The sequence below is a fragment of the Giraffa tippelskirchi genome, chromosome 5 (assembly GCF_054371585.1).
Source record: "Giraffa tippelskirchi isolate mGirTip1 chromosome 5, T2T-mGirTip1v1.2.pri, whole genome shotgun sequence".
Lineage (NCBI taxonomy): Eukaryota > Metazoa > Chordata > Mammalia > Artiodactyla > Giraffidae > Giraffa > Giraffa tippelskirchi.
Genome location: NC_137279.1, coordinates 4,082,455 through 4,137,417, shown reverse-complemented (window position 1 = coordinate 4,137,417; position 54,963 = coordinate 4,082,455). Strand labels below are relative to the sequence as shown.

Genomic DNA, 54,963 nt, shown 5'->3' with positions numbered 1-54,963 from the left:
CAGAGTCCACCCAAACCCATGTTCATCGAGTCGGTGATGCCAGCCAGCCATCTCAGCCTCTGTCGTCCCCTTCTCCTCCTGCCCCCAGTCCTTCCCAGCACCAGGGTCTTTTCCAATGAGTCAACTTCTTCACATGAGGTGGCCAAAGTATTGGAGTTTCAGCTTCAGCATCAGTCCTTCCAATGAACACCCAGGACTGATCTCCTTTAGGATGGACTGGTTGGATCTCCTTGCAGTCCAAGGGTCTCTCAAGAGTCTTCTCCAACACCACAGTTCAAAAGCATCAATTCTTCTGCGCTCAGCTTTCTTCTCAGTCCAACTCTCACATCCATACATGACTACTGGAAAAACCATAGCCTTGACTAGATGGACCTTTGTTGGCAAAGTAATGTCTCTGCTTTTAAATGTGCTATCTAGTTTGGTCATAATTTTCCTTCCAAGGAGTAAGCGTCTTTTAATTTCATGGCTGCAAGCACCATCTGCAGTGATTTTGGAGCCCCAAAAAATAAAGTCTGACACTGTTTCCACTGTTTCCCCATCTATTTCCCATGAAGTGATGGGACCAGATGCCATGATCTTAATTTTCTGAACGTTGAGCTTTAAGCCAACTTTTTCACTCTCCTCTCTCACTTTCATCAAGAGGCTCTTTAGTTCTTCTTCACTTTCTGCCATAAGGGTGGTGTCATCTGCATATCTGAGGTTATTGATATTTCTCCTGGCAATCTTGATTCCAGCTTGTGTTTCTTCCAGCCCAGCATTTCTCATGATGTACTCTGCATATAAGTTAAACAAGCAGGGTGACAATATACAGCCTTGACGTACTCCTTTTCCTATTTGGAACCAGTCTGTTGTTCCATGTCCAGTTCTAACTTGCTTCCTGACCTGCATACAGGTTTCTCAAGAGACAGGTCAGATGGTCTGATATTCCCATCTCTTTTAGGATTTTCCACAACTGAGCACATATGCCTGCAAACATCTTAAAGATAAAAAAACAGTACTAGTGAAGGTCTTTATAACTAAGAACAGCTCTTACTTTTTCCCTTTACCCTAGGAGAACAATGTTGATGTTGTATTGGGTTGACCAAGCAGTTTGTTTGGGTTTTTCCATAACATCTTACAAAAAAATCCGAATGAACTATTTCGCCAACCCAATATAAGGCAGTATTAAGCACAGTATCTTAAGGAATTGAACTTGAAATATCAGTTTAAGTCAGGGAGCTAAGTATGTACTTACCAAATATTCTGAAGAAACACTCAAAATGTATCTTATTGAAGACTTCAAATTAAAAAAATAAAACTAATGAGATTACTTTAAAGAGTTTGTCTCTATCACGGTAAATTTAAAAGCAGAGATAATAAATGATAAGATCCTTATACAGGTACAAATGATATTTAACATATGTATTAATGTGGCGATCTGAAGGCACATAATAAGGCAGTGCTTTTCAAATTATTTCTCCAAAGTATCCCTAACTTGAAAAGAATATAAATTCAAATATGCAAAGAGGGGTTGGCTGGGGAGAAAGTTTCATTGACTGTATGTCATGGTCAAGTGCTATGAGACAGCAGTGCATACACGTCAGTCAAAACAACGGAACACCCAGCAATAAGGTTCTCATCTAATTTGTCTGTTCTTATGATCACAAAGGCAGTATCAGAAAACACAGATAATGAGAAGAACAACATAGTGAATTTACACAATCTCATTCACCTTGAAAGATGTCAGTGAATACCTTCAGGCATTTTTCTGTGCATATATATTCATGTGTGTATGTATGTGTGTATGTGTGTCTGTGTTATTTTATTTTAAAATGGGATCAGACTGGGACTTCCCTGCCAGTCCAATGGTTAAGACTCCATGCTTCCAATGCACAAGGCATGAGTTCTATCCTTGGCCAGGGTATAAAAATCCCACATGCAGCAGGACTTGACCTAAAAGATGGGGTCAGACTATCTATACTCTTTAAAAACCTGCCATACTTTCAGTAATCTACTAATTGTCAGACAATTAGGGCATTCCATTTTATTCTCTGTTGTTACATGCTTAGATTCTCCTCTACTTTTCATAATAAAATCAATGAGCAAGAATAACTGGTCCAAACAAACCAGAAAAAATTTAAAGCATAAAAACCTTTTAAATTAAAAAAAATAACCTGGCTTTAAAAATGTTTAAGACAGTTGTAACATCATGCTGTGTTGCATCTTGCCAGTTCTTTGAACACCAGTCATGGTGGGACACCAATGATGGAGGAACACTGGTTTTCAACTAATCCAATAGCGCTGGAGGTTTCGTAAGAAGAGGAGGAGACCCCAGGATCGCAGGGGCACGGAGGGAAGACCATGTGCAAACGCAGCAGGGAGAGAGTCGTCTGCAAGCTGAGCAGAGAGGTCTCAGGAGGAACCAAACCTGACAAGACCTTGATCTGGGTTTCCAGCCTTCAGACTTCGAGAAAACACATTTCTGTCAGTTAAGCTATCTAGACTGTGCCATTGTGTTATGGCTGCCCTGGCGGATTAATGTTAGTAGGAAGTAAAACTTTAACCTCTACCTTCTGTGTGTGCACACCTCTCTTTACAGATTTAATGGGGCATCCAGTTGGAGACAGTCAGGAAGCCCACCTTCTCTCACTCCTGGCAGGCAGATTTGTTTTATACTCCAGCTGTTTACCAAGGGCAGGGCTCTGATGAAGGTTGAATGCAGCTCTAACTAAGGGAATAGCTCTTTGAGGGCCTCACCTCTAGGGTCTTGGCTCAGATGACTCATCGGGCACAGGCCCATGATTCCACCAGCCACTAAAATTCAAGTACCGAGACTGACAAACTCCACAGCACAACAGCAGTGCTGGAGACAAATTACAACCGTGATGGTTAGCTCAGTTTTCAGCTTTTGATACCTAGATTTTCCCTAATTTTTCAGGTTTAACTGTGTATTTTAAAATATGGTTGTTTTATTTTTCCATTTAGGCTTTTTGTAAGGGATATTTTTAAGGCTATCTACCATGCCATATACCTGAAAACTGAGGTCCTCCACATCATGTTATAAGAGTAAAAAAACCTTTCCTAGGGGACTTCCTGCAGAATTTCCCTGTGTCTCATTGGTAGAAGCCTTCGTATTAATCAACCGATCAATTCAGGAAGAATGGGATTTCCAAGACTGACTGAGACTGGTCAGAGTTTATCTCAGGGCTGCATGGGGGAGTGATGGACAATGAAACAGATCTGGGGGACAGGGAGGGAACAACTATTGTGGAGACAACCCAGTATGCCTGAAATACGGATGATGTAGTGGACACTGGGTAAATCAGTGTGACCAGCACAGAACGTTTGACCCAGAGAGTAACAGGACATAAGAGCAAAAAGGTATTTCAGGGGTCCAAGTGTGGGAGTACCAAAAATGCCTAGCTAATGAGTTCACAATTGAACTTATGTGTGAAATGGTGACACTGAGGATTTTTGAACCAGAAGATAAAAATTAAAACGGTGGATTAGTACTGCTATTTTGACAACAGTGTTAAGGATGAAATAGAGGAGGAACAGAGTATAGGCAGTAATTATAATTTAGGAGTCTTTTGCAGTAACTGAAGCATGAAATGACAATGACCCAAATCAGGTAAGATTTCAATAGGAAGTCAAAGGAAGGGAAAGACATTCTGAGAGAAGAATGAACAAAATGTGACTGAATTGGATATAGGATAAGTTGTGAGGTGAGAGGCAAAGCTTTAGTCTCCTTAAATACATTTGACAGTGTGAAAAAGACTTAAGCGTCAGATTACAGAGTTTCAGTTCCAGCTTTGCCATTTCCCAGCCAGTAACTTTGGACAAATCCCCTTAGAAATCTTTGGTCCTCGGGTCTACCATCTGTAAAAATTTGATATGATTATATAGTTTGTATCTTAAAATGTTGTGAGATTTAAATGAAGAGTTTCTAAATGTACACAAAAAATTATGGAAGATTACAGATGTTTATTGGGGCAGCTCTACCACATACAAGGATTTAGATCAGGTATTACAACAGAAGCTAGTAGATACGACAGTACTCTTTAAGGCTATGGCTCTGTGTTGGGAGAAGGACCCATAATTATTCATGTTTTAAGGAGCTGTGAAGAGGGAAGGGGCTGAGGATAAGTCAGAGATGGCAAGGACGGGTCTGGATACATTTCTATCTGGGTAAGGAGACGTGGCCGGTGGATGCAGTCACTTCCAGGCCAAGGTGGTTAAAGTACCTTTTGGTGAATTCAGAGGTTATCAGTTGAAAATAGTGGTGCAGGGACTTCCCCGGTGATCCAGTGGCTAAGACTCTGCTCCCAATGCCGGGGGCCTGGTTTCGATCCCTGGTCAGGGAACCGGATCCCACATACTCCAACTAAAAGTTGCCACATGCCACAACTAAGACCCGGTGCGGCCGAATAAAAAAAATTTAAATAAATAAAAATAGTGGGTGCCAAAGGAGACTGAATTCCTGGCTCTCTACCTGAAGGCGGGCTGACCAGGAGGCCTGACTGACCAAAACATATCCAGTGGGTTTTGCATGAGTAAGAAATAAACTTCATGGTAGAAACTCATTCGGATCTCGGTGGTGCTCATTACAGCAGTTACCTTGCTGTGACTGAAACACGGGGGTTAAGAAAGTGTTTCAGTGACCACTGATGATGCAAGTTACCCCAGTGCACCCACCGACTTAAGCCAACAACCATTTTACCCGTCATGACTCCATGAGCCGCAAACTGGGCCGGCTCCGTTGAGCAGCTCTTTTTCTCTTCTCCCGAGTCCGTGTGCATCTGAGACTGACTGTGGATGGGCTCAGGTGGCCTTATTCACACGTTGGGCGGTGGGTGCAGCTGTCAGCAAGAGTACCTCAGTTTTCCCCTAGGCCTCTGCCGAAGTCTGGTGTGGGCTTGCTGATTACAGCATGGTCTGGTGATTCCAACTATGTCTGAAGTCAGTTTTACAAATCAGAGTCAGGCAGAACAAGAGATCACATTTTATGTGTACATGAACAGGTTGAAGGAGGAAATGCCATTTCAGGTGGAGACTGAATGATGCAAAAATGTTTTATCGGGCTGAAAATGACAATGATTTACTGACAGTTTGGGGGACTGGAAGCCAAAGTCCAGCAGGGCTGCTGCCATGTCTCAGGGGGCCTTGGGGGGATCCCTTTCTTGCCTTGTGCAACTCCCTGGGCTCTGGGCTGCTTCCCACCAGGCGCGGCCCCCACAGTCACATCCCCACGTCCTCTGTATGTCAGTTTTAGGGACACTTGCCACTTGATTCAGCACCCCCACATCGGACAACCAGCATGATCCACTCATCTCAAAATCCTTAGCTTAATTACATCTGAAAGGGTCCTTTTCCCCCAAAGGTAACATTAACAGGTTCCTGAGACAAGAACACAGACATACATTTTAGGGGGACCACTGTTACCCCTCTACAGGTCTAAAAAGCAATTAAAACAAAGAGATTGTGAAACTGGATTTTAAAAAAGACCCAACTAGGGGCTTCCCTGGTGGTCCAGTGGTTAAGGATTTGCCTTCCAAAACAGGGGTTGCGGGTTCAATCCCTGGTCGGGGAGTAAGATCCCGTGTGCTGCGGGGCAACTGAGCCTGTGCCACAGCTAGAGAGAAGGCCGGGTGTCACAACTGAGACCCAAGGAGGCATAAATAAATATTTTTTAAAAAATAAAATAAAAAAGACCCAATTACATGATCCTAAAAGAAACACACTTTTAATATAAAGACAAATAAAAGGATAGGAAGAGCTTACACCATGACAACACATCCTAAGAAAGCCAGAGTGGTTGTATCAATATCAGACAAAGCGGATTTCAGAACAAAGAAAAAGATCAGAAGAGGGACATTATATAAAGGTAAGGGGGTCGCACAAGGGCACGTAACAATCCCGTATATTTATGTCCCTAACAACAGAACTTCAAAGTCCACAAAGGAAAAGCTGAAAAAGTCACAAGCATAGACAAATCCAAAGCTATTTTCAACAACGCTATCGAAACATGTCAAGAGATGCTGTCAGACAGAGCAGTGGGTGGTGATGACGTCCTTACACAATCACACAAATACGACCATTCGTAGCAAGTGTACAGTTTAGTTGCACGCAGAAGATCTGTGTTCCACGGGGTCCCATAGAGGCATCGATTTCACACTTGCAGAAAATGTGCATGGCGCGTGTGCTGTGCTGATCACTGAGGCTTGTCCCTCCCGCCCACCACGGGGAGGATACTAACACGGATCACACTCGGCAGACACGTCAGACACGTCAATGTCACGGGTATTTGACCTGAAACGCAGTGTGCCTTCCAGTGCGGTCATGGAACAGCGGACATGCTTTCTCCCTCAGGCAGCGGCGAGTGCAGAGAACACGGCTCTGATTTGTACATGGTGCTGACGACCTTAACCGACATCTCTGTGCTGGTGTGTGGAAAATCCTACAGATCAAGGGCTGGCCGTGTCATCTTAAAAGCGCAATTCTAAGCCATTTATTGTAATAAGGTACAAATGGAATCACGTTCTTGCTAGATCTTCAGCAGTGTTCTTTCTGGGAAATACACTGCTAGTACTGAATTTCCTGAAGAGTAGGTTTCATTTTGAATCCCTGAATGACAAAAGGGCTTGAGGTAATTAGTCTGGATATTTTATGTGACAGTGATTGTGTGCATGTAGTTTATAATTGGAATGATTGTTCAGGGTTAACAAGGCTGCACTTCACTGTCAACATACACTGACTTCATTTGAAACGCAGCCCATACCCTGAACTTACCATTAATTCAATGACTGTTTGAGGGGAACCTACTAACTGGTTTGCCAAATAAGATCATGGTTACCTCGTTGTTATGGTAGGATATTGTCTCGCAGAACAACAGGCTGAGATCAACTGACGTGTTGATAAAACCAATACTGATTCTTAACCATAAGATATTAGGGGAAAGTGCGTTTGTATCATTTCTTTACTGTGTGACTCGCGTGTAGGATTTTGCTGCTATTTGTTCATCCATTCACTTCAACAAGCATTTTTTTTTTTAGAATTTTCTATATAATTGTGCTGGTAGAGATAAAAAAAAGATGATTGAGACCATCTTTTTCCCTTGAAGACCTCCCAAGTTGTCAGTAAAAAAGCCCTCATAAACACGAAGCCAAAATTAAGAAAGTGCAAATGTAGAGACACGTTTTGGATACTGTGGAGGGCTGAGGTGGTCTGCCCAGTTCAGACTGCAAAGAAGGCAGTGAGCAAGGTGGGCGGTCAGAGAGGGCTTCACAGAGGAGGGGTCGCAGGGGCAGAGGCTTCAAGCACAGGTATAACATCACCACTCCCAGGAGATGAGGGGTATTTTTGTCAGAATAAATATCATGGGCAATGTATAAACAATCCATCTCCAGCCATTTAGCAGAGGGCCCTGATACAGAGTAAGTCCTTGTTACTTGTTCTGTTCCAGCTGTCGCCCTGGGGAAAGAAATGGTAACAAACTGAACTAGAATGATGCCAGAGGCAAAGGAAGACGACTTTGAGCCACAAAGAAGTAAAACGGGTAGGACCTGATGATCATCTGGATGCAGGAATGTGGGAAGAAAATCTGGAAAAAAAAAAAAATCTCTGAATTAGCTGTGCCTTTAAAAGAGGTGACAGGACTTCCCTGGTGGTCCAGTGGTTAAGAATCCACCTTGCAATGCAGAGTTCAACCCCTGGACAAGGAACTAAGATCCCACATGCCTCGGGGCAACTAAGCCTGCGCGCCACAAGGAAAAACCTCCAGTGAAACAACTAGCACTCTTTGCAGTTAGATGAATATGTATATATTTAAAAGCGGAAATAAATGGTGAAGTAGTATTTGGAAGGGAATGATCAGGAAGTCCATTCTGAGCTCGGGGTATTTATATCTGTACCACAGGTGGGGGGAGAGTAGGTGTGTGGAACTCACAAGCGTGGATCAGAGATCTGGGAGTCGTGAGCGTGCAGGAAACATTAAAAACATAAACACAGATAAAATCGTGTTTATGAGAGAGAGGCTGAGGGCTGGTAAGAAGCAGGTGATCAGTGCTTTCAAAGCCGTCAGCCAAGCACTGGACGTGTGGCCCACATTTAACCCTCAGGTCGTGCCTGCTCCTCACCCTGGCTGTGGGCAAAGCTACTGGCCTACTGCTGGGTAGAGGACGATGCAGAGGGTGGAAAAGGACCCGAAATGGCTAGATCGCTTCCTGTCAGGCAGCGCATCCACAGCTCCTCCGGGAGATAGAAACGAGGGGCAGAGGCGGGGAGCCGAGCACACGTGTGCTCCGGGCCCGCGGCACCGGTGGGTGAGTGCCTGGGAAGACAGCTGAGGTGTGCTGGGCTCGCAAACAGAAACGGCTCTAATTCCCCCAAGAATTTTCTAAGACCAGCTCTGTGAGACAAAGGGTACTGACGGATGTCCCATGGAAGGAAACAAAGATTCCCTGTGGGCGACCTCAGGGGCGTGTAACGTTTGCTCTCAATCATGAGGATTGAGAGTGAAATGCGCTGTACGTGGAGCCATGGTGTGACACACCATGGCACACCATCCAGCGATCCGAAAAGCATCAGATACACAAATCACGTCCAAAATGACTGTGCCTAAGAGGCAGTGTCTGCACAGGACGTCTGTGGGTGGCTCTCAGACCCCAGCACCCACTTGCCCACTCACAGGGCAATACGTTCATAATTCTTGAAAAGGTAACACAGGTGACACTTAAAAGTCAACCACAGGCAGCTTTTCTGGGGCTTAGCTCAGTTTGGTAATGTGTGCATCTGAGCTGTCAGTAAAATGGCCCAATGTTATTCAATACATACAATTTAACATGACCTCAGAGTTAGCATCTTTATCATCCAGTTTTTATGATATTAATTTTCAATTATTAATTTTTCAAACTTGCATTATGTAATAACTGTTAATTTTAGAATTTCATATGAAATGCCCATCTACTAGTTAAGGATTATAGATTTCAGAAGGAGAAACTATGGATTCATGTACCAATTGGAGAAGCCTATTCACTAAGCATCATAATGCGAGTGTGCTCCGTTGCATCTGACTGTGCAACCCCATGGACTGTGGGCTCCTCTGTCCATGGGATTCTCCAGGCAAGAATACTGAGTTGGCGGCCTTCTCCAGGGCACCTTCCTGACCCTGGATCGAACCTGTGTCTCTTGGGGCTCCTGAATTGGCAGGCAGATTCTTTACCACCGAGCCACCAGGGAAGCCCAAGTGTCATAGTACAACAAACCAAAGTGTGAGATGGGCTGTGGAGATACAAAGAAGAGAAGAGCATATTCCCTACCATCCTCCCTACTGTCCTGTTTATGATCTGTTGGGAAAACAATGCCCCCAAATTATTACATATAAAAAGCTAAAATGGAGCAAATAATTGTGGGCCATCAAAGGAAAGATGCCCAGAGGGGAACCAGAGAACAATGAAAAATGTTTTAAGTGATGAACAATTAATACTGGGGAGTTCCCTGTAGGTCCAGTGGTTAGGGCTCCATGAATCCACTGCAGGGGGCAGGAGTTCAATCCCTGGTCCAGTAATTAAGATCCTGCCCAGTGCAGCCAAAAACACAACATACTAAATGCTAAAGGGATGGGTGGGCTGGAGGAGTTTGTTTTGCCTTTGCAAGTTACACGGCAGTGCCCCTACCATCAGTACAGAACTGTTCGCAGGCCTAGGCCTGGGGGGGCTCACACAGGCAGTCCCCTGGGCAGGCCCCAGTTGTCTTCAGCACAACCCATACTCATGAAGATTGGTTCACGAATGGACACACAATAAAGAGATGGCTGTTAGGACCTCTGCAGGCAAAAAGGCTTCTTCTCCACCAGGAGCTCCACAAGACTCTTTCAGCAGGACAAGGAAGAGAAACCTAGGAGCCGTTTACACCATCTTTCACCCACAGGAAACAGCCATCAGCAGTAAGGAGGAAACAGTCTGAGCCATGGCCAAGGCCCCGCGCCTGCGCCTGGACCAAGTCCTGCCTCGGGGTGACCCTTCTACTGTAACCACATAAAGCCACCTGACCCACATCCTGCCACCTAGAAGCCTAATGTAGCTACTGAAAAAAATTGATACAAATGAAACAGGGAAACACCTGTCTCTGAACCACCTTCTTCCTCCTCCAAATAACAAGCATGTTCAACGTCAACACAAACACCGAAGACAACAGGAAGGAGTACAGAACGTATGTCGCGTCATGGAACACGCAGAGAGGCGGCACAAAACTCTCCCGAAAGCAAACTGGGGTGTAAGCGCATTCTAAACAAAGCAGGACTAAAGGTGCCATTCTAGGGTAGAATGCTGTGCCCCCCACTTTCACACAGTTCTGTCTGCTCTGAGCACAGAGAATCTAAGAAGAAATGAACACATACTAGAATAAGATAGGCAACAAGATCCAAGGAGGCTCTTTCAAACAAGAGATGCAGTGAATCAAAGTTACCTGATGTGCCTTGACACTGACTCCCAAGTGTGAGGATGAGACAAAAACTGAAGGGGCAGATAATCTATTCAATGTCTAAATGACACTCGAATCAAATTATCAAATCTAGAAACTATTTATACTAAAATACTTCAACTCTTAATTATATGGGTTTCCACCTCTGGTAAGATTTCAGTTCACTTCAGTCGCTGTCGTGTCCGACTCATTGCAACCCCATGGACTGCAGCACACCAGGCTTCCCTGTGCATCACCAACCCCCAGACCTTGCTCAAACCCATGTCCATCTAATCGGTGATGCCATCCAACCATCTCTTCCTCCTGCCTTCAATCTTTCCCAGCATCAAAGTCTTTTCAAATGAGTCAGTTCTTCGCATCAGGTGGCCAAAGGATTGGAGTTTCAGCTTCAGCATCAGTCCTTCCAATGAATATTCAGGACTGATTTCCTTTAGGATGGACTGGTTGGATCTCCTTGCAGTCCAAGGGACTCTCAAGAGTCTTCTCCAACACCACAGTTCAAAAGCATCAATTCTTCGGCACTCAGCTTTCTTCATAGTCCAACTCTCAAATCCATACATGACTACTGGAAAAAACCATAGCTTTGACTAGATGGACCTTTGTTGGCAAAGTGATGTCTCTGCTTTTTAATATGCTGTCTAGTCACAGCTTTTCTTCCAAGGAGCAAGTGTCTTTTAATTTCATGGTTGCAGTCACCATCTGCAGTGATTTTGGAGCTCCAAAAACCAAAGTCTGTCACTGTTTCCATTGTTTCCCCATCTATTTGCCAAGAAGTGATGGGACTGGATGCCATGATCTTAGTTTTTTGAGATTTAAAGATATGTGTAAGATTTAAAGATATGTATCTAAAAGAATGCACACACTGAGAACACCTGAGGAATACAAAACAGCTTTGGGGCCTAAAAGATGCTTTTTAAACCTGGTAATGGAGGATATAATGTAAGGTTCTGGTTAACTCCGTGATTTCCTTTACCCAGTAATCTGAACATTTTTATATCCCTTTTTCCATTTACTGTTTTTAAATTTTAAAATAATTATGGGTTTACAAGAAGTTGCAAAAATAGTACAACAGGTTCCCTTCACCCAGTTTCCCCAACTGGTTACACCTTCTGCACTTATAACACAGTATCAAAGCTAGGAATGTGACTTTGGAACAGAGTACTCTAGTTCTACCTCTAAGCACACCTGTAGACTTCTGACATCATCAGAACACAGATCTACTACTACTACTACCACAAACATCTCCTCTCCCTCCTGGCCCTTTATATTCACACCTGCCCCCTCATCCAGTAAAGCAAATGTTTCACAAACCAACATTCACTCTTTGTAGGTGACTATTTTCTATCATGAAAGTGGTCTAGTCTATTTCATTTCTGTAAAATTAGGTCTCTATCCTTTGAATTAATGTTACAAACTATTAACAGGTCCTCGTCCTCAATTTTAAAAACAATGTAATCAATCAGAACTTCCAGACTCACTTCCTTTGAGAACTTGGTTTGGCAAAAAACACAAACACACAGCTGATTCACAGTCAATTCCCTTTTATAACCACAGCTGCCCTTTCCACAGTTTTACTGAGGGTCCCTCCTCAGCCTTCCAGGTTTTAAACCTTTCTCAGATCACTAAGCATTCTCCAGAGCCTGATTAACTAATTTATTATCCCAGCACAAAAGAAGTAGATTTACAAAAGAGGATCCGAATTTATTAATTACTATGAGATTTACAACGGACCAATAGGGTCATTTCAATCAGCGCCGACTAAGAATACAAATATGACAGGGTTGCAAGGTAAATGCAGATGCCGAAAAGAGGTGGTGGTGATCTGCCTTCATCCTTCTCCTGTACCACTCTACAACCTGCTCTTGTCCTCAGGGCTCAACTGCTGCCCTCAGTTCCTCAAAAAGTAAAGAACACTTAAAAAACAGCTTACTCTTCAAGCCTGAAACAGGCTGAGGGGAGGAGGCAGGAGTAGTGTTAATTCTAACGCCTGAAATTACCTCCTGGGGTGTGTGCTAATTTTCTCAAAGTCAGTTTTTTTGGGGAGTAGCGGGGAACTTTCATCTTTCAGACAGGAAATATAATCTTAGTTTGGATTTTGCAAACTGCTTAGCAACCTGAAATCTACGCCTCTTCCTGCTTTTGGTCCTCAGGTTAGTCTGGGTCAAAGAGCCAGGAGCGTGAGGGCTCCCCTCCCAGCACACAGCACCTGCAAATACTCAAGCCTTTCCTGGATGAGCCCAAGCTGGCTATAGACGAACCTGGGCGACTCAGATCACTTTCTGGCATTTTATCAGTTGTGGCGATTATGCTGAAAAGATCCCGAGGCTCGTTTGACACGAGAAAAAGAATGTGCACGTGTCCTGTCAGAAGACCAATGGGAAATTTGGAGCGGAGGTCCGGAGGGTGGAGAAGGCACGATCTCCGGTCCCCGCGTCCCGCGGGAGCCTCCTCAGCCGCCCGAGTCCAGCTCATCTCCGGGCAGGGCCGCAGGGGCGGCGGACAGCCCGGGGTCCCGTCCCCGGGGCGGGGGCGGGGTCCGCAGGGGCCAAGCTCGGGGTTCGGAGGGTGAGGGTCCCGCTCCAGAGGGAGGGCGCCGGGGTCGGAGGGCGGGGTCCGAGTCCGGAGGCCCGGGGCTGGCGGCGTCCAGGGCCCGGGCTGGGTCCGAGAGCCCGAGCCCCGCCAGGCCCCGCCCCGCGGCCCCGCGCCCCGCCTCCTCAGGCGGCGGCCATGGCGGCCTGGCGGGTCCCAGCGTCCGCGCTCGCGAGGCCGCGACTCGCCGCCCCGCCGCCAGAGCCGCCGCCCCGTGACGGAGCAGCGTTCCGACGGCGCCGCGGCGTCCCCCTCTGCTCCGCTGCGCGGGAAGACGGCGGCGGCCCCGGGCCAGACTCGCAGGGCGGGCCGGAGGAAGCGCCCAGGCGGCCGGCGAGCCAAGAGTTAACCGCGGCGGAGCGGAGGATCGCGGAGCTACACGCGGCCGCCTGCGCGGTGAGGCCCCGCCCCGCCCAAGGGCCGTGCGCTTGCGCGGTGAGGCCCCGCCTCCCGAGACGCCCAAGCCCAGCCCCGCCCGGGCCCCCGCCCAGGGGCCGTGCGCCCGCGCGGCGAGGCCCCGCCCCTCGGGCGTCCCTCCCCGCCCCGCAGCCCGGGGCGTCTGTGCGCAGGCGCGTCCGCCACCTGGAGCCAGGTGGCTAGAGGCCGGTGCAGGCGTATCTGGCCTCTGGTCGCGTGGGTGGGTTCCGTTCTGAACTTTTCTCCTGAAAACTGGCCACAGTTCCCTATTCTCAGCGAAGAATTAACGTGTATCTATCTTGAGTGTGAGTGCAGCTCCTTTCTTATATGTGTCCGTACTAAACTCCGTGGGGTCCATCATCACGCTGTTTGTGTGTCTGTGTGTTGGAGGGGTGTAAGGCATTGATGTAGGAGGTAGAGGAGCTGAGAAGTCACAGGAAAATATGTGTTTTTATCCGCAGTATCAGTTAAACACCAATGATTTCAATAATGAGAACGTAAAAGATGAACTTTTTTTTTAATTTAATTTTTGCTACCATCCTTTCGTCCTTTGCACCTCTCAGAGTACAGTTACAAAGGAAACCATAATCAGGAGTCTACATTCTTTGCAGACAATCTTGAGATGTTTTCTTCTGGTTCGGGGGTTTGTCAGTTGCTTGTTAGCACTAAAATCAGAAGTTGTCACCTCCCATCCACTTTCTAATATCTTAGACTACATAAGTTTAAAGGTAGCATATTTATATTTGCATCATCTTTAAAGAGCAAGTGAATTCTATGATAAAGATACAAAAAGAGATATGAAAGTAACCTGTGATACACTGCAGGTGATCAGTCCTTCACAAGACTGATGTTAACCAGGTCTGAGCTGGAGCCAAGGGAGCAGAGAAGGAAAACCTGCAGGTTGCCTGGAGTTGCCTTTTTTTCGCTGGCAGTTAGTAGGCCCTGAGATCCACTCCCTGATTCATTCTAGTGTTGAAACTTCTGCACACTCTTTAGGAAGTGACTGGCACCTTTTATTGTTCTTGTTTATGTTTATACTCTTTCTTAAAATAACGTGTGTAATTTGTTCCCATACTTCACTATATGGGCTTCCCTGGTGGCTCAAGATGGTAAAGAATCCGCCTGCCATGTGGGAGACCTGGTTTTGATCCCTGGGTCAGGAAGATCCCCTGAAGGAGGGCATGGCAACCCACTCCAGTATCCTTGCCTGGAGAATCCCCATGGACAGAGGAGCCTGGTGGGCTGTAGTCCATGGGGCCACAAAAAGTCAGAGACGCTGGAGCAACTAAGCACATTTCACCATATAAGTGTGGTAAATAGAAGCAAAAAGTGTCATTCTCTATAGAGCAAACACCAGTGGCCTGGAAAGATGGGCTCCATCAGCCTGGGGAAAGCAACATTTTCTCACTCAGGAAATCCATCAGTGTCAGCAGTGCAGGTTAAATGACCGTCCCAGAGCCCATAAGTAAAGCTGATGACAAGCTTGTTTTTATTGTTCAACAAATCAGAGTCCCCTGCCACTGGTCCTTCTCCCACACCTGCAGGCAGGCAGCTCTCTTACCTGTGCTGATCTGCCTCCTTGGACATCTCGTTCTCGGTCAGCATTCCTGCCCCACCTTTGTCTGTTTTGCCGAAGGCTCATTCACTAAGGATAAATTAAGTTTGTGCGGGCAGCCAGCGAGCTCAGAGTTTCCCCATCAGCAGGGAAAGCAAGAGAGCTTCCCAAGCCCAGGAGCAGTCTGTAGGGCTCCCAGGCTCCAGGTAATTTGCTCTCAGAAGACCCCTAGCTATGAAAAGCAGACAGATGTCTGCTGACAGAGTTACCAGCATTCTTTGGCTTTTCTTCCAAGTCTTCCAACACGGACTGTGTATTAATAAAGAAGTGAGGTCTTGACAGTCGGTCATTCTAACATAGTGTTTAGTGCCTCTGGTCTCACGTAATCTGCTTCTGTGACCCCAAAGGCTTTTGGAGGCCCCTTAGACTGGCCTTGGGACTTGACTGTGGGATTTCTGCTGCCCTTGTTGCCTTGTGGGAGGCCTAGATTTGAACTCTAATTGTCCTTTTGCTCCACACTTTACTCATGAGGTATAGTTGATTAAAAGCCGAACTAGAACAAAATATTAAGCCATTAAGGAAGACACTCCGAAGAAGTAGTTTGTGGCACACGCGAAAATATGTCAGAAGGCATTTAAGTGTCACATGTAATTAATGGAAAGGCTCTATACAGAAGTGGTGCAGAGTTACTGCATGGTAAAAGGGTTATAGAGAAAGCCCGGGAGAAAGTTTTTCCCCTTCAAAATCTCAAGGCTAGTTAAAAAGAATGAAATAGTGCCATTTGCAGCAATGTGGATGGACCAAGAGATTGTCATACTGACTGAAGTAAGTCAGAGAAGGAGAAATATAGTATGAAAGTGAAAGTGGGGCTTCCCTGGTGGCTTAGCTGGTAAAGAATCCGCCTATAATGCAGGAGACCCAGGATCAATCCCTGGGTTGGGACGATCCCCTGGAGAAGGGAACGGGTACCCGCTCCAGTATTCTGGCCTGGAGAATTCCATGGACTATATAGTCCATGGGGTGGCAAAAAGTTGGACATGACACCCCTTTTATGCAGAATCTAAAAAGAAATGATACAAATGAGCTGATTTACAAGGCAGAAACAGACCCACAGACTTAGAGAATGAATTTATGGTTGCCAAAGGGAATGGATAATTGGGGAGTCTGGGATCAACATGCCCACACTGCTGTCTTTAAAACAGATAACCATCCAGGACCTACTGTCCAGCACAGGGAACTCTGCTCAATGTTACGTGGCAGCCTGGATGGGAGGAGAGTTTGGAGAAGAACATACGTGTATGGGCTTCCCAGGTGGTGCTAGTGGCAAAGGACCCACCTGGCAGTGCAGGAGACATAAGAAACGCAGGTTCAGTTCCTGGGTTGGGAAGATCCCCTGGAGGAGGGCGTGGTAACCCACTCCAGTATTCTTGCCTGGAGAGTCCCATGGACAGAGGATCCTACTCTGTTGCAAAGAGTAGGACATGACTGAGAATGCATGCATAGATACATGTATATATATGGCTGAGTCCCTTTGCTGTCCATCTGAAACTATCACAACGTTGTTTTTTGTTTTTAAGTATTTATTTATTTGGCTGTGCTGGGTCTTAGTTGCATGCAGGACCTTTCGTTGTCGAATTCAAACTCTCACTTGCATTAAGTGGGATCTAGCTTCCTGACCAGGAATCAAACCCAGGCCCCCTGCAATGGAAGCTTGGAGTCCCAGCCACTGGACCATCAAGGAAGTCCCCCCATGACAACATTGTTAATCAGGTATGAAAGTGAAAGTGAAAGTTGCTCAGTCGCTCTTTTATACTCCAATACAAAATTAAAAGTTTAAAAAAGAATCTCAAGGATAAATAATGTCACCTACATGGTCCACATCCATAAAAGAGGTTGCATCGTTTACTATGTCTTCACACAATGTACCTGGGACAACTTTTTAAAACCATGTTTGAATGTATTAGTAAGTAGAGCATGCATCCTTGACATCTGAAGGGCTGTAGTAAAAGCTGCTTTTGATCAAACTCATGAAGCAGTGAGTGTTAATATGCTAAAACAATACTTTTATTTTGCTTAAAAAATGGTAATAAAAACACTCCAAAAAAGAAAACAGTGCAAAGTGTGCAGGGGAGTAGCACATCACGAAGGTCAGGAAAAGTGTTCAATAATAGGGAAGGTCGTACTTTTTCTAGAAGGACCGTTGGTTTTGATTAGCACCTTTTCTGTAAGTTTAAATCATTATCCGCATATTTTAAGTACTGAAATTGCAACTGCAACTTCTGAGTGAAAGTTCATTTTCAGCCTCTTAAGCTCTTAAAGTCATTAAATCACCTGTTATTAAACTTGTTACCTAGAAACTGAAAGAAAAATACCTGCGCGGTGGCTGCATCGTTATTGGGTATAGAGGCGTTCTTGTTTTTCCATCAACTTCTCATTTTTCTCAAACTATATTTTCTCCTCATGTCACATAAAGTTGGACTGTGTATAAAGTCGGAATGCATTCAGGCCTTAATTGCAAGTGCCACGAAAATTGCTGGGAAGAAGTTTAATATTGTTTGAAGAAAAATGTTGCAGTATTTTATGGGTAGGAATTATGGTGAGGAGATATGATGAATTTTGAGATGAATGAATTGTTTGATTTCATTACTCTTCAGGCTGGCCAGCTAAACTACATGGACCCAGCTACTGGCTACGTGGTGTTCACCCAGCTGGCCCACTTGCAGAGAGGCCAGTGCTGCGGCTCAGCCTGCAGACATGTGAGTACCAGCCCCGCTCGCAGTACAGCAGCAGTTTTCGGTGCTTCTGTGACTCCGTAAATACCTATTATTTGAAAAACAAGTCAAATAAAAATGCTAAATAGACCTTCGGTGCACTTTCACAAGCTTCCCTGGCCTAGGACAGTGGAAGTCCTAAGGATCAACAGAGGACCTTTAAAGTTAATGGGATTTTGTAACATTTCACCAGTGAGCATCAGTTCCTTGAAATGCCTTGATGGGAAATTCGTGGGAGCTCTTTTATTGTGAGGAAACTTTTCACGAGGTTTCAAATAAGCTGTGTTCACTAGGCAAGTTCAAAGACAGCAGGAAAAACAATCCAGAATATTGCAGACTAGATCCCAGGAAGCATTTATTTTTCATTTTTAGCTGAATCAATAGATACTTGCCCAACATTGGCAGGTAGGTTTTTTTTAAAGATAATGATTTTCCTTCTCCTTTGCTTTCTTCCTTTCTTCCTTCCCTCCTCCTCCTGTCTCCTCCTTCTCTTCTTCCTTCTATATTATTATTATTACCCCCCCTTCCTCCTCCTCTCCCGCCTCCTGTTCTTTCTGTAGCTATTTTCTACTCTGTCTTTAAAATAATCATGAGACTTGCTACCCCACACTTAGTGCTGTACATTTCCTAAAATGTGTATTTCAGCGACCCTAAATCCCTATGCTCACTGATTAAGATATGCTAAATATGTAATCCTTCCCTATTTGGAGCAAAAAATAAATAAATGGGAGTGGGTTCTTCGCTGTAACCTTTTTAGAGCATACCAGTAAGGGAAACTGTTAGGCAGTTAAGATTATAAACAGATAACCTCTGTTTATAGACCACTTTGTATGTTTGGGGGCAAGAAGTTGTTATTTGGTTTAACTGATCCACTTTATATCAAGGAACCAACACTAAAATCCTTGTATTAGCCAGTATTGATAAATTAAGCCTTCACTTTTATGGATGTTCCTACCTGTGCCATTAGCTGTTTCTAATCAAGAGCTTTGCCTGAACTGAGGACTTGGAGGATTTTTTTAAGGGTGAGATTTTTGATGGTAAAATTCTTCAAGATGGAAGGATGCATTTAGGCGGTGATTCTTGGACTCTAATTAGGGCCATTTGCCAGACGTTGCCACCACCCTCCTCTGAGTCTGTAGGCAGTAGGTCAAATAATCTATAGAACATTATCAGCAGTCTCTCTTTTTCACCATGAGACATGCACTTTTTCAAGATGACTGCTAAATAATTCAGCAATAACTTGTTTTCTTTCTTTTGCAGTGTCCATATGGTCAAATCAATGTTAAAGATCCATCCAAAAAGAAGCAGTTCAATTCATATTTTTACGTGTGACAACAATTTTATCTCTGTTCTCCATCTAATTGAGCCTTATTAAAAATAAATAAATAAAATTTTAATCAAGAATTGCTTTCTGGGCTGTTAGTACTTAAGCACGGGATTCATCTTAAGTACATATGTTAAAAGAACATCAACAAAATGAAAAAGCAAATATTTGTATTTCTGAAATGGCCCATTGATAGTTATTTTGCTTTCTTTTTGCTTCATTATCAGACATATGTTGAAAAAAAGAAAATAATGACTCTTCTATTAAATAAATGCCAGCAATCAGGTCACATTAGTAGCTCTTGATTTTTTTTTTTTTGCCCCACTTTTCCTGCTGTTTTCTCCTCAGTGCCAGCAACCCCAGGGCGGGTGCTGGCAGATAGAAGAGTCTGACACCATCCTTCCTTTTATCTGCATCTTGAGCTATGAGGAGGTTGATGTAACGCTGCATCAGGCAGCATGAGTGCCCAAGAAGTGCCACTCCGCAGCAAGAAGTGTGCTCATGTTCCATCTGTTCCCCTAATAAAAACTTTCAGTCATTCCAACTTGGGGGTCAGGCCACCGAAGACACCACGACTAAACTATTCTTTTTCCTCTCTCCCACATTTTACCCCTCTACCGCTGATGGCACTCCGCAGACTGATTTGTCTGAGGGTGTTTATTAGCTTTACACCCATTTCATTCCACTTCTGTGAAGACCCTGGGCTTCAGCCTCCAACCCAGCTTCTGGAACCCCCCAGGGACCACCCTCTCCACACCTCCTCTGCTGCCCTCTGACCAGAGCAGTCCCCAGGATGCCTTTTCCCGGCCAGGGGAAGCTGATTGGTGAGATGGCAGGCTGGCTTTTCCCAGAGCTGACCCTCAGCTTTTACTCCTAGCAGAATCGGAAAGGTTCCCCAACATCTCCGAGATCAGCCTTGATCTTTGTCTGTGGCCCCTAATGAAGGTTTTTTTTTTTCTCCCCAAAGATTTCTACAAATCTTAAGCAACAAAAACTTCTGATGCCTTCTCCCATATTCAATTCAAAACAAAAGCCCTTCTAAACTTTAAAAGAAATGAAAAAAAAAAAAAACCCATTAAGTCTCTAATACGCCATGACTTAAAGTATTCATTTTATGTCAAATATTAAATCGTTTCCCAAAACTGTTGGCAGTTTTGATGCCCCTGTGTTTCTGATGCTCTGAGGTGCCCTGAACACCGCTGTCCCATGGTCCAGGTGGGCTCTTAGCATCCTCCTTGGGTGTAAAGAGTAGTGTCTGTGGCCTGGTGTTGCCCTCTCCAGGAGCTCTTTGGAGGAGAAGCAGAGAACAAATCAACACTGTGACAGGGCAGGTAGTCTTTCCAGAAAGGTCTGGGGCCTCCTGGCAGCCAAGGTCCTTTCCATGCTCAGGTCAAGCAGCAGTGGCTAGCTCCAGGTTTCCAGGCAGATTTGAGGATGACCAAAGCCATCTTCTGGGTGGAGGCTGGATGGGGCTTTCTTTAGCAGTCCCAAGAGTTAAAAAGAGAAGGGAACGGAGTCTAAAAGGCCATTTTTCTGGAGAAACGAGAGGAAGAGGAAAGCCAAGTTCACTTTGAGTTTTGCCCCACCCCGCCTTGTTTAGACAGTGTTCTAGAAAGCCCCTTGGAAGGTGGGAAGAAGGTCCGGGTGTTGCCTCCTGTTCCTCCTTCCAGCTCACCTCCTTCAGCGGGGACCTGGCCCAAAGTAGGATGTACATCGCGGGAGGCTCTGTGACTCTTCCTGCCATAACTTCTAAGCTTTCCGCACAACCACAGCCAAGGAGCCGTGCTGGGATGGGGTTGGGGTGGGCTCGGGGCGGGGAGGGAGGCGCTCTGACCCTTGCCTGCCTCTAGAGCTCGAGAACCAAGGTCTGAAGTTCGCTGCCGCGGTTCTGGGGGAGATGCTGGTGAAGCCCCTCGAGAGGGGTGGCAGCGGCGGGTGCTCCCACATTAAACACAATACGGCCACATAAATGGGCCTCGCTGCGAGAGCTTCCAGCTATATTGTATTCGCACATTGTAAAGTAAAAAGTCAGGTTTCTTATTGGGTGTGTGTGTACAAACACATGTGGATGCCTGAGAAATAGACTTCCCTGTTTAAATCAACTCTGGGGCTACTTCTGGAGGCTCCTGCCGCTGCGAGGCGGGCACCATAAATCAAGGGAGATTGATTTCTAGATTGTTTCTAATACAGAAAGACCCCGGGGAAGCAGGGGTTCTCTCGTGCGGGGTTTAGTGCGGTGGAGGGTGGGGAAAGCTTCCTGCCGGGGCGTCCGGTCCCCTCTCCCGGGAAGGCCCGGCCCTGGGCTGTTTGCCCAGCAGGTGGATTGCTAGCACACTCCCCGCTCTTCAAAAGCCACACCGACCCCATCGATTTTGCAAAGCCAGGAAGGGAAGGGCTTTCATTTCACCCCCCACAATCCCGTGCGACTTGGGGCTCCCACATCGGTCTGGTTGTGTTTGGACCAGAAGGGGCCCAAGAAAGGGGGGTGGTCCCAGGGCGCGGCGCAGGTCTTTGTCCGTCGCGGTGCGGCTGTGTCCTAAGGCGACCTCGGGAGCGTCCGGCGCGCCGGGTTCCACCGCCTGACGCCAGCGGGGTCTCCGGCCAAGTCTGGAGAAGGCGGCCCACGACCTGGCGAACAGCCACGGGCATGTCGCCTTTCCTGAGCTCTCTGAGGCCTCGCGGCCCCCCGAAGGAACGCCCTCTGCCCCCCGCGCCTCCACTGCGTGGGAACACCTGCCTTTTTATCTTCTCCACATTCGAGCAAGGGCTTGAGTTGTAGAGGGGACGTCTGCCCGTGATGGAGGATTAAAACTCGCTTCTATTGGTAGTTTTCACTACCCTGCAACAATTAAAAGGTACTTCTGGATGCCAAAACTATCCCCTCCCTCAGGAAAAAAAAGAAAGTCGGTTAAGTTTGTATTGGGGAGGGTGGGTCAGGGGTGCGCGCCCCTTGAAAAGCTTGATTCCTGAGGAAAGGCCATGGAAGAACTCGCAACTGTCTCTTGAGGAAGGCGGGTGGTCAGCGGGACGAGCAGCCCACCCAGACCCGCGGGGTGCATTTTGCCCAGGGAGGCGGGGGTGGGAGGAGGGTGTGGTTCTGGAAGATTCTTGGCGATCACATCTTCCCATCCGAAATCTGTCATCTGAAGCTTGAGCTTCCGTGCGCGCGCGCCTCTGCCTGCCTCTATGTGTGTGTGTGTGTGTGTGTGTGTGTGTGTGTGTGTGTGTGTGTGTGTGTGTGTGTGTAAAAACGCATTTTTAAAAATCAAATAACCTAAAACGGTTCGTGACCCCAAAGAGGTTAAATAAAGCCCGGTGCTTTCGACACCGACGAGTGGGAGGACCTGAACGTTTTCGGGTCGGGGTCGCCGTCCATCCAATTCGATGGCCTCGCCAGGGAGCGGGGGAGCGGCCCCCAGGAGGCTGGGGAACCGAGCGGAGATGGGGGCGTTCTCAGGGGAGAAAGCGCTAAGGAGGACGGGTTGGGAAGGGGAAACGGGAGGGCGGGGGGGGGGCAGTGAGGGAAACTTAGATTAACTAGTAGGACTGGTTGGCTGGAGGGACCGGCTGGGGCAGCCAAGGGTCTAGGAGAAAGAAGAACTGCACCCGGGGGCTCCGAGCTCCACGCCGGGACTTGGGGCGGAAAGGCTAAGCCAGAAGGCTTTGATTAGCGGCTCCCGCTGGATCCCTTGTCAGCCCTAAACTGTGTGGCGGAGCTTGCGTGGAGGGCGAGAAGAGGTGGGTGCACCCTTGTGCCCAGTGCCACATGCCCCCATCCCGGGCAGTGGTCGCCGGCGGCTCGCGGGCGCGCGGAGCCCCCAGTGCCCTGCACGCTGGACCCACGCGCGTGGCCAGGGAGGGACGGAGGGAGGGAGGGGGGCGCGGGAGGGCAGGGCGGCGGCGTTGCCGGGACCGCATCCGGGGGCCGCCGGTCTCGCCGCTCGCACCCCTTCCCCATCCGCGCAGCCACCTCTCGGTGATCCCCGCCCCCACCTCTGAGAGCGAGGGGAGCCCTGGTTGGGAGACTCGGTAAATAATTGGCCAGAGGCCAGGCTTTCCGGTTCTCCGTCCGTTTCCTCGCGGCCTGACTACGTCCGAGGTTGCTGGGGGCGACGCAGCCTCTCGGGAAGCCGAGACCCTCCAGGTACCCTGGCACCCTCCCCGTCCCGGGCATCGGAGTCTGTGCCGGAGAACGCTCGTCTCCTAGTGTCTGAGTTGGTTTTCTCCGGATGGATCGCCGCCCTCGCCTCCTAGCCGGAGCCGGGCTGCAGGGACACCTGGGACCGGCGCGCTGATTCGGCCGAGAAGACCACCCCGGGCACAGAGCGCGCCGCGCAGGGCTGGGTTGCGGGCACCCGGCCCCAGAGCGCCGAGAGGAAAGGAGGGGGTGCGGCGGGCGGGCAATCCGTGGCTCAGCCTTCGGCGCCCCTCCAGGCGCCCCCGCCCGCTCGCCGTCCATGCGGGGCACCAGCTGGCAGCGGCAGCATCTCTGAGGTGCCAGCATCTCCGGGAAGGCCAAGGCTGGCCGGGGGCTCGGGGGGGGGGCGGCCACGGCGCGCCGCAGGAGGCCAGCCCTCGAGGGGCTCCCGGCTTTATGAGGGTCCCTCCCGGCCGTCTCTTCCATTAACACCTCCCCTGATTGCTGAGAGGGTGGAAGGGCTGGACGCAGCCTCAGAGCCTGTCGCCCAGCCCTGGCCCGCGCCTCTGCCCTCTGCCCACCCCTTCTCCTCCTCCTCCCGATCTGGAAGCATAAATAGAAATAAAAGACAGGTGGAGCGAGCTGCGGGTCAGAGGTGAGGGATTCGGGTCAGTTCCGACAGAGAGGGAGAGGAGAGGAGAAGAGGAGAGACACAGAGAGACCCACCCACAAACCACCTGATTATTTATTTATTTGAATTCACAGAGGACCCCTTGGCGAGATTCTGGGGACTGGCTCGCACCTCTGGCCGCCGCCGCCCGCCCTCCTTCGCCCCGGACGGGCTTCTTGGAGGGAACGTCTGGACCTCAAGGTAAGATCTCGATTGGGGTTGTCTGATGCGAGCAGGTTTCCGCCTTCGGTGTGCTCCCGACCTCTGGGCGCCCAGGAGCGCCCCGGGCACCTACCGGAGACGGCCCGGCTTCCCCGGAGGCCGCTCGGCCCCTGAGGCCTCGGAGGGAGGAGCGGCTGGGCCGCGCCCCCCGGGTGGGGGGAGGCGCGCGGGGCCCCGGGCCGCACCTCGGAGCTGACTCGCCGGTTCTCTGCAGTGCAGCCACCATCGCGGCGTGAGCCACCCCCGCTCGCAGAATGCTGAACGGCACCACTCTGGAGGCAGGTGAGTTACCCGCCAGGCTCCCTCTCGTGCCCTGTTCCCTAGGCCGGAGCATTTATCTCGTGGGTGTGTGAGTGGGTGTGCACGCGCGTGTGCCCGCCTTCATCGGGTGCGAGGAAGAGGGGTTGTGCTTGCCCTGGAAATCGTACCGCGATCCGTAGGCTCTAAAATGCGCGGTCTCGTTCAGAGTCCGCTGACGGCAGTCCTGAAAGCCGCCTTTCCCTCCTCCGGCCTTTCTCTCTAAGGCCTGAGATCCTCGGGGTGCAGGCGCGGGGGCCCGGAGGTCGCCCGGCCACTGCGCTGCCAGTTGTCGGGGCGGCAGGGATGCGCTCCGGTCCTCAGCGAGGCTGCTGGGGGCGTCTCCTCACCGGGAGGGATGGGGAGAGATGGGGCGCGCGGGGAGGGGGGACCAGGAAGATGCCGCTTCTCCTCCGGAAACTGCCTTCACCCCCATTTTTGGTTCAATCTGACTCCCGCGCAGCGATTTTTGTGGGCGATCTCCGCGGACGCGGAGTGGGGGCTGGGGGGGACGGCTCCCTTTATTCCGGCAGCGGCTGCGGGCCCGCCGCGCGGCAAATCCCAGGTGAAAGGGCTTCAGATTTCAGAAGCGCGGTCTTCGCCACCGGGCGGCGGGCCCTTAGAGGAGAACCTGGGGGCGGGTGGGGCGTCTTGCAGGGAGAAGGGGGCGCTTAGGCGCAGGGCGCACCCGAGGGTAGGGCCACGCGAGCCGCGGGCGCGGGGAGCGCTCCGGGCCGAGGTGCTCGGCGGGGCCTGCTGCGGGGCTCCCTCTCTGCGCGGTAGAGCTCGCGCGGCTCGGAGCCTCTCAGCCCACTCCCACCGGGGCCGGAGGCCCTCCTAGGAGGACTGACGCCGAGGTGCGCCCTGGCGGCGGCGCCAGGCTTGGACCTACCGCCTCAGTGTACCAACAGTTTCCCTGATTCCCTGAGCCCGAGGATGGAGACAGGCCGGCGAGCCTCGGGGCCATCCCCTCGCCCCCCGCCAAGCCGGGCGGAGACCCGCCCCACCCACCCCCCCGCGACGTGCAGGGCTGGGTGCTCGGGTCCCAGACCGAGGACGGCGCTGACTCCCCGGGCCCCGGGGTGCTCAGGACAATGCAGAAAGCCGGACGTCTCTTCCGGAGCTGCACCTTTCAGACCAAGGAGGACCCTCCACCAGCTTAATAGGGTCAGGAGGAAAGGTGACCTCTGCCCTTTTAAGGGCAAACCCGGGGCAGAGCATCTTGACCTCCAAAATTCAGGTCTAAAGAGACCTCGCTTGTGCTCACAGTCGAGGCTTCCTCTCTCGACCCTGAAGCCTCCGTCAGCCCCTGGGTAAAGCCGTGCGTTCCCTTTACTTCCCTCTCTTCCTCGGAGGGACCGGGCAGCGGCCCTCGAGGAAATTCCGGGACCCCGACCCTCGAGCCCAACTCCCGTGCCCGCAGTCGCGGCCGTCCGCTTTCCTCCAAGCCGCCCCAGCGGCTGGCGGAGCGGAGAGGGCAGAGTGGGTGAAGTGTGCTCCGTCGGGCGGAGGGCAGCCCCTGGCCAGGGTTCTGCCGCCTTGCTCCAAAGAGAGCTTTGAGTTTAGACGGGAGGCTGGAGAAGTCACTGCGGGCCGCGGACGGGGGCGGTCCCTACACCTGTCCCAGCCAGAGGTGCGGGAAATGAGCGAGCAGCACCCCAGCGTGTAGCGCGCACCCCAGGGCCGCCCCGCGCCCCAGCACCGTCTCTTGAGAGATGAAAGAAGGCAGAAACACCTAGACCCTCTCCTGGAAGTGCTTACTATCCCTTGAGAGTGCTGGGGGGGATGGGCAATCTCCCCGAGGCTGCAAGACAAAAAGGTTAGGACGTCCCAGGCCACAGCCCAGTTCTTGGAATCTCCTCTACCCACAGTGGGTTTCCTTTTTCTGGAGCCGGGAGAGGAGGCAGGGCTGGACCCACCGGGAGTGGTTTCTGATGGCCACAGGACTAACAAGGACCTCCCAAACTCCAGCAGCCCCCCTGCCCCACCCCTAGGTCTCGGCAAACTTCCTGCATTGGCAGAGAAGGAAGAACGCGAGTTGGCATCTTTATGGGAAGTTAGCAAATCCCACCCGGCACAGGAACTTATAACCCGAGTTTTATAAGAAAAAGCCGAGACAGCGGGCTCCAACCCGGAAGCTGATGGCAGAAGGCCCCCCGCCCTGCCTGTACCCGACTGTCAAGGAGCAAATCTGTGTGCAGGAGAGAAATGATGGAAGCAAGGACTGGAGGGCTCGCGGGCCTTCCGTGCCTGCTTCCCTGGAGACGCTTCACGAAGTTCTGGCCTCTCCTTGGAGTTGTTGGTTAAACCCTCACTTAATGAAGTCTCCAAAATTTCATCCCCAGCAAGAAGGCAGTGGTGTTCTCTTTGTATATTTTTGCCGAGCAGGACCCAGATCCAGCAACAGCCAAACCCAAACCCAGTTCCCAACCTCCACCTGGGGGCGGGGGAAGTTAGACCAGAAACTGGACAAAGCGCCTCCCTGGATTGAGGTCCCAGGTTTACTTTCCCTTGGAGCCTCCTTGGCTAAAGGATGTCCTTCCCAGAGACCCCTCCTCTTTCCTCTCCTCCTCCTCTCCGTCCTCCCCTCCCACCCACCCCCGTCTTCCTCCTCCCCCTCCCCCCCTCCCTGGACCCAGTCCCTCATGTGGAAAGGCAGTCTAGCCCTTTGTGAGAGGACCTGCCGTCTCTGAAAGAGGTGTTGCCCCCAGCCCCTGCGCTGGTGCACGTGGGTTTGAAAAGTTCATTGACTTTCATCCAAAGGGGCTAATTACATTACTTACAGTAAATAGCAGCCCTGCTGTCCAGTAGGGCTGCCAGAGTTGTGGGGGGAGGGGGGAAGGTCTCCAGTTTAGTTCACTTGATTGGCTTCATTTTGTGTGTGTGTGAAATTGTGTTTTATGAGCTGTATTCTGGCACCCGGAGGACCGTAACAGCGTCCAGTCTGCAAATAACATTATCATTTTTTTTTTTGACCCTGAGAAAAGAGCAAAGGGGGAACCAGGCGAGTCTTGGGTTTCACGGCAGAGGCGATTCCAGCGGCTTCAGAAGGCGATGCTTTGGGACAGGAAGTCGGATCGGCACCGTTCTCGTCTTCCTTCCTTTCTCCTCCCTCCCCCCTTCTTCCCTCCCCCTCTCCATCTTTCTAGATTTGGCCGCCGTTCCCGGTCGGGCTCCTCCGGGAGGGACGCGAGTCTGCCACCAGGGGACCCCTCGGGTGTCCCGGACCTGCCGGGAGAAGCGCGCGGTCCTCGCAGAGCCGACGGCCCGCGGTTCGAGAACGGGCTGCCCGGGGAAGGCCCGCGGAGGCCCGCCGGGTCTTCCCGCTCTCGGCTCGGAGCTGGGTCGGTTCCTGCCGCCGCTCCCCGCTTCGGGCCTCTCGAGGGCTTCTGGCGGTTTGCATGAATCGACAATATCGGAGTATTGTGGCCACTTTTTAACGGGGCCGAGGAGGGGCCGCGGCTCGCGGGAACAATCCCGCCTCTTGTGAGGCGCGGGGGCTGCCGTTCCGCTCGTCAGCTCTCACCTCGCCCTCCGCCACGGCGAGGAGCCCCTTCACATCCTCCTCACCGCGCGGGGCGCCCACGTTTACAGGTCCCCAGTCCGGCCGGGGCAGCGGGGCGCGCGCCCGGTCCCGGGGCGGGGGGCGGCGCCAAGCTCGCGCGAGTCCCCGCGTCGCTGCCCACATGGACAGGTTTCCTGCGGGACGCGGGACTCGCCATCGGTTTCTGTCCTGACCTGAACCGGCATCCGCCCGTGGCCACGCTGCAGTTGCACACTCACATCTCCAAGCCCACGCCCTGTCCCCCGACAACACTGATTGTTCGAAGATTTTTTTTTTTTTTTGGCAGAAGTATACTCCAGAAACAGAGGCTCTCCTAGTTCCTTTTCACTTTGGGGCTTGCTTCAGCCCCAGGTGGGGTCGGGATGCCGTGGGGAGGTGAAGCAAACCTGCTTTTAAAAAGTGAGTTGAGGAAGTCAGGGGTGGGAGAGGAGAGGATTGCCTGTCCAATATTTATTTATTTGGGGTCCCCTCGAGCTGGGGACTGGAAAGTCCACAAGGAGGAGACGTGAAGTTTGGGGCTGGGATTCTGTATTTCTTGAGTCTGGGTCTGATCTTGAACTTGGACCAAACAGGCCGACTCTCTGCCTTCTGCGCCAGGGCGGGGACAATAAGGGTTCCTTTCTCCCTTTAAAACGTGATTGCTGGGAACTCCTGGAAGGGTGTGTGTGTGTGTGTGTGTGTGTGAGTGTGTGTGTGTGTGTGTGTGTGTGTGTTGGGGGGAAGTAAATGCCCCCTCCTCCTGCCTCCCCCCTCCCCCCCATGTTTGTCCCCGCTTCCCCATCACCAGGGGGTTGAGAGGAGTATGACAGGTCTTTGTTGTCTGAATAAAAATCCGTGGCGGCTCTGAGAGAGAACTCCTCCTACTAAATTATCAAAAATGGGCTGGCTTTAGTCTCTTAACAAATTGGACACCGCTCCGGCGGCAGGAGCAGTCCCCAACCCAACCTACAGGCGCTGGGAACTTGCAAGCAGCCAGGGACCGCTGAAAATAGCACTTCTTTTTCTTTCTTTGTGTTCAAAATTATTTTCTTTCTCCACCAGGTTTTGTTCCCCCCCCGCCTCCCCACCCCCCCGCTACAGTTGTTCCCCGTTAGTAACTCGAGCTCTCGGAGCGGTCAGATCCGTCTTCTCCGCCTGGGTTCCCCCTTCCCGTGTTTGTTTGTTTTCTGCGCGTCTCCTTCAGGGAGTCGCCGGGGCTGGCTTCCCCCCCCTGCTTCTTTCTCTTTTCCGAGCAGACCCGTTTCCACCGCGTCTGCCTCTTTTCTTCTTCCCCCTCTCCCTCTGTCCCCGAGCGTCTCGGCGCTCTCCCGTCGCCCCGCCTCTGCGCTCCCCGCTTCTCCTCCTCGGATGAGCTGAGAGCCCCCGGGGCGAGTGTATATGGAAATAGTGGGGTGCCGAGCAGAAGACAGCTCGTGTCCTTTCCGTCCCCCAGCCATGCTCTTCCACGGGATCTCCGGAGGCCACATCCAAGGCATCATGGAAGAGATGGAGCGCAGATCCAAGAGCGAGGCCCGCCTGGCCAAAGGCGCCCAGCTCAACGGCCGCGACGCGGTAAGGAAGGGCCAGCGGCCGCGGGAGCCGGAGCCCGCGCGCGCGCGCAGGGGGAGCCGAGTCGAGCCGCCGCGGCGGCCGGGCGAGAGTGGCGGCTCGTAGGCGCGTCCGCTGCGGATCGGCGGGTGGGTTATCCTCAGTTCGCCTGGCTGCTGAGGGGTAAGAAAGGGCCCCTTTCTGATTTAGCTACACTCCTGAGACCCCGAGCTCGCTCGTCTCCGCCGCAGCTGGTCCGGGGGAAGCAGGGCTAGTCGGACACGAGAGGATGGCGACGTCCTCTCCAGCGGCGCAGACGTCGGTCTTCTGGCCCGCTGGACTCCTGGGCGCCTCCCCGGCGAGGGTCGGCGGCCCGAGGGCGAGCGGGTGCGGCCCACGGGCTGCCGGCGCCCGGCCGAGCGTCCGGGCCGAGCTGGAGCTCCGGGTCTCCTCCAGTCCCTGGGTCTGGAGACCGGCCGTTCGAGGTGCAGTAGTATACGACTGGGCCCCCTCCAGTGCTCCGGACGCTCGGGACGCGGGACGCGGAATGCGCAAAGCCCGCGATGGTCGGGGGGTCTCTGGTAGCCCGCTTCGGTCAATCCAGGGCCGGGCGCGCGTAGAGTGCTGGGGAGTCAAATAGAAAATCCGGAGGAGCGGGGCTCCGAGCCCAAGCGCGAGAACTTACTAACCCTTCCACGCTGTGATCGACCACGCTGTGTCGATTAGGCATATAGGATAAAAGTCAGGCCCGCTTCGTAAAGAAAACTGATGAACAATCTCTGTGCTCGCCTTTCCCATTTACGAGCCGGAGGGGGAAAAGGACAGACGTCTCCGCAGTTTCAGCCAAACGGAGCTGTGTAGATCCTCGGGCGTCACACCGGGAATCGCAGCTCAAACTAAGCCGGTGGACAGACTCCCCGGGGCCAGTCAGCAGTGTTTGGGGTCCACCAAGTAGCCGAGCTGTGGATGTTTCTACATTTGTAAAATGATTTCAGTGCGGGGGCGGGGGGGCTGGTCTGAGTAAAGGGCGAATCTACTTTTCCAGACCTGCCAGGGTTTCACGAGGGAAAGTCCAACCCATTTCTGCTAGTCCTGAGGGAAATGTACCGCAGTTAACCGCCCATCTTTTGTGGCTATCCCGTTTAAAAACAAAAAGCAGTAATCCAAACCCGAATTTCACGGCGGGGTTGCGCTTAAGGAGAGGTGTCCCTTTCCTCGCCGGGTCGTGAGGACACAGGCGGGAAGCTTAAGGTCAGTATTGGTGGAAAGATTTTCAGGACAAAGATCTCCGAGGTATGTTGATGTCAGGAAATGGGGGCCTTTGCAGAGGTGATCGGATAACGGACTCTCCCGGAAACAGGTACAGTGCTCCCTTCGTAGAAGAAGGACCAATAACCCCGAAGATGACAGAACAGCAAGATCTGCCAAATATATCTCGATGGAAACAAGTCGACCTCATTATGAGCACGAGTATTAAACCCTCTCCCTTCTCTTTTACTTCCAACGTTGCTTATAGAGATATAGAGAAAGAGAAACGTAATAGTGTTTTTTGAAAACCAGTATGTGCTTGTTCAGATTTTCCTTTCAACCTCCAACAACAATTTCTGTTGTTTAATTTCGGGCGAGTCGAAAGCCACACTTTTTAAGTTTTAATTATTTGAGTTCGGAAACCTCCACCATCTATACAGTCCATGCGCTTCTAGCCCTTGTGGAAAAGGTTCGAGGTGACCGGCGGGTCTTTAGGTTGAGTCCAGGTTCAGACGGACGCGACAGAAAGAGTACGAGTGGCAGAAGGAAAAACTGCAAACGTTTCCCCAGGCCTGCCTTCGCGGAGGGGCGCCTGACCCGGGGGCGCTCGCGGCTGCCGGGGGCTGGCTCTGCGCCGGGGACCCGCGTAGGGCGGCTCCGCGCGCTCCTCACCGTGCGCGCGCTTCCTTGCAGGGCATGCCCCCGCTGAGCCCGGAGAAGCCCGCCCTGTGCGCCGGCTGCGGGGGCAAGATCGCCGACAGGTACTACCTGCTGGCCGTGGACAAGCAGTGGCACCTGAGGTGCCTGAAGTGCTGTGAATGTAAGCTGGCGCTCGAGTCCGAGCTCACCTGCTTCGCCAAGGACGGCAGCATTTACTGCAAGGAGGATTACTACAGGTATCCCCACCCCATCCCTTCCCCCTGGCGGGACCACCAGCCCGAGCCCCTGGGTCCCCTCCCTGGCCCTCCCGCCCGGGGAAGACCCCGCGTGCGCCTTCAAACTGCAGCGTGCCCACACCCCCAGACGCGCAGGGAGGACGCCCCGTGAGGGGGACGCCCCAGGTCTAGAGCAAGGTCTAGCCTCTCCCGCTCAGGCGGCCCCCGGAGCACCGCTGAGGGACCTGGGCATGTCCTCGGAGGGTCAATGAACGTGTCCCTGTCTTCCGAGGCTAAGGGTTTGTGTTTTCCGTTTGCTACGAACTCAGCCAGGCCGGTGCCTTGGAACTGAACTGGTGGCCGGAGCAGCAGCGGTTGCTGCTGGCTGTCAGGTTTTCGCGAGGGTGGAGGGAAAATCACCTAAATGACAGTGAAAAGGATAACTGCTGTTGCCAAAACCCAGGCCACTCAGCTCGGAGATGCCCTGACCGCGGCGCGCTGGAACCTGCCCGCCAGACTCCCCAGACGCCGAGAGGGAACTGGCCGCAGCGCATTCACTGATTCTGCTCGGTGTTTCTTGCCTTGGGGACGGGAGCGATGGGCAGGCGACTCGGCTCGCTCTCGGCAGAGGCGAGAAAAGTGGTTAAAAAAAAATCAGCTCTCCTCTGCAAAACTATCTTTTTTTTCCCCCCAGAGCTGTGTCTGAATGTCTTCATGCACACTCACACTTTCATAAATAACAACACCCTTCCTATGAATGCCTTGTAATCGAGGAGACGGCTTCACTTGGCATCGCAATTTAATATTCTTAACATACTCTTGTGAGTTAGCCAGGGCACAGTTTGTTTTGGTTTTTGCTTTTTAAAAATTTACTTTACAGGGAAGAAAACTGAGGATCAGTTCCTCGATTCTTCTTATTTTAATGTAAGGGTTCTTTATCATATTCATCAGAGCAGGTCAATCAGCAAATAAAATGAATTTATATCCAAGAGGGTACGGGTCCTCCCCTCCTGGTCCCCTCCCGGATCTCCGTCTTGGGCCACTGCTGACCAAGCCCCCGGGTGCCGAGGTGAGAGGTGGCCCTGCCTTGGCCTCCAGCAGCTCCCTGACTCCACTGTTTCCTTCCAGAAGGTTCTCTGTGCAGAGATGTGCCCGCTGCCACCTCGGCATCTCTGCCTCCGAAATGGTCATGCGTGCCCGAGACTCCGTCTACCACCTGAGCTGTTTCACCTGCTCCACGTGCAACAAGACCCTGACCACGGGCGACCATTTTGGCATGAAGGACAGCCTGGTGTACTGCCGTGCCCACTTCGAGACCCTCTTGCAAGGAGAGTATCCGCCGCAGCTGAGCTACACCGAGCTGGCGGCCAAGAGTGGTGGCTTGGCCCTGCCTTACTTCAATGGCACGGGCACCGTGCAGAAGGGGCGGCCCCGGAAACGGAAGAGCCCAGCGCTGGGGGTGGACATCGTCAATTACAACTCAGGTGGGCGCCTACCCCCTCCTCGCAGCCCCTGCAGCCCTAGCCCCGGGTCTGCCGGGAGGAAACTTCCATCTGGCTTCTCCCCCCCGTCCAAGAGATGGTTGCAAGAGGGCGCTTTCCTTAGCATGACCCTTTTCTGGCTACAGCTCTCGGTCACTCAGAAAGAAGCTGGACGATGGAGTGAGGGAAAGAGGGAGGAGAGAGAAGGGGGAGGGGAGAGGGAGAAGGGGAGAGAGACCTTTATATATTTCGTTTGTGGCCAGAAACAAATCCACAACCATGGGGCTGCAGCGACTTCCCCAAAACCGGCAGAGCCAAATCCTTGTTGCCCATTAGTTAATGAGCCCATTAGTCTCTGGCTCCCAGTTGGAGCGAAACAGCCCCAGGGCAATTCCTGTGTGGAGGCCGAGTTATAGATCCTGGAGGAGGTTTCCCTAAATACTAAAAAAGAAAAAAAAAAAGAAAGAAATCTTTAGGGCCCAGCCCCAGTGTGCCTAGAGGGGACAGAGGCTGTGGTCACCAGCCCAGAGTTAATCAGGGGAACAGTTGGCATGAGTGTTGAAAAACCAAATCCCTCATGTTGGCGCAGAGTGGCTGGAGGGGCGGGAGTCACTCCAGAGTCCATGTGAGCTGGCCTGCCCCTTGCCTGGGTCAGGGGACCGTCTAGCCAGCTCACTGCCCGTCTGATAAACCCTCCAGACACCCAGACCATCCCCTCTAACCACCCCCACCCCCCCAGCTTTCTCTCTTAATTAAAAACAAAATGCAGGTAACAGGCAAGAGAGCAGCTTTCTTCCTTGCTTTGGGTGGAGGGGACACACCTATCATTCATTCAGCCTCGCTCACCAGTTTGCTCAAACTCATGTCCTTTGAGTCAGCGATGCCATCCAACCATCTCATCCTCTGTCGCCCGTTTAGCTGTTCTAACTTCCAGTGCCCTGGCTCAGCCCCACTGGACATTTCAGCAGGCAGGAGACTCAGGCTTGGGGAGTCCTTTCTGTTGGAAAGGACCGTGGGGACCTCACGGTGGCCACCCAGCTCTGTTACCAGGCACATCCAGATGCCAGTCAAAGGGTGGGCATCCCAGAGCGTGGATCTTGCCTGTTTTTCTCTTCCAGTCCCCATGTACCTGGTGTGGTACGTGAGCCCCTGTGGCTCAGTAGTAAAGGGACGCTATTCCCCCTCATAAGTGACTTGCCCAGGGACACAGCCAGTGTGAGCAAGCAGAAATGCGTCCTGCTCTGAACCCACAGTGTTCAGGGAGGTCCGGCTGGCTGAGGGGGGCTCTGCGCAGCTCTCCCCTCAGCTCCCTCCTGGCTCTGATTTCACAGACGAGGCATGGGGGGGGTGTCCCAGAGAAGGTGGGGACTTTTGTCCCAGGGGTTCAACCCCGGGTCACTGGAGGAGGAGGGCCCGCTGCTGGCTGCAGACCTCGCCTAGATGGGTCAGTGTCCTGCAGCGGGTGCACCCCCCGGTTTTGCCAACCCCCTGTTGGGGGTCAGGGCCTCCTGCTGCCCCTCTGCGCCTCGGCCGTCAGGCTGATTCGGGGCCACGATGCCCAGCGTGGTTACTTGGGCTCCTTTGATGCATGGTCCCAGGGGCAGGCCAGGCAGGGCACCGATTGTTCTTTATTAATAGAAGATGACATCGGAATCTCTAGCCACTCACCAAGGCCCTAATGCCCTAATTAGAGAGAGAGAGAGAGAGAGAGAGAAATAGAAAGAGAGGGAGAGAGACCAGCCGGGTCTGCAGAGAGCAGGAAGCCCAGGCTCCCAGAAGGTCCAGAAGCGTGGGGAGGAGCTTTCTAGCCAAAGGCGGCAAGCCTGGTTTCTTCGATTGTTTGTTTAACCTAATTAGCTTCGTTTGATTTCGCCTTGATCTTACTTTACATTAGAAAGATGCAGGGAGCTTTAAGGACAATAAAATTGTGTTTCTCCTGCTTCTCTGAGGAGCACCAGAGAGTACAGATTTATTTCTTAAAAAGAATGAGAATCTCTTTCCTCTTCGACCATTTCACTTCCATTTCCACTTCGGTCATTAGTTTGCAAATTAAGGCGCTGCGAGGTTCTGGAGAGAGCTGATGCTTCTGTTCATTAAGGAGGGAGAGGCTGTGGAGGCCTTCGGAACGAGCCAGTGTGCATCGTGCCGGGAACTCTTAATTAACGCCCACCTCATCCCTTCCGGACTTTCCCCAGAGACACCAGAAAACAGCATGTGGTTAAGATCTGGTGAAATAATCTAGGGGAACTGGGTTAAAGATTCCTGACCAGAAATCAGCCTACCACTAAAAAAAAGCTTATGAAACCAGTGCCCGTTTGTTACTATAAAGAAACGCTTCAGTGAATTAAAACCATGTTAAAAGCGCAGAAAATAAAATGGACCCACATTTAGCTCCTTATTTCAGCTTCTTTGAAGCCATCTCTGCTTAAATGTAAACTAGACTGCGAAAAGAGTCACGTTGCTACTAAACGGATCTGATTCATACTCTGATATATTTTCAAACACATGTACACAAAATATGTTTGTGACTCAGAATTCCAGAGATGTGAAGCTAGGCAAAGATCCGTAAATGCTTGACATAAGGCAAGTGCCTTTCCTTGAGACTGTTCCTAATTTAGTTTATATCTCTCTGTGCAGAGAGCAAGCAGATATTTTAGAAAGAGCCACAGGAAGTCTATTTGGGATGCTGGTTTGCAACGAAGCCCTCAAGGGTGAGAAGATTCAGTCTAGGGCCGATAGCTCTGGTTTGGGTAATTTAGGATTAATCGAGAGACTAGATTTTTGCCACTTCTTGAAATCTCCCTCCTTAGGTTCTTTCTTGGCTTCCAAACTTCAAAAGCTCCCTGAAGTTGTTAAATTAGCCTGGCACTGACCCCTAGTGGTCTCTCTGGGATCAGTTCTCAGAGGGTTGCATACCCTCAGAATAGAAACTCACTTCCAGATAGGTGACCGTTTCCTAAGTGACCAGAGAATAAAATAGTTAGATCTTCTTATTAATTTTATAGTGCCAGATGTGTGTACTCACGGGTGTATATTTAAGACAGTTTTAAGAGAGTTATCATTTCATCTCATAATTCAGTGGGGGGGAACCCCTATAGCTTAAAAATAGACCCTGGGGAAACACAGTCACCTGCAAATTTACATAAGGCATTTGTAGTCAAATTAAGTAATTTAGGCTAATACACTGAGTTACTCTGTAGATGACATAGACTGCTCTATTAAGTGGCATAATACCATAACTGATCCCACAGTTTATCTGTTTATATGAATACCATCTCAATCAAGAGCTAACTTAATCTTTTTGCACACTGAATTGTATTCTGTTTGAAAACAAGTCCCATAGTAGTGTTTAATACACTGAAATTCTCTACTGAGTTTTAAATCAGCAATATTGGATACAGAATGCATATTCAGAGAAGTAGTTTTTATCATACCTGTCTATAATTGTGTGTGTGAAAAAAATGTCTGTAATTATTTTTCATTAACTCATTTTAGAGACTAGTGAGTATATAGTTTGCTTAGGAATCAAACTCATTTCTAAGAAATAGTAACTTGTGGGTAGGGGTTGAGTGGGTGGGGGTAGATGGCTAAGGGCATTATTTAACTACCAAGTTAAGTCTTCTACCTCAGTGAAATATTCAGTTTAATAAGCTGTTCAGGAAGAGTTACACATCACTCACCCAGGACAGGATTGAAATCTTATCTGAAGAAGCCTCCAGTGACTAAGGTGTATCTCTGACTGTCTTGGTGTGGCTACATTTATAATCTGGTTGTGAAATATAGCTCAGTTTACTGAGATAAGCATGGTTTTATAGTAGGTCATAGATGCTGTTTCATCCATTTGGAGATACAAAAGGGCAATTCTGTAGAATATTTGAACTTGACATCTCTCCCCGGGGGTGCAATAGGATAAAATGTAAAGCATATTCTATTCTTTCTCCTATTTCTGGGTACCTGGTGCCCTTTCAGTGGGGTTTAAGGAGTCTCTGTTCAACCTCTGGCTGTGTATGTCTAACTTGCAGTCCATCTCAAGTTGATCTGACTTTGCATGAGTAGTCATTGATGATTTTATCGATGAACAAAAATTCAAAATCTTGATTGAACTCTCATTGAATTCCGAGCCCTGTGTTGGACGTAGAGGATCCGATGGTGAACATGATGGCATCTCTCTTTCAATGAAGTCGCCTGCCCTCTTTATGGGTCTCATGTAAATATGAACAAAGGAGTCATTAGTTCATGCCTAGTCTCATGACATTAGGGAGAATTTCTTAAGTGGATTTTGTGATGCAGGTGACTCCTGTTGGGTCTCTGGATGTATACTGATTCACTGAAAGTGTTTTTTTTTTTAAAGTGATTCTAACCAAAGCATTGGAGAAGGGAATAGCAACCCACTCCAGTATTCTTGTCTGGAAAATCCCATGGACAGAGGAGCCTTGACCGGCTACAGTCCGTGGGGTCACAGAGTCAGACACGACTGATCACGCGCTCATGAAACCAGATCATCGCAGGCATATACCATTTGATCAAGCAGAACGGAACAACTAATAGTAAGAGATGTCTCACATTCTTCAAGATTCTGGATTTCCCCCCAGGCATGTGATCACGTTGATTTTAGATATTCTATTACAGTGCTCTAAAATGCTGGATGATCAGTCTGAATATACATCAGATAAACATCTGAAGTAAGGTGTAAAGGAAAAAAAAATTGCCATGCTCTTTAAATTGCGAAAGTTGGCTGAATCAGTAAATATTTAGCAAAGCCTTTTCCTTTTGTAATCATATTTCTTATGCAAAGCTAGGAGGTTATCAGAAATGACCTTTTAAATGTGCATCTTTACATCCTGGGGATGAAGACTTCCAGTCTGGTTTCAAAGGCTGGGTTGTTTTGCCCTCAGTGTGGAGGGGGCTGTGTAAGGGGGGTAAAGATGTCACCCCCTCCCCCTGGCCTGCTAGCCAGGGGCACAGCTCACATACCAGGTCTCACAGGACCAGAGCAAAAAGAGCCACCATCTGAATGGGACATCAGCGTCCCTGAGCTGTGAGTTGTAAGGAGAGATTCTGGCATGAACTAAGTGAAGACAAACCTGGGCTCCTTCTCTTTCAGAAATATCTATTCCAGTGACTCCAAGGGAAAACTCTCTTCATCCTGGTTAGCCCCATGTGAACCAGTTACTGCTAAAAGTCCTCAAAAGTAATATTCTTCTGGTTATGTAAGAATCTTGCAGGTTTTTATTTTGTAACTTCTCCCCCTCTTCTTTTTAACTTTTTCTGAAAACGTTCTAGGATTCACAGAAAAGGCTAAAAATTGGAACTTAGATTCTTCCTTCACTGTGGGGGGTGGGTGCAGGGAGATGGCTCTGCAAAACTTTTAGATTTGAGAGAGCTGAAATCACTGGCTTGCGTATCCCTCCTGTCTTCGCAGACTACACCTTGTTTCACAAACACAGACAAAATGAAGAATCTCTGAAAACTGTGTGTGTGGAGGGCCCGCGTGCTCATACACATAACATAGTGGAAAAGTTTTTTTTTTTTTCCTTTCCACTCTTGGAGAAGATTTCTCTCACTCCCACACTTAGACCTTACTCATCTTCTCAAGTCTTTCTAGCAACTATTAAGCCAAAGAGATTAGATGTATCTAATAATTTATCTAAATTTATTAGATGTATCTAATATTTTTCTACTGCATAAACTTCGGGCGGGTCCACAATTAACAGACTAGTTTGGCGGACTTGGGGCGGTTAACCTCTTTCTTTTGTCTGGATCCTGCTCATAACTGGGTCGACAGCTTTTTCCACCGTTGTGTCCTGTCATGGCAGGAGCATGCCACCTGCCATCTTTTCAGCTAAAGCAGGCCCTTGCACTGAGCCCTTGTTTTCGTCCACTGTGGCTGTCACAGGTTGTAACGAGAACGAGGCCGATCACTTGGACCGGGATCAGCAGCCTTACCCGCCCTCGCAGAAGACCAAGCGCATGCGCACCTCCTTCAAGCATCACCAGCTGCGGACCATGAAATCCTACTTCGCCATCAACCACAACCCGGACGCCAAGGACCTCAAGCAACTTGCTCAGAAAACAGGCCTGACCAAAAGAGTTTTGCAGGTAAGAAGCAACCATTGTTGGCTGTGCCTACAACTCCCCTTGCAGTGAAAATAGTTCTCTTCCCTGTTTGATTTCCTGTACTGCTTCTCATTAGTTTACCTTACTTACCTCCCTAGAGAGTGTACCAAGCTTTTGCAGGGGCTTCCCGGAGACTGCCCAGAGAGAGAGAGAGACCCAGGGTCTCCTAAAATGCAGCTACATCCTCCCTACAGATGGGGAGACGGGCCCACAAAGCCAGCTCAGCTTGCCCCACTGCTCTGCAAACGCAGGTGGTGCTATCTGCACAAGCTGTGGCTTTGGAGACCTCTGTCCACGTCAGGGCTAGTGTGCACACACTTGGGGAGACCTGCTGCTACCCCCTTACTTCAGCACACTCTTGGCGGCCTCACTCCCCTGTTCCAAGCTTCCAAATTCACGTGGACCCTTTTGATCAGCTCCTGAAAAGCCACAAGCACGGTTAGCTGTCTCTGCAACCAATCCGAGCGAGTCTTTCCCCATTTTAACCAACCGCCTTTGACCGCTGCATACTGCAGTGAGACCTGCTGGCCCAGTGCCTTGCTAGGCTCATCATGGTAAGAATGTCTAACCGGAGACCTGATAGTGGGTGGCTGGGGGTCGCCTGTGATGTTCTCACCCTCAGTGACAGACAGCAGGCGTTTTAAATTCCACGCACCCGTTTCCGGTTGCTTGGAGTCTGTGGCCCTGGAGGTTTTCCCTGTGCACGGAGTACTTGGCATGTGTCAGACTCAAGAACAGCCAGAAATCTGTTTCAATGATGTTCATTTCATGCGAGTGATTCTAACTTGGTGAAGCATCCGCTGACCTTGCCTGTCCTCTTTCTGGAAAGACAACCGTTGAGGGATGAGGGTGTATTTCCACCCCCACCCCCACCCCCCCACCCCACCCCCACCCGCTTGATCTCTGTGCCTTCATTTCCCCAGGGTATCTCCACTTAACCATCTGTGCCCCCAAGGGGCACTCCTTAATGCTGGGGGTGGGGGCCCTGTGCAGCCAAGAGGGTATCTGTAGTCGTACTGGGATGACTCTGTTGTCAAAGAAAGCAGAAAGAAAAAAAAAAGCAAGGGGGGTGGGGAAGAGGCCCTTCTCCCCAAAGGAAAACAAACATTTAAAAAGAGAAACGTATATCCAAAACAGAATTTAAAAAAAGAAAGGAAACAGAAAGGGAAAAAAAAAAAAAGGAAGTATAAAAATAAACATCGGTAAAGAAATCCATTGGGATTGGTTTGCAGGTTTGGTTCCAAAACGCAAGAGCCAAATTCAGAAGGAACCTTTTGCGGCAGGAGAATGGGGGTGTTGATAAAGCCGATGGCACGTCGCTTCCGGCCCCGCCCTCGGCAGACAGCGGCGCGCTCAGTCCACCGGGCACTGCGACCACTTTAACAGACCTGACCAATCCCTCTATCACTGTAGTGACAGCCGTGACCTCTAACATGGACAGCCACGAGTCCGCGAGCCCCTCGCAAACTACCTTAACGAACCTTTTCTAACATTGGGTTTTGGGGTTTTTTTTTTAATCCTTCCTCTTCTTTTTATTATTATTCTAATGATTATTTTATTATTTACAAAACGATTTTTTCCCCCTCACCCACAAGATACTTGGCAAGTAACAACGACAGCTTGGTGTGTAGTGTCTTGCAGCCACTTGGCAAATGAGTTTACAGTATCGTCTCCTTTACAAAGTGTATATATATTTTTTGTCTACAAAGTGTATTTGGATTTAAAAAAGATTAATTAGATCGTTCAGTCGGTAAGGGGAATTTTGGAATCATTCTAATAAGTGCCTCTTAAAATTGTATGTTACTTATTTCCAGAATCTCAAAGGAAAAAAAAAAAAAAGAGTGGTATTGTGGTAGGCAAAGAATCATATTCCCAGTGACATAATTAGGCTAATAAGGATCAGATAATTGATTAAAATTATTTTTTAATCTTGCAATTGTACCTGTACTTATGAAAGTTTGGAAACTTCACATTGTCTTTTTTTTTAATTTTAAAATGCAAAAAATATTTTGATCATTCCTTTTTCTTACAAATGAGGAATATGGTTAAAGATATAAACAATAGCTAATCTAAATACTAAAGATTAATTAGATGGGGAGATCTAACCAGGAATGTGACTTTTATTTTCTCTTAGGGGTATAGTCTCAACAAAACTTTCTCATTAGTTATCGCTTTTCAACGTTTGAAAAATACTTAAACCTCCTGTGTATCCATGAAAATTCCAAATAGAATTTGAAATTTTATACATTTAACCTTCTCAAGCTAAAAATGATGATAGGTATGAAACCATTCTTTCTAAATTATTTTTCCCCAGGGAAAATGGAAATAAGCAAAATATAATTTTTTAAGAAGTTAAAAAAATCAGTATAAATTAATCGATAGCTCTTAATTGGCTTTAGCTGTACCATGATATTGTATCTGGCATTCTATACAAATAAAGTTAAAACAAAAAACTTTTCTGACGTTAGAGATTTGAAGTTCTTAGTTTAAAGATAAACTCAGAAGCCTTGTGGATGCTAATCTGAATATATTTCCTAGTTTACAGTAGCATTTTTTTTCTTTTAATTTAAGCTAAAATCTTAATGGTCTGGGCAGTGGTGAATGTTCATCTATATGCTTCTGTTGTAGTTAAATATCAATTAGATTGTGGGTTTCCTAAAAAAAAAATAAAGTAAAAAAGAAGTCAAGATATACGTCTTGCTTTAGTGGATTGTGAAGAATAACTTTGCACATATTCTCCACTTTTCGGACCCCTTAAATCTCCTCTGGTGTTCGAAGTGGTTATTTAATAGATTTTAAAGGTGTCCTTCTGGTTGTATAAATGTGTGGTTACATATTGACAGTTCACTGCCCACATTAAAGTGCATTATTGTAACTTTTGCTCAGGGTCTTTAGAAAATTAGCACAGAAAGTAGCTTATTTTTTAAAAAAAAGATGATGGAAGATGAGTTAACACTGTAACAGAAGAAGGTGTGTTTGCCATTATATATTTAGCAAGTGTGGTTATCATCTTATATGGAGCTTAAATCTTGACTTTTCATATTTCTATTACATTTTGGGCATTTACCACTAACCAGACCAAACAACCTTGGTAAGGCTGAGATCTTATGAATACACTTTTACAGGTAAAATATTGATACTTATAAATTTTGTTCTTTGACAGAACAATATATGGTACTATAGATCTACTTTATTAAGTAGACTAATTATAACTCAGTTCTCCTATGTGCCTTATGAGATAACTTGGAAGTAAGTTTGTGAAAAATCAGGATATATGTGTTGTTTGTTAAATTAACTGTTTTAAGCCCTTTTGACACCTCACTAGTTTTGTACTGTTTTACCTCTTCTTTCTGAAACTCTTTTTATGGTGTATCCTGTTAGAGGGGACAGACATGGCATAGAAAGCAGTTGTGCACTCTTTCCAATATAGTTGATAAATCAATAATCTTATATATTGAGCTTCGTGTTTATAGTACAGTAAGTGGTCTAGCAAAATTGTCCATGTTTCTTTGTTTATTGAGAAATGCATTGTATAGAAACTATTTCCCTTAAATATTTATGGACCAAACAGTTGTGATATATCCTATTAAATTTGTGTGAATAAACCATTTTGAATCTAAGGACTTTTATTTCCCATCAGTTTTATTAAGGTTTAATTGTACTAGTGTGTTTTTGATATCTATTTGTAAAAGCTGTTAAAATGGTAATACAAAATTTTTTAATATACAGACATACAAATAGTTTTTAGATTTCCAAACTTATGATTCATTTTAAGTTACCATTGCATTTGCAATGCAATTCAGCTTAGAATTACCTTTCAATATATTTTCCTACAATAAAAGTAATGCCCCATGGATTTGACTCAGCCTGATTTTTAGAATTAAAAAAAATAGATAATTAGCAGAAAAAGTAATTGCATGAAAAGAAACCTTAAATATGATTAAGTTTCATGTTAGGTCTATTGAGCACAAATGGATATTTGTAAATCTACATAGAAATTGCAGACCCCTAAAAGCCAAGTTGCTCTGTAGTTAATAAATTGTCACTATGATTTTTTTCAGGGAGAACAAATCTTGGGGCATTACAGCCAAACATCCCGACGTTTGAAAATTCCCTAAAGTATTAAAAGAAGGGGAAAAGTTTGATCGGAAATCCACTGCAGTGAAGACAAAGACAATATTAGGTTATGATAATCATACATTAAAATATCTATTGAGCCAAAAAAAAAAGAGAGACAGAGAGAGAGAAAGAGAGAGAGAAAGAGAGAGAGAGAGAGAGACCAAGAGACTTAAATGTCATTTACTGAATGTTAACAAAACTTCTGTTCTTTATGATGTCTAACACAAATGGAGGCTTAAAATTATATGATTTTAAACAAAGTGAGACAAACCGTGTATAAAGCAGAGCAACCAGGCAGTAATATGCCCGCCCCGTAGCTGAAGAAAATTATTCTTGGAAAAAAAAATCCCATGCATTTGTCAAGCACAGTACTTGTAAAATAAAGTCCAAAAGCATTCATTTCACCTGCTTGCTAATGTGTTTTAGTCCTATCTGTTAATGACATTTTCCAACTGTAAATTCAAAGAAAAGCTGTCACTCATTTAAGAGGATAGGGATCAGACCCCAGTAATTTTAGTATTATTGTTTATTACTTCCTTTTGAAAGAGAAATCTCTGCATGCACTCTCACATCTGTCACTTCTAGTGTACATCTGTGTGTGATGACTTATCTTTGCTGTTTCTTGTATGATAAATAGCTTTCATTAATAAACATCTTATTCGATGGAAACATAGTTAACTTTATGTTAAACACACACTTTTGGAATTAATTTTGAACACTGTCTTAAGAGGCAGCACAACCCATTTCCAACTTGTTATACTTAGGAAAAATTCCAAATGATATAATGAGATTAAGTTCTGGTAATCTAGGATAAAATTATTTTACTTGGTTTTGGATTTTTCATGACTTTTGATTTGTTGTATTCAACTGACACATAGACTGAAAGTATTTTTTTTAAAAAAAACAAAACCCAAATTACAACATAAATAAACCTCAATAGACTGTCATGTAAAATTTCAGCAGGTTTTTTAGATGATTAGGGTAAAATTTATAGATTCTCTATAAGTTTACTTGTTTGCTATGCAATGAGCAAATTTATTGAAAGTACACAAATATATTCTGAACTGTGACAAGATCCTGTCTCTGCATGGTTCAGATAACATGATATTACAAACAAAAGAGCAAGTGGAAAGAAAAACAAATATTTAGGAATGAGGTTTTTTTAATGGTTAAAGGGAATATTTGAAGATAGAATTTTTTAACGACTCGTATTTAGCTGTATATCCAAAGCGTATGTTAAACAAATTAACATATACCTTTCCAGAAATTTTTTCATTATGATGAAATTTTTATTATATACAAATGAACCCTATGTAAATGATGTAACTTTTATGAATGATAGACATTAAATATTTCATTTACATGTATTCTCAGAATTTTGAATTTTTTCTTAAATGCTTTCACTTCCTGAATACTAAATAAGAGAAAAAATTTAAAAAGAGAGAGCAACTTACTACTAAAAAAAAAAAACAGCAGTGCACCATGACAAGTAGACTATTTTGAGTGATGATGAGATATGTTCGTTTTGTCAGTAACTTGAATGTTTATGCCTCATTGAAACCTCATCCACGGCTATAGTAACTTAAGTAGATTTTTCCGATACATTTCCAGCCAGTTTATTCCAATCCTTGTCCTCCTGCTTTCCTTCTTTCCCTGTGCTGTCACCCATGGCAGTTTCGTTTAGAAATATTTTGGAACCTCGCCTGGTTTTACAGACCTTTAAATATTTGTCTGGAATGTGAAATGCGGGAAGAGACCACAGAGGGAAAGGACAGAGCTGAAATTAGGCGTCTGAAAAAAAAATAATGCAAATTTGAAACAGGCACATTTTTAAAGAGGACAAGAAAGGAGCGTTAATTACGTGAGTGGGAAGAGAAAGAAGCACGCGATGCCGACTCCGAAGGTCCGTGGTGCTTTTCGGTGATGGACAGCGGGCTCTGAGCCTGCAGGACTGCACCCTCTCTGTCTGGTGTGGAAGAGAAGGACGTGGACCTCTCGGCCGGGGGCAGGGCACTGTTTTCGTAGCTTCCACCTCCCAGATGTCTGGGTTGGCCGAATTTTTGCAAACTGATCTTGGGCAAAAAAAACCTTCGCTGAGAGTCAGCAGCTGTCGGCTTTGGTGAGTTACCACCTTCAGGCTGACTTGCAGAGTGGGTGGGTTCTTTTTTTTTTTTTAATATATACCTCAAATCAGGACATGACTCCATAGTAAAAGACCCAAAGCAAACACTTTTAAAAACCTTGATGATGTTTCATCACCTACAAAGTAGATAGCTTTATTTAATAAACCTTTTGAAGTCTACTGCATGCTATTTTATAATAATCTTTGGAGGCAAAGCATTTTAAAAGCCACATAGAAACAGCATCTTGCTTTCTGTTGCAGTGTGCCTGCTAGGGCATCATGGGGAGAAGTGTTACAAGTGGGAAACTCTGATGAACAAGAATATATATATATATATATATATATATATATATATATATATATATATATATCTGTGTGTGTGTAACTGAATCACTTTGGTGTACAGCAGAAATTAACACAACACTGTAAATCAACTATACTTCAATAAAAATTGTTAAAAAAAAAAGAAGTGGGAAATTCTGGAATGGAAATTTGGAGTCATGTCATTCTAGGCTCTTACGAGAATCCTAGGAATAAGATTGTTATAAAAATAAATGTAAAGAACTAATTTTGTATGCAGTTTTGCTATTGAATTTTTAACTATGTTATAAACAAAGCTAGCTTTACTTGTAGAAAGTTTGTGTACCAAGGGGATCCAAAATATTTTATGGTCTCTAGATGCCAGGGTTAAATGAGGATGCTAGGACTTAGTCCAAATTGCAGAAATGGCATTGTGTTTGCTTTCAAACCATACAGCTATATATAGCTATATAGATAAACTCTGGATTGGCCTTTTGGATCTATTTTATACATTTAGTAATTGGGAACCAACTCTGAATACTCAAATAAATAAAATCCTTCTGATGTAAAGCCACAGTCCTTTGCTTTATAGTCAGTCTCAAAATTAGGAAGTTATTCTCTTTACAGTGCAACGCTGATTTAAAAATATTTTTATAATGCTTATTTTGCCCATATAATTTTTTTCAGGATAATATTACCATCTACCATATTCTCAAAATACATTATAACTGTTAAGTTAATATATTATTTTGAATGCCCTCTGGAAGGATTTCCATCTCACTTTATCTGTTTCTATAGCCAGAAAAGAAAAAAGTTTGGAACTGTGCATGGTACTTAAGGGAAAGCCTGTGAATAAATATGATGTAAGTAGCAATATAGTCACCACAACTAAATTTCTTTTTAACTCTGTTTCAAAATAGATATTTTTATCTAACATCACTCTTCACTCCCAATATTCCTTTTTGAATATTAATATAGTAAACTCTCCTGTATCATGCATCACATTAATGAGTTTTTCTTCCCTTGGGTTATTAACTTCTGCTTCTTTGCACTACTTTTATCTTGTGCTGAAATGATGAAAAGCAGGCAAGAATAAAGATCCAGGTATTAGCCATATGTAGAAAGTTCCTGGTGTGTATCTCTGTGAATTTTTCCTCATCCATTAGAATTTTCAACAATGATTATTTTTTCCTTTGGAACGTCATGTTTACATCTTGCATGATCTTGTAAATTAATCTGAAGAGTAAACTGGATACCTTTTATGGTTATTTGAAAATAAAATTTGCTGCAGATATGCTCCAGTCTCCATTGCCTCCTATTATGCATGAATGTATTAATTTTTTCTGTACTTTCGCATTGAACCAGAAAATATTAACCTCAAAGGACATTTAAATTGTTATTTATGATAAATATACAAAGATGAAGGAATCCAAAGGTAAGGTTGCCTTTCCTTAATCATTCCCTTTCTGCTTCCTTTCTTTTTCAGAAGCAACAAAAATCATGAAGGGATATCTGCCTTAACTTTGACATTCAAGGGTTTTGACAGCTTGCATCACTTAAAGTTATATTTATTATTCAGTAAACTTTAGTTCTGTGGAATAAGTGCCCTTTATGAAATGTGATTTTTGAAAAGCGCTAAGATATTTCACCATCTCAAGCAGCTGAAACTGTTTGAATTCTACAAACTGTTTTTTTCCAGAAAAAAAGTATAGTGGAAATTATTTTAAATACAATATTTGTAGCATTTTACCAGCTTAACCTGGATACTCTACAAGAATTTTAAAGAGCTATAAAAACCTCCAAAATGTTATCATGTAAATAATTAAGTGGTGATATTTTACTGTAATATAAATCGAAAGAGTTTATTTTATAAATACAATTACACAGTCATTTTGTCATTTCAGTGCAGGTCTGAGTTACTCTTGGATATTTTAATGACAAGGAGATCTTTCTATTTCTGAGGGCTCTAATAGAATTCTTTATTCAATTTTCCTCTTAAGCATCATGAGCCTGTGTGTGTATGTTGTGTATTTTCTTCCTAACACCCATGAAAAGACATATATTTTTAAGAAAAAAGGTTCATTTCTTTTAAACCAATTTTTAATTAAAAGCAAAGCAAAAAGGCAAAATAATGGAAATTTTTCTTAAGTTGGAGATATTGTGATAGGTCTATTTTTTGTCATCCTCACATGAAGCCACGCTCCTGACAGCTCCACGCTGATGCTGATGCTCTTTCTGGATTTTGTGCAAGTTACTGTCTTTGCTGAGTTTGGCCATAACTTTGCTTTTTATTGGAATTACATTGCTGGGTTGGACTTTTCTATTCAACACAGTTTGACCAATGCTTATATTTCAAGACAAACAAAACAAAAAAGGCAATTTTTGTTGCAGTGAATAGTTTAACTTGCTTCCTCTATTAAAAAGGGCATGTTAGAAAGAAAAAATTCAGAAAAGATATTTTGGTCTAAGTTGAACAGTGTTAGTGTGTTAAGGTGGCTAGCGCTTGAGGCACTCGTTAATGATCGTGAGGATCGCTAGTAGCACATGCGTGCACAGGCTGGTATGCCGAATATGCATATTAGACAACAAGGCAGCTAGATTCTCAGGCTCACCAAGAGGGGTTTCACCGTGGAGGCAACTCCCATAGCCTGAACTGATGTTGTTTAGTTGCCAGGTTGTGTCCGACTCTTTGTGACACCATGGACTGTAGCCTGCCAGGCTCCTCTGTCCATGGGATTTCCCAGGCAAGATCCTGAAATGGGTTGCCGTTTCCTTCTCCAGGGGATCTTCCCGACCCAGGGATCAACCCCATGTCTCCTGCATTGACAGACAGGTTCTTTACACTGAACCACCAGGGAAGCCCCATAACCTAAATCCCTAACTGTTAAGTGTTAGATTAGGAAACATTTGGTATCAGCTCTGGTGTTCTGCTTTTCTAGAGCACCTTGCATGGAAACATTTCACCAATAACAATGATCCCCATGGGCTTTGTTTTGGTTTTTGTTTTGCCTAGGATATGTATAAACTCATGGAGTCCCTGTCTAGATTGGAAAGAACCTTGGTAAATTGGTTGAAATCCTATCCACCCCCTTCTCTTTTTCTTTTGCGTTGGAGGTAGACAGCACTGAGGCAGATGTGTTTTGTTTGCAGTTCAGAGACTGTTGCGGGCTTCCCTCAGAAAAACTCGGGTAGCTAGAGTTCCAGTCTAACCTCTGTGTGCGTGCACGCTCAGTCGCTAAGTCGTGTCCAACTCTTTGTGACCCCCCTGGACTGCAGACCACCAGGCTCCTCTGTGCATGGGATTCTCCAGGCAAGAATCCTGGAGTAGGTTGCCATTTGCTTCTCCAGGGGATCTTCCCGACCCAGGGATTGAACCCGTGTCTCCTGCCTCTCCTGCGTTAGCAGGCAGATTCTCTACCACTGAGCCACCTGGGGAGCCCTTAACCTCTGCAGATTTACCTTTCTTTTTTTTAAGCGATGCCAAACCGAGTCCGTGAAGTAGCGCAGCCCCCGCTGATACAGCTGATTCACAGCCGCCTCTTTGTGAGTGCCGTGTAGGCTCCATTTACAAAGACGAGAACAGAAGCCCAGTAGTTATTACTTCCCAGAATTTTCTGTGACTGTCCCCAGCTTCTATTCAGCTCATCCGCCGCTCACCCGTGTCCCTCGAAAATTCTCTTTCATCTCACATCTCTTCCCATCCCAACTCTGAAAGCATTTTCCTTCAAGTTAGCAGTGATTCTTTTTTTTTTTTTGTATATAAAAATCTTGGCATTCAAAGAAGATACCTTGGTTTTAATTGGTTAAATTTCCCCTGCATTTACATTGGCTTTGGTGCCAGATTCTATACCCCTGAAGACTTGCTCTTCTTTTACTTGACTGCCAGGCACCAGGACCTCGCCTCAGGCAGCCCACCTGCCCTGCCGGCTCACGGCCATCCGGTGACCCTCCAGCTAGGGGGACCTCTCTGCCTGGCTGTGTGTGCCTCCCTGGAAACAGCATCCTTCTTGGCGTTTCCTCTCTTTTCGTGATGACTCCAAATACATTTCTTGGGAATCTTCCCCTGACTGTTTTGTCACTGGAAATGCAGCAGGAACAAAATTGAATATATTTTTTTCTCTGCTGCACACTTTATTTCTAGGCTTTGTTATTTCTGCTCACAATTGTACTCTCCTCCCATTATCCAGACTGGGAATTACCCAGTTATCAGTTTCTCCATTGCCTTCTCTTTTACAAAAACAATCATTTTGTATCATTCTGTTACCAAATCCTATTGATGCTTTCTTTATCCTCTACCTCTAATCAGCCCTCTTGATTCACCTTTTTTGTTTTTTTGCCAAGACTCCATCCCTGTACTCACTGGAACTTGCGGGGAACACATCAGAACCGATTGTGGGAAGGTATTCTCTGCAGAAGCCATGAGTTGTTCCAGATATTGTTTTGCTTTTCCAATCTCTGCACTCGAACCCCCTATTACAGTAGACCTAATGGTCAGCAATTTTAAAAAGATTTTATTTAAACTGGAAGATTTTATTTTCTTGGGCTCCAAAATCACTGCAGATAGTGACTGCAGCCATGAAATTAAAAGACACTTGCTCCTTGGAAGACAAGCTATGACAAACCGAGGCAGTGTATTAAAAAGTAGAGACATCACTTTGCCAACAAAGGTCCATATAGTCAAAGCTATGATTTTCCCAGTAGTCACGTACAGATGTGAGAGTTGAACCATAAAGAAGGCAGAGAGCCCAAGAATTGATGCCTTTGAACTGCAATGCTGGAGAAGACTCTTGAGAGTCCCTTGAACAGCAAGGAGATCAAACCAATCAATCCTAAAGGAAATCAACCCTGAATATGCACTGGAAGGACTGATGGTGAAGCTCCAATACTTTGGCCACATGATGCAAAGGGTTGACTCATTGGAAAAGACCCTGATGGTGAGAAAGATTGAGGGCAGGAGAAGGCGACAACAGAGGATGAGATGGTTGGATGGCATCACTGACTCAATGAACATGAATTTGAGCAAACTCCGGGAGATGGTGAAGGACAAGGAAGCCTGATGTGCGGCAGACCATGGGGTGGCAAAGAGTCGGACATGACTGAGCAACTGAACAACAGCAAATATTTAAACTAATTATATGACATAGGGGCCTTCCCTGGTGGCTTAGACGGCAAAGAATCTGCCTGCAATGTAGGAGACCTGGGTTGGATCCCTGGGTCGGGAAGATCCCCTGGAGAAGGGAATGGCAACCTACTCCAGTATTCTTGCCTGAAGAATTCCATGGACAGAGGAGCCTGGTGGGCTACTGTCCACGGGGTTGCAAAGAGTTGGACACGATTGAGTGACTGTCACTCATATGACATAACTTTCTCACTAACATAGACACCTATGATCTAGAACATAATGACTCTTCTTTGTGGGGATTTAAAAAGAGCCGGGTTGGGACTGCCCTGGTGATCCAGTGGCTAAGACTCCACACTTCTACTGCTGGAAGGAAGGGGCACAGGTTCAGTCCCTGATCTGTGAACTATATCCTGCATGCTGTGTGGGTCAGCCAACAAATAAGTAAATAAATATAAAAGAAGTTCGGCTGTCACTCATTTGGACAAGTAGAGGAAGGCTTTCTCGGCCCATGGATAAATAGAAGAGAATATACCTGTCATTACTCTTATGTTAAGATGTTAAACGTTAACTTCATGTCAAAACAAATGGTATACACAACAGAAGAAATAAGTGCTGCTTGAAATGCAAAATCTATCTCATATGAAATTTTGGCTTGTAGGCGGCTGTGCCCTCGGCCCCAGGGATACTGGTGGGGGATTCTGAGAAGTCGTGGGGTTGATGGTCCCTAAGATTCTTTCTGGTTCCAGCCACACGCGACAGGTGTGCCAAGAAGCAGCATGGTGACTAGGCAGGCACACCCAAGGTCACATTCTACCTCTTGCACAGGGTTCTAGTCCAAGCTCCTATTTGCTGACTTTCCTCATCTACAATCACAGCTCTGTTGTTTTTTTTTTCCTCTCAATCTCTCTCCACTCAAAATATTTTCTATATGTTATAAAAGCAATCTTTCCAAACATCATTTTTCAGCTGTATCTTCTTTCTAAGAAACTTAATGAATTCCCAGTATAGATATGATTAAATATAAATTCCTCTCTGAAACAGTTGAGGTTCCCCATACTAAGAATTTGTCTTACTTTTTCATTTTTTCCCCCAACATGAACCCTTCACTGTCTGTGGCACAGGCTGTATGCTGTCATATTTTTGCCCATAGTCCCTTCTTTAATTATAAAACATTTCTCATTACTTCTTATCTGCCTACATCTTATAAATTCTTTTTTATTCCTTCCTTTGGGCATATATAATACTAATCAAGGAAAAATTTCAGAAGAAATAAAATCACCTACCAACCTCTGGTGACTCAGATGGTAAAGAATCTGCCTGCGATGCAGAAGACCTGGGTTTAATCCCTGTGTTGGGAAGATCCCCTGGAGAAGGGAAAGGCTACTCACTCCAGTATTCTTGCCTGGAGAATCCCATGCACAGAGGAGCCTGGCGGGCTACAGTCCATGGGGTTGCAGAGAGTTGGACATGACTGAGTGACTAACGCTTTCACCATCCTCAAACAATTATATAACATCTCTCTCTATATTTTCCAAGTTCTTTTCCAGTTTTGATATTTTGTTAAATCTCATCACATGCTAAGCTGGGGCATGAAAAGCATTCAATAAATGGCAGTTTATTTGAACCTCAGAACGATCATTTCTTTAAGTTATTCTAATTCTATCTCCATGAAAATTGCCTTCATTAATGCTTCTGATAAGCCAAGTCTGCCTTCCTGATCCCTCATAACTCTCACTGTATGTATGGCCCACACACTCAATATGAGTATTTTTGTCTTGAAGCATGTGTTACTTCCTCTTTCTCAAACACTATGTTCTTCTTGAGAAGATGGATGGTGTCTTATACGTCTATTGCCTTTGTATTGTTTTTGTCCAGTCCCTCAGTCGTGTCTGACTCTTTGTGACCCCATGGACTTCGGCACTCCAGGCCTCCCTGTCCTTCACTGTCTCCCAGAGTTTGCTCAAACTCATGTCCATGAAGTCGGTGACGCCATCCAACCATCTCATCCTCTGTCATCCCCTTCTCCTCCTGCCTTCCATCTTTCCCAGCATCAGGGTCTTTTCAAATGAGTCGGCTCTTTGCTAAAGGTGGTCCAAGTATTGGAGTTTCAACTTCAGCATCAGTCCTTCAAATGAATATTCAGGACTGATTTCCTTTAGGATGGACTGGTTGGATCTCCTTGCAGTCCAAGGGACTCTCAAGGGTCTTCTCCAACACCGTAGTTCGAGAACATCAATTCTTTGGCACTCAGCCTTCTTTATGGTCCAATTCTCACATTTATACATGACTACTGGAAAAACCATAGCTTTGACTATTCAGACCTTTGTCAACAAAGTGATGTCTGTGCTTTTTAATATGCTGTCTAGGTTTGTCATAGCTTTTCTTGCTTGGTATGCTGCTGCTGCTAAGTCGCTTCAGTCGTGTCCAACTCTGTGTGACCCCACAGACGGCAGCCCACCAGGCTCTGCCGTCCCTGGGATTCTCCAGGCAAGAACACTGGAGTGGGTTGCCATTTCCTTCTTCAATGCATGAAAGTGAAAACTGAAAGCAAAGTCGCTCAGTCGTGTCCGACTCTTAGCAACCCCATGGACTGCAGCCTACCAGGCTCCTCCGTCCATGGGATTTACCAGGCAAGAGTACTGGAGGGGGGTGCCATTGCCTTCTCCCTTTCTTGGTATAGGTGCTAGGAAAATAGTAACTGTTCAGTAAGCATTTTAACAACTAAGTTGAGAAGCAATACTTCTCTCATAGATCAGTGAATAGAATTGGCTGAAGAAGACAGTCTGACCTGAATTCTAAGCTTTCATTCTGGAGAATTACTGCTGGCACTTAGAATTCTCCAAGATGTCAGGCAGGAGAAAGGCAACGGATACTTTTCCAGCAGGTCTTAGCTGAGTCTTACTTTCCTTCTCTGAGGCCAGTAAATGCTTCTTGGAGTTAACCTCCCCAGGTTGGAGGGCATACATCACTGTAGATTTCTCTTAAGGGGAGAATCCCAGAGGCCAGTCTAGGCATCCTGTTGGGTAACACAGGAGCTCCTGGCCCTGAATCTTTGGGTTGCATCACTGCAGTAGTTCTTTCCATTTTGTTAAGCCCACCAGGGTCCTCTTTCCATAGGATTCTCCAGGCAAGCACACTGGAGTGGGTTGCCCTTCCTTTCTCCAGGGGTCTTCCCAACGCAGGGATTGAACTCAGGTCTCGTGCATTTCAGGAAGATTCTTTACCAGCTGAGCCACCAGGGAAGCCCCAGTCTGAACATCAAAAGATTATTGTTAATGAAAGCAAGCCAGTTCTCCCAAGTTAAGAAATTTAGTGCTTTTCTGTGAATGGGAAGATGCAAGAGTCTGGGCTCACTGACATCATTCCTTTCATGGGCCCCTCAGCTCTCCTTGGCCAGCATGCTGGGTTTTTTTTCACATCCCGAGCTCCCTTGGGGCTCATGGGAGGGAGTGGCTGCAGTCTGATGGCTGGTATTCACGTCCTGAGTGCCCCGTGGCTCACCAGCTCACTATCCGTGGTGGCTGCAATCTCTGTTGACTGCGACACCCTTGTTTACTGATATGGCAGGAAATACTCCATTTCTCTGTACCAGCAAGACTTAATGACCATCCCATGAACACTGAAATAAGAGGTTGTGAAGCATTTCTTTCTTTTCTTTTTTGAGACAGGTGAACTTTTCAAGTATGATCAGATTTGCAGATATTTCAGGTCAGTTGCTCTCAAATTCTTCTTTTAAGCCAGAGAGCCTTGCTTGGGGAACTTTTTCACAGAACTGAATACATGAAACAGACGAGAACAGACTACGCTGGTGGAGAAAAGAAGGGATGTGGGAAGCCATGGTCCCTCCAACCCTCGCTGTGGGGCCTGGGGTCTTCAGATGCCTATTCTAAAACAGCAAGATTTTGGAACCAGTCCTGAGGTCCTGTTAAAAGGTTTTGGTAAAAACGTGGATGAGCACACAGGTGAACCTCTGGTGGCCATCCTTGGAAGGGGGAGAATGTAAAAGTGGTGAATGAAGCTGGGACCTGGGTGAGCTGCTCCAATGG

The 54,963-nt window shown here is 47.3% G+C and overlaps 2 protein-coding genes across 12 annotated transcripts; both read left to right on the top strand.

Annotated features, from left to right (window-relative positions):
* Positions 1-13,172: 13,172 nt before the first annotated feature.
* Positions 13,173-19,187, top strand: C5H1orf53 (chromosome 5 C1orf53 homolog). Its single transcript, XM_081487035.1, has 3 exons — positions 13,173-13,443; positions 17,674-17,775; positions 19,051-19,187. Exons 1-3 carry the CDS (start codon positions 13,186-13,188, stop codon positions 19,120-19,122), a joined length of 432 nt encoding a protein of 143 aa, XP_081343161.1. The 5' UTR covers positions 13,173-13,185; the 3' UTR covers positions 19,123-19,187.
* Positions 19,188-22,961: 3,774 nt separating this feature from the next.
* Positions 22,962-44,740, top strand: LHX9 (LIM homeobox 9). Of its 11 annotated transcripts, XM_081485712.1 has the most exons (9): positions 22,968-23,608; positions 24,018-24,123; positions 24,359-24,426; positions 29,439-29,557; positions 31,475-31,677; positions 32,785-33,140; positions 39,034-39,236; positions 40,487-41,004; positions 43,316-44,740. In XM_081485712.1, exons 3-8 carry the CDS (start codon positions 24,399-24,401, stop codon positions 40,742-40,744), a joined length of 1,167 nt encoding a protein of 388 aa, XP_081341838.1. In that variant the 5' UTR covers positions 22,968-23,608; positions 24,018-24,123; positions 24,359-24,398; the 3' UTR covers positions 40,745-41,004; positions 43,316-44,740. The 11 variants fall into 11 exon arrangements, with proteins under 11 accessions (XP_081341843.1, XP_081341844.1, XP_081341838.1 ...); XM_081485717.1 differs by lacking the exon at positions 40,487-41,004 and having other exon boundaries at positions 22,962-23,258; XM_081485718.1 differs by lacking the exon at positions 40,487-41,004 and having other exon boundaries at positions 22,962-23,608.
* The last annotated feature ends 10,223 nt before the right edge of the window (positions 44,741-54,963 follow it).

What these genes read in the sequence shown, in the direction of transcription:
- C5H1orf53 (XM_081487035.1), top strand. Translation starts at nt 13,186, where the DNA reads ATGGCGGCCTGGCGGGTCCCAGCGTCCGCGCTCGCGAGGCCGCGACTC. An exon ending in TACACGCGGCCGCCTGCGCG is followed by an intron (nt 13,444 to 17,673) that starts GTGAGGCCCCGC and finishes ATTACTCTTCAG; the next exon opens with GCTGGCCAGCTAAACTACAT. An exon ending in GCGGCTCAGCCTGCAGACAT is followed by an intron (nt 17,776 to 19,050) that starts GTGAGTACCAGC and finishes TTTCTTTTGCAG; the next exon opens with TGTCCATATGGTCAAATCAA.
- LHX9 (XM_081485712.1), top strand. Translation starts at nt 24,399, where the DNA reads ATGCTGAACGGCACCACTCTGGAGGCAG. An exon ending in AGCTCAACGGCCGCGACGCG is followed by an intron (nt 29,558 to 31,474) that starts GTAAGGAAGGGC and finishes GCTTCCTTGCAG; the next exon opens with GGCATGCCCCCGCTGAGCCC. An exon ending in TGCAAGGAGGATTACTACAG is followed by an intron (nt 31,678 to 32,784) that starts GTATCCCCACCC and finishes GTTTCCTTCCAG; the next exon opens with AAGGTTCTCTGTGCAGAGAT.